At 38.0% G+C, this 72089-nt stretch overlaps 1 protein-coding gene and 1 pseudogene across 1 annotated transcript; both read right to left on the reverse strand.

Moving 5' to 3' along the window:
- Positions 1-30877: 30877 nt before the first annotated feature.
- Positions 30878-38369, reverse strand: LOC127074637 (3-epi-6-deoxocathasterone 23-monooxygenase CYP90C1). Its single transcript, XM_051015971.1, has 8 exons — positions 37864-38369; positions 36791-37115; positions 36090-36239; positions 35734-35979; positions 31767-31932; positions 31565-31671; positions 31207-31334; positions 30878-31112 (listed from the first exon to the last, which is right to left on the reverse strand). Exons 1-8 carry the CDS (start codon positions 38091-38093, stop codon positions 31019-31021), a joined length of 1446 nt encoding a protein of 481 aa, XP_050871928.1. The 5' UTR covers positions 38094-38369; the 3' UTR covers positions 30878-31018.
- A 1461-nt stretch (positions 38370-39830) lies between these two features.
- On the reverse strand, positions 39831-44036 carry LOC127136756 (cell number regulator 1-like; annotated as a pseudogene).
- Positions 44037-72089: the final 28053 nt, after the last annotated feature.

Genomic DNA, 72089 nt, shown 5'->3' on the forward strand with positions numbered 1-72089 from the left:
CTAACGATCTAACAGGAGTCGGTCCCCAAACATCAGAGTACAAAAGTTCCAATGGTTTGCTGCTTGTGAGATGATAATTTGAGAAAGGCAGTTTGTGACTTTTGGCACAATGACATGAACTACACTCATGAGATGAGCTTTATTGGCAGATGATGACCGTCAATCAGATGCTTTATTATTTTGAAAGAAGGATGACCTAACTTATGATGCCATGTAGATGCAGAATGGATGCTTGTATGCAATGCATGAGGTGTACGTGAAGGAATGATAGCCGCGGGTAAATGATATAGATTTTGTTTAAGAGGACCTTGGAGTAGAGCCTGACCCGAATTCAAGTCCTTGACAACAAAATGGTTTGGAAAAAATTCAACAGAACAAGTATTAGATTGACATAGTTTTGAAACAGATAATAAATTAGACTGGATTTTAGGAACACACAAGACTTGTTTGAGATAAAGGGGTTTGACAGGGGTGTGAATGATAGAGTTACCAGTATGAGTAATTTTCAAACCTGTTCCATCGTCGACAACGACCTAATCTGCTCCAGGATATGAATTTGCTAACGTAAGTTGTTGCAGATCTTGTGAAATATGATGAGATGCTCCTGTATCCATTATCCAGCTGGGACTCTGGGTGGCAGTCTGATTCTGAGCCAGGTTTGCAATCGGTTTAATGCCACGCCTTTTCAGAAAGCCCTTAATTCGGTAGCAGTTCTTCGCAACATGGCCTGGCTTGTCACAAAACTGACATACAATTTTGCTTTCACCAGTTCATTGAGTAGGGGAGGAGCCGCGGTTGTTATTGTTCCTGTATTGATCCGCTTTATTTCTTGTGACAATATTAGCAGTGGAAACAATATCAGTTGCCTCTTGCGCTGCACGATGATGGATGGTTTCAAAGTCCATAACTTTCCATGTAATTCAACAAAGACAATTGGAGACTCTCTACTTCTAAGTGCAGCAGAAATTTCACGATACTCATCGGTCAAGCCATTAAGTGTGTGAATCACAAGATCAGTTTCATCAAGAGGGTGATCTATGATTGATAATTCATCTGAGATGGCTTTAATTCCTTGAAGGTATTTAGCCATGGATTGATTTCCTTTTTTGAAATTGGAAATTTTTTGTTTGAGTGTCATTACACGCACACGAGAGCGGCCAGCATACATGGTTTTCAGAATCTCCCATGCTCCTAAGTGTGTGACCACTGTTGCAGCCACAGAGGAAATGATGCTATGTAGAATGAGTTGATCTTGTCGAACCCAATGTGTAAAGACTGAATTAACAGTCGTAGTATTGTTCTCCAACACTTTTGATGGACATGGTTTACTTCCATCAACATAGCCCATGAGATCATAGCCTGTTAAGAGAGCCATGAACTGAATTCTCCAAGCGGGACAATTGTCTCTGTAACACCCCTTTTTCTACCCCAAAATACTTAACATATAATCAGAGTAAATAAGCACGCATTTAACAAAAGGGCGTCACATCGACGTTCAAAAACTAAAAGCTTTCAATATACAATACACCTGGTCATTTAAAATAACACATTTCAATTATCATGAATATTCGGGAATATGCGTTCGCAGCGGAAAATAATGAATACTCATGTATTTCATAAAATGATCCAGGTCTCATACCATGATCATCTCTCAATAATCACCTCAAGATAAAATAAAACAAATAATAACATAATGCATATCCAAATAAGATATGAGTTCAATACTACTAATCTACCCAGTGTTACATGACCAGAGCATTGACTCATTACCTAGTCTTCAACTAAAATACGGAAACTCTCCGGCTAATCTCGAGCGAGCTACCGTCCACTTACTTCAGCAATACTACTCTGGAGTATCTGCACGATACCCATGTAAAGGTAACATTCAAGCAGAAAGGGTGAGAATTCAAATCATTATGAAGAAGTATAATCAAGCACAATGATTAAATCAACAATTAAAGGAATTCATCACACTTCGTATAACCATGTAAATAATATTCATCAACATTTATTTCACATGTTTCAAACATCCATCAACACGCAAGAAGTATAATATTAAAATCCAATACTATATTCCCACATATACACATAACTACAATTATCACATAATCACATATTTTGTCAAGTTATGTACTCAAACATCACCAAACTCAATCACCATATTTCATACACACATCACAAACACAACAATGCATACACGCGATGATCACAAAACTCTAATGTGACTCAATGCAAGACATGTGACTCTATGCATGTGGTACCTCAATGTGAACCCAAAGTTTCACCGCTTTCCGATTCAATATCTAGAATCCAAGCCACGCTTCCGATCCGGACAAGATCAAAGCCACCACGCCTATTTCCAATTAAGGATCAACGTCTGCTACGCCTATTTCCAATTAAGGATCAACATCTATCTACCACGCCTATTTCCAATTAAGGATCAACGTGTGCTACGTCTATTTCCAATTAAGGATCACCGTCTATTGTGAACCCACAGTTTCACCGCTTCCACTATGAAGCCGACCATGCCATGAATGAATGTACAAATACCAATACATATGCAATTAAGATCATCTCTACCATCTTAGCATTCCACATATCATCATAATTCAACTCTATGAATTATCCACCAATGGTACATATACACATTCATAACAAATACACCATTCACATAATATGCAATTAAGATCATCCCTACCATCTTAATCATTCTACATATAACCATAATTCAACGCTATGAATTATCCACCAATAGCACATATACGCATTCATAACAATATATCATTCACAAATATAGGCTAATTATCAAATGCGCCCACATAGATTTCATTCCAAAACGAATACAACATTTAAATATCAATTTTTCACTTTTCAAACAGTGTTAACCGGTTAACGCATATGGTTAATCGGTTAACTCGACACATAATGCACTTCCTGGCAATTTTCAACAATGTTAACCGGTTAACGCCTTTGGTTAACCGGTTAACGCAAGACAGAATACAATTTCTAACAGATTTTTAACAGTGTTAACCGGTTAACGCATTTGGTTAACCGGTTAACGCAAAAACAGAAGGCTATTCCTGCGTTAACGCAAAACAGAATGCAGAATTTCCTGCGTTTTTCATCGTTGGAGGACTTTCGGACCTCCGATTTTGATTCCGTAAAAAGCTACACGTTCACAAAATTATAACTCATACAATACTATAATCATATAACGTTAATTTTCAGTTTTAACACAATTAAATCACCACAATCAAGAATACTCACCAAGACCTAACAATTCCACAACCATGCAATTCAGGGATTTTTAACCTAACATACATCTACCGATTGACCCAATCGTACTAACCCTTAATAATAAGGATTCCCCCTTTACCTCTTCAATTTTATGGAAACCATAACTCCTCTCTTGTTCTTCCCCTCTTCTCCTCACTTTTCCTCTTCTCTTTCTCTATTGTTGTCAAATGCTCAATTGAATCCTAATTCTCACTCTCCTCACCTCTTATATACTAGTATCATATTTGGGCTTAAAGAGTGATACTTCTAATTTATTTAATAGGCCCAATAAGACCTAATATTTAAATATCTCTAATTAGTTTAATTAAATTAAACTAACACAATAAACCCACCAAGCTAATTAATATAATCAATTATTCAATTATATCTCATATCAACCAAATAATTAATTAACACACCAAATTAATTAATATAATCAATTATTATACTACTTAACAACCAATTAATTAATTAACACTCCAAATAAATAAAATAAAATATAATAATAATAATAGTATAATAAATAAATACTAAAATTGGGTTGTTACAACTCTCCCCCGCTTAAAAGATTTTCGTCCTCGAAAATACCTCAAACGAACAACTCCGGATACGATTCCTTCATCTTATCCTCGAGTTCCCAAGTAATATTGCCATTGGTGACTCCGCCCCACATTACTTTCACCAAAGCAATCTCCTTACCTCGAAGCTTCTTCACTTCTCGATCTTCAATTCGCATAGGTGATGTATCAACCGTCAAATTGTCCCGCACTTGAACATCATCTAATGGAACAACATGCGATGGATCCGCAATGTACCTCCTCAATTGAGACACATGGAACACATCATGAAGATTAGAAAGTGACGGTGGTAATGCAATCCGATATGCCACTTCACATACCCTCTCGGAAATCTGATAAGGACCAATGAAACGCGGCGTCAACTTACGCGACTTCAAAGCTCTACCAACACCCATTACTGGCGTAACTCGAAGAAACACATGCTCATCTTTCTCAAACTCTAGAGCTTTCCTCCTCTTATCATGATAACTCTTTTGACGACTCTGAGAAGCCTTCATCTTCTCTTGAATCATCTTAATCTTATTCGTAGTCTCTTGAATCAACTCGGGTCCAACCACAACACTCTCTCCCGATTCGTACCAACACAAAGGAGTTCTACACCTTCTACCATAAAGAGCCTCAAAAGGTGCCATTCCAATACTCGAATGGAAACTGTTGTTATACGTAAACTCGATCAAAGGCAAGAAACTATCCCAATTTCCTCCTTGTTCCAAAACACAAGACCTCAAAAGATCTTCAAGTGACTGAATAGTCCTCTCCGTTTGACCATCAGTTTGCGGATGATATGCCGAACTCAAACGCAACTTCGTACCCAAAGCACTTTGCAAACCTTCCCAAAATCTAGAAGTGAATCTCGGATCTCTATCTGAAAGAATGCTCGACGGAATACCATGCAAACACACAATCCTTTCGATGTACAACTTAGCAAGTCTCTCCATCGAATAATTCATCCTTATCGGAATAAAATGAGCACACTTCGTCAACCTGTCCACAACGACCCAAATCGCCTCACAATTACTCGAAGTTCTCGGCAAACCCGAAACAAAATCCATAGAGATACTATCCCACTTCCACTCGGGAATAGATAACGGTTGCATCAAACCAGACGGCTTTTGATGTTCAATCTTTGACTTTTGACAAGTCAAACATGAATACACAAATTCCGCTACATCCTTCTTCATACCTTGCCACCAAAACATCTTTCTCAAGTCTTGATACATTTTAGTAGCACCAGGGTGAATACTTAGACCACTTCTATGCCCTTCTTCAAGAATCCTCTTTCTCAAATCCGCAACATCCGGAACACAAACTCGATCACGACACCTCATGATACCATTCCCATCAATCCGAAAGTCACCACCTTTGCCTTGATTAATCAATGTCATAATATCGACTAATTTCAAATCTGACTTCTGACCGTCTCTAATCTCGTCAAGAATGCCACACACAAGCTTCAACATACCCAGCTTAACACACGAAGACGTCGCTTCACAAACCAAACTCAAATCTCTAAATTGCTCCAACAATTCAAACTCTCGAATCATCAACATAGACATGTGCAATGACTTCCTACTCAATGCATCGGCTACAACATTCGCCTTTCCAGGATGATAATTCAAACCAAAATCATAATCTTTCAAGAATTCCAACCATCTCCTTTGCCTCATATTCAATTCTTTCTGATCGAACAAGTACTTCAAACTCTTGTGATCACTAAACACATCAAATCTCGATCCAAACAAATAATGTCTCCAAAGTTTCAACACAAACATGACGGCGGCCAACTCTAAATCATGCGTCGGATAATTCTTCTCATGAACTTTAAGTTGCCTTGAAGCATAAGCTACCACTTGCCCTTTTTGCATCAGAACACCTCCCAAACCCAACAAAGAAGCATCACAATACACAACGAAAGTTTCTAACGGATCTGGTAAAATCAAAATAGGAGCCGTTGTCAATCTTCTCTTAAGCTCTTGAAAATTCGCTTCACACTGCGAAGTCCAAATGAAAGCTTGACCTTTCCTAGTCAACTGCGTCAATGGTAACGACAACTTAGAAAATCCTTCAATGAACTTCCTATAATAACCAGCCAAACCAAGGAAACTTTGAATCTCAGCAACAGACTTAGGAGCTTCCCACTGAGATACAACTTCAATCTTCATAGGATCCACAGAAATACCACCACTCGAAATCACATGTCCAAGAAAACTTACTTCACTCAACCAAAACTCACATTTAGAGAGTTTAGCAAACAACTTCCTCTCTTTCAACACCGATAACACAACCTTCAAATGCTCGGCATGATCCTCTTCACTCTTAGAATAAATCAGTATATCATCGATGAACACAACAACAAACTTATCCAGATAATCGTGAAAAATTCTATTCATATACTCCATAAATACACCAGGTGCATTAGTCACACCAAAAGGCATCACGGAGTACTCGTAGTGACCATACCTTGTCCGAAAAGCAGTCTTTTGAATATCCTCAACCTTTACACGAATCTGATGATACCCAGACCTCAAATCTATTTTGCTAAACACACAAGCTCCAACCAGCTGATCCATCAGATCATCAATCCTCGGAGGTGGATACTTGTTCTTAATCGTCACTTTGTTCAGTTGTCTATAATCAACACATAATCTCATAGAACCTTCTTTCTTCTTGACCAACAGAACAGGTGCACCCCACGGTGACACACTAGGACGAATAAACCTCTTCTCAAGCAAGTCTTCAAGTTGACTCTTCAACTCTTGCAACTCGGAAGCAGACATCCGATAGGGAGCCATCGATACAGGACTAGTTCCAGGAACTAAGTCAATCGAAAACTCAACATCATGTTCCGGCGGTAAATCACTTATATCTTCAGGAAATACCTCCGCAAACTCACAAACTATTGGCAATTCTTCAATCGTCCTCTTCTCACGAATATCCAAAGTTGCCAACAACATAAACAACTCGGCGCCATCTTGCACCGATTCATCAACTTGCTTAGCAGACACAAACCAATGTTCCTTAGCACCAACCTTAGGAAAAATAACCGTCTTCTCAAAACAGTTGATATACACCCGATTAAATTCTAACCAACACCATCCTCGAATCCGACCTCTTTTCGGGTTCAGGAAAAGCACAACATTCTCAAAACAAGTTAACTAGCCAACACTACACTCCTGCATGCAACAACATAATGTCCAAGCTCGATACAATTGGAACATCCAAGAGAAGCAGACGTTTCTCCCCCATTTATCTCATTCCCAACCTGCCAATGGAAAATAAAACAAGCATCGACAGTGTTCTCACACACATGTCGCATACTAGGGAACAAACACAATTAAACAACCTGGCCGGACGGACCGACCTGCTCTGATACCACTAATGTAACACCCCTTTTTCTACCCCAAAATACTTAACATATAATCAGAGTAAATAAGCACGCATTTAATAAAAGGGCGTCACATCGACGTTCAAAAACTAAAAGCTTTCAATATACAATACACTTGTTCATTTAAAATAACACATTTCAATTATCATGAATATTCGGGAATGTGCGTTCGCAGCGGAAAATAATGAGTACTCATGTATTTCATAAAATGATCCATGTCCCATACCATGATCATCTCTCAATAATCACCTCAAGATAAAATAAAACAAATAATAACATAATGCATATCCAAATAAGAAATGAGTTCAATACTACTAATCTACCCATTGTTACATGACCAGAGCATTGACTCATTACCTAGTCTTCAACTAAAATACGGAAACTCTCCGGCTAATCTCGAGCGAGCTACCGTCCACTTACTTCAGCAATACTACTCTGGAGTATCTGCACGATACCCATGTAAAGGTAACATTCAAGCAGAAAGGGTGAGAATTCAAATCATTATGAAGAAGTATAATCAAGCACAATGATTAAATCAATAATTAAAGGAATTCATCACACTTCGTATAACCATGTAAATAATATTCATCAACATTTATTTCACATGTTTCAAACATCCATCAACACGCAAGAAGTATAATATTAAAATCCAATACTATATTCCCACATATACACATAACTACAATTATCACATAATCACATATTTTGTCAAGTTATGTACTCAAACATCACCAAACTCAATCACCATATTTCATACACACATCACAAACACAACAATGCATACACGCGATGATCACAAAACTCTAATGTGACTCAATGCAAGACATGTGACTCTATGCATGTGGTACCTCAATGTGAACCCAAAGTTTCACCGCTTTCCGATTCAATATCTAGAATCCAAGCCACGCTTCCGATCCGGACAAGATCAAAGCCACCACGCCTATTTCCAATTAAGGATCAACGTCTGCTACGCCTATTTCCAATTAAGGATCAACATCTATCTACCACGCCTATTTCCAATTAAGGATCAACGTGTGCTACGTCTATTTCCAATTAAGGATCACCGTCTATTGTGAACCCACAGTTTCACCGCTTCCACTATGAAGCCGACCATGCCATGAATGAATGTACAAATACCAATACATATGCAATTAAGATCATCTTTACCATCTTAGCATTCCACATATCATCATAATTCAACTCTATGAATTATCCACCAATGGTACATATACACATTCATAACAAATACACCATTCACATAATATGCAATTAAGATCATCCCTACCATCTTAATCATTCTACATATAACCATAATTCAACGCTATGAATTATCCACCAATAGCACATATACGCATTCATAACAATATATCATTCACAAATATAGGCTAATTATCAAATGCGCCCACATAGATTTCATTCCAAAACGAATACAGCATTTAAATATCAATTTTTCACTTTTCAAACAGTGGTAACCGGTTAACGCATATGGTTAATCGGTTAACTCGACACATAATGCACTTCCTGGCAATTTTCAACAATGTTAACCGGTTAACGCCTTTGGTTAACCGGTTAACGCAAGACAGAATACAATTTCTAACAGATTTTTAACAGTGTTAACCGGTTAACGTCTTTGGTTAATCGGTTAACGCAAAAACAGAAGGCTATTCCTGCGTTAACGCAAAACAGAATGCAGAATTTCCTGCGTTTTTCATCGTTGGAGGACTTTCGTACCTCCGATTTTGATTCCGTAAAAAGCTACACGTTCACAAAATTATAACTCATACAATACTCTAATCATATAACGTTAATTTTCAGTTTTAACACAATTAAATCACCACAATCAAGAATACTCACCAAGACCTAACAATTCCACAACCATGCAATTCAGGGATTTTTAACCTAACATACATCTACCCATTGACCCAATCGTACTAACCCATAATAATAAGGATTCCCCCCTTACCTCTTCAATTTTATGGAAACCCTAGCTCCTCTCTTGTTCTTCCCCTCTTCTCCTCACTTTTCCTCTTCTCTTTCTCTATTGTTGTCAAATGATCAAGTGAATCCTAATTCTCACACTCCTCACCTCTTATATACTAGTATCATATTTGGGCTTAAAGAGTGATACTTCTAATTTAATTAATAGGCCCAATAAGACCTAATATTTAAATATCTCTAATTAGTTCAATTAAATTAAACTAACACAATAAACCCACCAAGCTAATTAATATAATCAATTATTCAATTATATCTCATATCAACCAAATAATTAATTAACACACCAAATTAATTAATATAATCAATTATTATACTACTTAACAACCAATTAATTAGTTAACACTCCAAATAAATAAAATAAAATATAATAATAATAATAGTATAATAAATAAATACTAAAATTGGGTTGTTACAACTCTCCCCCACTTAAAAGATTTTCGTCCTCGAAAATACCTCAAACGAACAACTCCGGATACGATTCCTTCATCTTATCCTCGAGTTCCCAGGTAATATTTCCATTGGCGACTCCGCCCCACATTACTTTCACCAAAGCAATCTCCTTACCTCGAAGCTTCTTCACTTCTCGATCTTCAATTCGCATAGGTGATGTATCAACCGTCAAATTATCCCGCACTTGAACATCATCTAATGGAACAACATGCGATGGATCCGCAATGTACCTCCTCAATTGAGACACATGGAACACATCATGAAGATTAGAAAGTGACGGTGGTAATGCAATCCGATATGCCACTTCACCTACCCTCTCGGAAATCTGATAAGGACCAATGAAACGCGGCGTCAACTTACGCGACTTCAAAGCTCTACCAACACCCATTACTGGCGTAACTCGAAGAAACACATGCTCATCTTTCTCAAACTCTAGAGCTTTCCTCCTCTTATCATGATAACTCTTTTGAAGACTCTGAGAAGCCTTCATCTTCTCTTGAATCATCTTAATCTTATCCGTAGTCTCTTGAATCAACTCGGGTCCAACCACAACACTCTCTCCCGATTCGTACCAACACAAAGGAGTTCTACACCTTCTACCATAAAGAGCCTCAAAAGGTGCCATTCCAATACTCGAATGGAAACTGTTGTTATACGTAAACTCGATCAAAGGCAAGAAACTATCCCAATTTCCTCCTTGTTCCAAAACACAAGACCTCAAAAGATCTTCAAGTGACTGAATAGTCCTCTCCGTTTGACCATCAGTTTGCGGATGATATGCCGAACTCAAACGCAACTTCGTACCCAAAGCACTTTGCAAACCTTCCCAAAATCTAGAAGTGAATCTCGGATCTCTATTCGAAAGAATGCTCGACGGAATACCATGCAAACACACAATCCTTTCGATGTACAACTTAGCAAGTCTCTCCATCGAATAATTCATCCTTATCGGAATAAAATGAGCACACTTCGTCAACCTGTCCACAACGACCCAAATCGCCTCACAATTACTCGAAGTTCTCGGCAAACCCGAAACAAAATCCATAGTGATACTATCCCACTTCCACTCGGGAATAGATAACGGTTGCATCAAACCAGACGACTTTTGATGTTCAATCTTTGACTTTTGACAAGTCAAACATGAATACACGAATTCCGCTACATCCTTCTTCATACCTTGCCACCAAAACATCTTTCTCAAGTCTTGATACATTTTAGTAGCACCAGGGTGAATACTCAGACCACTTCTATGCCCTTCTTCAAGAATCCTCTTTCTCAAATCCGCAACATCCGGAACACAAACTCGATCACGACACCTCATGATACCATTCCCATCAATCCGAAAGTCACCACCTTTGCCTTGATTAATCAATGTCATAATATCGACTAATTTCAAATCTGACTTCTGACCTTCTCTAATCTCGTCAAGAATGCCACACGCAAGCTTCAACATACCCAGCTTAACACACGAAGACGTCGCTTCACAAACCAAACTCAAATCTCTAAATTGCTCCAACAATTCAAACTCTCGAATCATCAACATAGACATGTGCAATGACTTCCTACTCAATGCATCGGCTACAACATTCGCCTTTCCAGGATGATAATTCAAACCAAAATCATAATCTTTCAAGAATTCCAACCATCTCCTTTGCCTCATATTCAATTCTTTCTGATCGAACAAGTACTTCAAACTCTTTGGATCACTAAACACATCAAATCTCGATCCAAACAAATAATGTCTCCAAAGTTTCAACACAAACACGACGACGGCCAACTCTAAATCATGCGTCGGATAATTCTTCTTATGAACTTTAAGTTGCCTTGAAGCATAAGCTACCACTTGCCCTTTTTGCATCAGAACACCTCCCAAACCCAACAAAGAAGCATCACAATACACAACGAAAGTTTCTAACGGATCTGGTAAAATCAAAATAGGAGCCGTTGTCAATCTTCTCTTAAGCTCTTGAAAATTCGCTTCACACTGCGAAGTCCAAATGAAAGCTTGACCTTTCCTAGTCAACTGCGTCAATGGTAACGACAACTTAGAATATCCTTCAATGATTTTCCTATAATAACCAGCCAAACCAAGGAAACTTTGAATCTGAGCAACAGACTTAGGAGCTTCCCACTGAGATACAGCTTCAATCTTCATAGGATCCACAAAAATACCACCACTCGAAATCACATGTCCAAGAAAACTTACTTCACTCAACCAAAACTCACATTTAGAGAGTTTAGCAAACAATTTCCTCTCTTTCAACACCGATAACACAACCTTCAAATGCTCAGCATGATCCTCTTCACTTTTAGAATAAATCAGTATATCATCGATGAACACAACAACAAACTTATCCAGATAATCGTGAAAAATTCTATTCATATACTCCATAAATACACCAGGTGCATTAGTCACACCAAAAGGCATCACGGAGTACTCGTAGTGACCATACCTTGTCCGAAAAGCAGTCTTTTGAATATCCTCAACCTTTATATGAATCTGATGATACCCAAACCTCAAATCTATTTTGCTAAACACACAAGCTCCAACCAGCTGATCCATCAGATCATCAATCCTCGGAAGTGGATACTTTTTCTTAATCGTCACTTTGTTCAGTTGTCTATAATCAACACATAATCTCATAGAACCTTCTTTCTTCTTGACCAACAGAACAGGTGCACCCCACGGCGACACACTAGGACGAATAAACCTCTTCTCAAGCAAGTCTTCAAGTTGACTCTTCAACTCTTGCAACTCGGAAGCAGACATCCGATAGGGAGCCGTCGATACAGGACTAGTTCCAGGAACTAAATCAATCGAAAACTCAACCTCACGTTCCGGCGGTAAATCACTTATATCTTCAGGAAATACCTCCGCAAACTCATAAACTATTGGCAATTCTTCAATCGTCCTCTTCTCACGAATATCCAAAGTTGCCAACAACATAAACAACTCGGCGCCATCTTGCACCGATTCATCAACTTGCTTAGCAGACACAAACCAATCTTCCTTAGCACCAACCTCAGGAAAAATAACTGTCTTCTCGAAACAGTTGATATACACCCGATTAAATTCTAACCAACACCATCCTCGAATCCGACCTCTCTTCGGGTTCAGGAAAAGCACAACATTCTCAAAACAGGTTAACTAGCCAACACTGCACTCTTGCATGCAACAACATAATGTCCAAGCTCGATACAATTGGAGCATCCAAGAGAAGCAGACGCTTCTCCCCCACTTATCTCATTCCCAACCTGCCAATGGAAAATAAAACAAGCATCGACAGTGTTCTCACACACATGTCGCATACTAGGGAACAAACACAATTAAACAACCTGATACCACTAATGTAACACCCCTTTTTCTACCCCAAAATACTTAACATATAATCAGAGTAAATAAGTACGCATTTAATAAAAGGGCGTCACATCGACGTTCAAAAACTAAAAGCTTTCAATATACAATACACCTGGTCATTTAAAATAACATATTTCAATTATCATGAATATTCGGGAATATGCGTTCGCAGCGGAAAATAATGAATACTCATGTATTTCATAAAATGATCCATGTCCCATACCATGATCATCTCTCAATAATCACCTCAAGATAAAATAAAACAAATAATAACATAATGCATATCCAAATAAGATATGAGTTCAATACTACTAATCTACCCAGTGTTACATGACCAGAGCATTGACTCATTACCTAGTCTTCAACTAAAATACAGAAACTCTCCGGCTAATCTCGAGCAAGCTACCGTCCACTTGCTTCAGCAATACTACTCTGGAGTATCTGCACGATACCCATGTAAAGGTAACATTCAAGCAGAAAGGGTGAGAATTCAAATCATTATGAAGAAGTATAATCAAGCACAATGATTAAATCAACAATTAAAGGAATTCATCACACTTCGTATAACCATGTAAATAATATTCATCAACATTTATTTCACATGTTTCAAACATCCATCAACACGCAAGAAGTATAATATTAAAATCCAATACTATATTCCCACATATACACATAACTACAATTATCACATAATCACATATTTTGTCAAGTTATGTACTCAAACATCACCAAACTCAATCACCATATTTCATACGCACATCACAATCACAACAATGCATACACGCGATGATCACAAAACTCTAATGCGACTCAATGCAAGACATGTGACTCTATGCATGCGGTACCTTAATGTGAACCCAAAGTTTCACCGCTTTCCGATTCAATATCTAGAATCCAAGCCACGCTTCCGATCCGGACAAGATCAAAGCCACCACGCCTATTTCCAATTAAGGATCAACGTCTGTTACGCTTATTTCCAATTAAGGATCAACGTCTATCTACCACGCCTATTTTCAATTAAGGATCAACGTGTGCTACGTCTATTTCCAATTAAGGATCACCGTCTATTGTGAACCCACAGTTTCACCGCTTCCACTATGAAGCCGACCATGCCATGAATGAATGTACAAATACCAATACATATGCAATTAAGATCATCTTTACCATCTTAACATTCCACATATCATCATAATTCAACTCTATGAATTATCCACCAATGGTACATATACACATTCATAACAAATACACCATTCATATAATATGCAATTAAGATCATCTCTACCATCTTAATCATTCTACATATAACCATAATTCAACACTATGAATTATCCACCAATAGCACATATACGCATTCATAACAATATATCATTCACAAATATAGGCTAATTATCAAATGCGCCCACATAGATTTCATTCCAAAACGAATACAGCATTTAAATATCAATTTTTCACTTTTCAAACAGTGTTAACCGGTTAACGCATATGGTTAATCGGTTAACTCGACACAGAATGCACTTCCTGGCAATTTTCAACAGTGTTAACCGGTTAACGCCTTTGATTAACCGGTTAACGCAAGACAGAATACAATTTCTAACAGATTTTCAACAGTGTTAACCGGTTAACGCATTTGGTTAACCGGTTAACGCAAAAACAGAAGGCTATTCCTGCGTTAACACAAAACAGAATGCAGAATTTCCTGCGTTTTTCATCGTTGGAGGACTTTCGGACCTCCGATTTCGATTCCGTAAAAAGCTATACGTTCAGAAAATTATAACTCATACAATACTCTAATCATATAACGTTAATTTTCAGTTTTAACACAATTAAATCCCCACAATCAAGAATACTTACCAAGACCTAACAATTCCACAACCATGCAATTCAGGGATTTTTAACCTAACATACATCTACCCATTGACCCAATCATACTAACCCATAATAATAAGGATTCCCCCCTTACCTCTTCAATTTTCTGGAAACCCTAGCTCCTCTCTTGTTCTTCCCCTCTTCTCCTCACTTTTCCTCTTCTCTTTCTCTATTGTTGTCAAATGATCAAGTGAGTCCTAATTCTCACTCTCCTCACCTCTTATATACTAGTATCATATTTGGGCTTAAAGAGTGATACTTCTAATTTAATTAATAGGCCCAATAAGACCTAATATTTAAATATCTCTAATTAGTTCAATTAAATTAAATTAACACAATAAATCCACCAAGCTAATTAATATAATCAATTATTCAATTATATCTCATATCAACCAAATAATTAATATAATCAATTATTATACTACTTAACAACCAATTAATTAATTAACACTCCAAATAAATAAAATAAAATATAATAATAATAGTATAATAAATAAATACTAAAATTGGGTTGTTACAGTCTCCATCAAGCTTGATGCAGAGTTGAGATCCGGCATTTAAAACAATTAACTTGTCAGCCGGTGATGACATAGTGGGTGTACCTTGGGGAGTTTCAACATCAGAATCTGGTGATGCCATGAATGAAGGATCGAGAGAAAAAAACTTTTAAGTTAATTTGCTCTGATACCATAAAAGGGATGATTGTTTTATATATTATAATTGCCAAAGTGATGGCTATTTATAATACAGAGGTGGAACTGAAACTCCAAATATTAAGGGAGTTCTTCCTTGAGACTAGTGATGGATAATCCACAGTCAGTTCCTATTAGATAGGTAGCTAACTACTACTATTAGGCAATAATACAAATAAACATAGTATTAGTTATAGCTATCTATTACCAGTTTCATGTGTTTATAGAATTCAAAGAAAAGACAAATTTAGTTGACTATGGAAGTAAGGTGCACATTCAAATTACAAGCATAAACATGTTTATCATTTTGTCACAAATTATATGTCAAGCCATTGAAAATACATACAGTAGACGATAAGGATGAATACATTTTTGGATCTTAATTCTTCATGTCATTCACATCAAGTAAGTTTTAAGGATACAAAAAGAAGGTCAAGTTGATACAAAATTTAACCTTTGATTTCAAAATGACACAAGGTCCTTAAATTACAAAATCCAAATGGATACAAGTTGATTTAAAATTACATGAGTTTCTTAAACTACAAGAAAGATTCCCACTTAATTCAAGTCTCCTTTAAGCACACAAGTTCAACTATGCAAGCATCCATAAGGACATTTGAGTTTCACTTAATTCCAAATTTTCTCTACATGCTTCTCTCATCATTCCGTCATTCTGAATCCATTCATGTTTGAAAACCTCCCATGTAAAAAAAAGCAGTTATGAAGAGAAGCTTAATTTTCATACATTCATTCACAATATATTGGTAAATATTGGATATGCATTTCATACATGACATATTTCTTAAATTCATTCATGACACTCACAATATATTATACTACATTCAACAGTTATGAAAAAAATTCAATTCAAATCATGTTTTTGCGACATTTTATATGAATTGTTGTTTATTTGTGTTTGTTTGTTTGATTCAGGTTAGAGATGTAGTTTAGGGGGAGTTTTTGGTTTTAATTTGGGGTTTCTGTTGAATTTTAGGTTAGGGTTTTTGACGGATCTGAGAAGACTCGATCTGATCATTTGGTTGGGGTTTAGTTGTTTTTAATTTGAGATTCAGGTTTAGAAGAAGGATTCATGGGGAGTTTGTGTTTATGATTTATGGTTCTAAGGCGTTCTAGGGTTTGACCAGGTTTAGATGAACGAGGGAGATGAAGATTCATCTTGTTCATATGAACAAGATGAATTTTGGTCGGAAATTGGGTTTCGTTTAAAGTGGGGGACGATGGCCGCAAACGGTGTTTAGGTTGGTTAGAAGATGGGAGAAAGAGAGAGTTTCATAACATATTGGGAGAAGAAAGAGAAAGTAGAGAGTAAAATGAACTATCTCCCTCAAGCTTCCCATTACATACTCCCTCTCATTACACCATTGGATGATCGGACATTAGGTGCCATCTGCGCCCTCCATCTGGTTGACCACTCCAGGTCAACCTATGATCTCATACAGGCCCTCACCTTTAGCTTTGTGTGCGATCAATTTACCTCTTTAGATTTTCCTTGACCTTCAAGGTCATCCGATCGGACGATCATCATGGAGTCAATGAATTGGACTCCTGATTGGGCTTAATTTAGTGATTGAGACCCATTTAATTTTTTCATTTCTTTGTTTTTTATATAGCTTCATTAGTTTTGTTAATTGTATTTGGTTACTTTAGATAATTAATATCAATTGATTAATTTTATTAATTAATCTTAATTAACCTTACTAATTAATTTTAACTTTGTTTTATTTTGTTTGAATATGATTATTTATTTTATTTCTATTTAGACTTAGATTTTAATCATATGGTTGATATTATCAAATCCAAATTGAATACAACGCGAGTGCTCGATCCAACACCAAGTATCTCTTCCGCTTAACTCAAATCATTTTTTAAATCAACTTCAAACACTTATCCAACGTCGAGTTGTCAATTTTCAAAATCATTTTCATAATAAACTGGAATGAAAAGGAAGGTGATTGGGTTTAGACCTCTTCCTTTTCCACATACTCGAATATCGCTTGTTTGGGTATTTGTCTTCCTAATATGGTAAGTAAATGAATCTTGATTCGTCTTACACTTTTTCTTAATAATTATTTTTGGATGAAAAGATAGTGGTTGGGCTTAGGCCTCTTCCTTTCCGGGTATTTGGATACTGCTATAGAGCTCCCTGTCCAGATACTTGTCTCCATATAAAATCAATCTCAACTCATCAAACTTCTTTTTCACATGTGTGCGACTTTGAAAACCTTTTCAGAAATGAGTGTGTTTCTATCCATTTTGACGTGAAACAAACAAAGGCTCCAGCCTCCAAGAGCGAGCAAAAAGCAAAGGTTTAAACGCTCTAAATTTCTAAAACATTACTCCTTAAAAGCAATCAACCAACATGTGGTTTTCTATATAACTACATGGTCTTGAGTTTCTCATTGTAGCAGAGGATACGTAGGAGCGGGTTCATCTCGTCAGATCTCATAAACTAAAAAACAAAAACCCTTTCTTTCTTTCTTTCTCTTTTCTCACTCAAAAGTATAAGATCACAAGTAAACATCATGATAACACTCACTTGCATAACTAAGTAAATAGGTCTCGTTAAGTACAACGGATGTGAGGGGTCCTAATACCTTCCCCTTGCATATCCAACTCCTGGATCTGCTCTTGGTTACGACAACTATTTCTCTTAGCTTTAACAGGTTTTATCGATATTTTCTCGTTCCTTTGGAACAAGTAAAGTTCGGTGGTGACTATGTTTGTTATTTCGAACGTGTGATACGCTAGAATATTTTTCACGCTGCGACTCTGTTAAGGATACGTCCTAAGCGAGTCCACCCTAGTTTTGTTTGTGTTTGTGTTTGTTTTTGTGTGTTTGATTTTGTTTGCTTCCTTCTTCTCTTATCTATCTTTATATGCTTTATTATTGTATTACTCAACTATTGTATAGTTGTGTGGTGTTATTGGGACTTTCTAGTTATTGGCACATCGTGAGGAAAACTCTATACCCGAGCTATGAGAAGAACCATAAGTTAGGACAATGTTTAAGTAGTATTGACCTGCGAGACATCATACTCGTTGGGGTGATGCGACAACCCTAACTCATATGAGATCCCTTGAGAGTATTACTATCTTGCTATTAGTCGTTCTGGCGATGATATTTTCAACCTCGATCCATGATTTTGGAAACCTTTTTAAAACCCTGATCCAATGGCTACTAAGACTAATGGTTGTGTAGTATTGACCTGCAAGACTTAGGACTCGTTGGGTCGATGAAAATACCTCACTCAGAGTAGATCCTCTTGGGGATATTACTGTCTTATGATTAGTCGTTACGAAGGTAACATGTTCAAGTAGGATCCATGATCCTAAGGTCATGTCTAAAACCTTGGAAACTGTCTTAGTTTAGTATTAACCTGCAAGAGTTAGGACTTGTTGGGTTTATGTGTAGGTCTCACCTAGAGTAGATCCTCTTGAATGTATTACCGTCTTGTGATTAGTCGCTATGGTGATAATACTTTCAAATAGGGTCCATGACTTTGGGAACCTGATTAAAGCTTTAGAGCCTACTCATGACGAGATTACTTATTCTTTGAAACCTTTCCTCCGTGAGCCACTAATCAGAATGTTCCAACAGTCACAAAACCAATTCATTCATACATAAAAATGAGCATTTCATCATCATAACATACTTAGCATGTGCTATTTTCAGGGAATCTAAAAGCTTTGTTGTTGTAAGCATTCAGAAGACATGGGTGTATTAGATATCTTCACTTTGGCATAATAATGTGACCCTCCATTAAGATATTTCAAATTTCAAGACTTCCAGTTTGCACCAACTCTGGAGGAATTCACGTACATAATGGGTATCAACATCAAGGATGAAGTTCCTTTTACCGATATATGAGAGTTCTCTAAGGATCAACTGATAGCATCCGCTCTACATCTAGACAAGACAGAGGTGACAACTACCTAAGGCCTAAAGGGGACACTCTGGTATGTTCTATAAAGTTCTTGGTAGAAAAATCTTTAGCCTTCAAGAGTAAGGATAATTGGGTTGCTTTCAACAGCGTGTTGGCCTTGTTGATATATGGGATTGTCCTATTTCAAAACATTGACGATTTCATTGACATAACCACCATACGCCTCTTCCTGCTCAAGAATCATGTTCCCGCCTTACTTGCTGATGTCTACCACTCCATCCATTTGAGGAATTAAAATAAGGGGGAATGGTCCATGTTGTGTGCTCCATTTCTGTACAAGTGGTTCTTGTCTCACCTGCCAAAAGAGAGGTCTTTCGTTCAAAACAAGGAAAATCTCATATGGTCTTGCCAGATTATGTCTCTCACTGATGATGACATCTCATGGTATTCACGTGACTATGATGATATCTAGATAATCATTATTTGTGGTAGCTTCCTTAATATGCCACTCATAGGAACCAGAGGTTGCATTAATTAAAATCATGTGCTTTCTATGCGACAACTCAGGTATCGTATGGATGACAAGACCAAAGATAACTTGTTGGAGGGTTTTATCTTGGGTGAAAGGGTTAAGGACTTTAATCGTGTGAAGAATATAAGTCATGCATGGAGCAAAGTTCATAGAAAGGGGAGGAAAGGATTAGGGAAGAAAACTATATTTCCAGATATCCGTACATAAATTGGGTCCGAGCAAGAGCCTCTAAGGACAAGCTACCCTACCCTCATAAGCCTTCTATGCGTACTAGTCTTCCAGAGTCTACTCACATTACCATGGAGGAAGCCATAGGGCTTAAAGTAATCATTTAGAGATTGGAAGAAGAAAATAAAGAGCTATAGTTCAATCTTCATCATGTCACTGATGAAACGATAACTTGATGTGGGAGTTCGGGCGAAAGAAGACATAGCTCAGGCTAAATGAAGAGAAGGCTGAAAATGAAGAAGGTAAAAGGAAAAGATTTGAGGAGTGCCTATATTAAGCCAACCATTGCTTGGATTCCCTTAAAGACCAGTTAAAGCAAGCTAAGAAGAACTGTCAAGAAAAGGAACATTGGTGGAATATTGCTACAAAAGAAAAAAGGGAAATGAGAGAAGCACTTGAGGCTTAAATACGATATTTCCACATTTCTCTCTAAAACTTATAAGAAAAAATAGAGCAAGAACCCCGCTAAAAAGAGATGGCTCTGGAAACTTCCTGTGTTACTCCCAAGATTTGGAAGGAGAAGTGTGAATACCTCGAGAATAGCAAGGAACTAGCACATCATTGAAGAGAAAAATATTAGTCCTTGAAGAGTCAAATTTCGGAATGGCTAGGTTAAAGGCATCACCTAAATAATAATTTAGAAACATATGAGGAGACCATCAACTTTCTATACGCAGAAAGAAATGAATACCATGCAAAGTTCACTAGCTTGGTAAAATCATGCAATTGGCTTATCAGAGACATGCCTTGGAAGCTAAGGGATGCTCTAGAAGACATGGACAAAGACAACACTCACCCTTCAGTTGTTCACTTTGTTTTGTTCTGCAAGGGGATGATGCATAGGTTCAAGGAAGAGCTGAAAGATCCTAAGGGGAGAAAACCGACAGTTTGATTTATTTTGTATTTTTATTTCTTTCTAAAGAACTTGGTACTTGATTGGGTGTTGCACTCGCCCTGACGATTGTATTTTTTTATTTGATATATGAATAAATGATAATTGGGATTTTATTGAACCATCTTTGGTCCCTTCTTATTTTATGTTCTCACGATCTTGTTAAATGCTTGCTAATACCAACAAGTCTAATAGTTCCTTGAAAGTAAAAACATAAACATAAGAGCGTTTTTGCATCTACATGCATAAAATATGTGTCATGCATTTCATTAAAAAAAATCATTTTATCTCCCCTCGTTTTTAGAAAGAAAATTGACTCCTCGGCATCCTTACACAACCAGAGATAATACTCGATGAGTGATGAAGCAGATTGAACATAACCAAGTTGTTATGAGAGAAGAGATCGACACGATCAAGCACAAGATAGACCAGCTCCTAGAGATGATGCTAACCCAAGCAAGGAAAGAAGAGGAATGTCACAATGTTGCAAATGTTGGAAATGTTGGAAATGTTATTCCAGCTCAGAGGTATACTTCTCTACTACGAGTTAATATTCCCAACCCTTTGATTTATGGCCTTCCTTATGGATCTACTCCTCCAACTAAGGGAACTCTTGGCTAGCCTTAACTCGTGCATGTCTCTGTGGTCACTGACGGGTGCATTGCTCAAGGACATCTTGCTGCTCACGCTAGTAACATCCCAACTCCTCATGTTGACGAGGAACTCCAACATTAATACGAAATGCAGTATTATCCTAAGGCTATCCCTGCGGTCAATCCTGGTGCTGCGCAGGATTCTGAAGCTATTCGGATGGGTCGTGATCTTGCGGAGAAGTTAAAGACCATGCAAGGACATAATTCTACTAACATTAGTGCTAGGATATGTATCCAGTACCTGATGTATTAATTTCTTCTAAGTTCAAAGTGTCTGACTTTGAAAAGTATAAGGGCCTTATCTATCCAAACAATCATTTGAAGATGTTTTACTGAAAGTTGGCTGCTCATTTCAAAGATAACAAACTAATGATCCACTACTTCCAGGACAGTTTGACTGGGGGGCCCTTAGACTGGTATGTGCAGCTTGAGAGGAGAAACATTCTCACTTGGGACGAACTGTATGAAGCTTTCTCTAAGAAGTACAAGTATAACACCGACTTAGCTCCCAACCACACTCAACTTCAGAGCATGTCTTAGAGGGAGAATGGATCTTTCAAAGAGTATGTACATTGTTGGAGAGAGTTGGATGCAAGGGTATATCCTTCATTGGTTAACAGCGAGCTGATTGATATCTTCATGGGTATTCTCTATACATAGTACAATGAAAGGTTGATTAGTAGTGTGTCCTTAGGCTTCTCTTATATGGTGATTTTTGGTGAGCGAGTCGAAGAAGGTTTGAAGAATGGAGAGATTCAAGAAGGTTCCAATAGCTATACTAGAGCGAAGAAAACTTTCAATAATGGTTACAAAAATAAGGAAGGTGATACCATTGCCATTTCCTCTAAGAAAGGAAAGGGAAAATTCATCAGGTGGCACCGACCCAAATGCCTTACTTATAGTACCCATATGTAGCTGTTTTGCAATACCCTTCCATCTAGTACCCGCAAGTTGTTTCGACTCAGGTTCCTGTCCAAGCACCTCAGAATCAGGCTCCATAGAATCAGGATCAACAGAGGAACTAGAATTAGTATCAATAGAGAAATTAGCAGCAACAACAAAATCATCCACAACCCCAGTAATATCGCTGATATACAGATGTAGAGATTGATCATATCCCAATGTCATACACCCAATTGTTGCCTTATTTCATCCAAAATGGGACAGTAGTGCCAAGCGCTTTGCCGCCGATGCCAGAGCCACATAAACCCTGGTATGACAAGAATAGGTGCGCCTTTCATGCTAATTCAGAAGGTCATACCACTAAAAACTGTAAACCTTTCAAGTCTAGAGTTCAAGATTTGATTAACCATAAAATACTGTATTTTGTTGTGTTCCTAATGTGGCTAATAATCCTTTACCCGAACATGGAGGCCCAATTGTTAATGCCTTGGAGGATGCTGATGAAGGCTTAGTGAAGGATCTGTTCAAGGTGAAAACTTCTATGAAGGTGGTTCATGTAAATCTATCAGAAGCATGATTGGTTGAAGGCATGCATGATAATACAAACTTTGTTTATATGCACCAGATCAATGTAAGGAGTTTAAGGCGTATATACAGAAACTAATTGACCAACATATGATCCAGTTTAGTCGTGTGTGTCATACCCCAAAATTTACCTTCCCTTTTCCTTTTGCATAGCTCATTTGCATACATCAAATCATATCATGCATGACCATTGCATCTGGTCATTGGATCACAAACATGGCCACATTGTAGTTTGTATCTTAACATTAGGGTTTCATATCGATTTTGTTTGTCAACTAACCCTAACTTCAATAAGAGATGGAAATTTTTTGTTACTTTTATCATGTAGATGATCATGCTCCAAATCAAGGCAAGGCAAAGGTCTTTGGTTCAAGAGAAATGCAAGTTTGCTTCATTATGCTTCAAAGGTGGTCCATGTGTTTATTTTCATGCCACATTGATGAATCTTCAAGCTATTCTCAAGATTACTTAAACCCTAATCAAGTTTTCATAGAATGATGCTTTTTCTATCATCGTTGTGGCTTGAAATGCAAGAAAACACCAAGTTTACACAAAGGGGCATAAATGTGGTAGACCTAATTTTCAAGTATGCCATGCCTTTGGTCCAAACTCCATAACTTCTTCAATTTTTACCCAATTTCCAAGTTTCTTTGAGCCAAATGTGTCTTTTTATCCCCTCTACAAATTTGCTTCAAAGGTCAAGCACCAATTCAATCATTAAGCATCTCATTTGTGCAAAGGACCAAGTTGCCAAAATGGGTCAAAACCTTGTCATGACCACTACTTTCCACCCTTGCCATTTCCATCTCAAGCATCATTTTGATCCCATTACTTTTGTATATTGTTAAGTTTATGGCAACGATCATTTGGCCCAAGTTTGGCTCAAAATGCACTAGGAAATCAAAGTTTATGGTTTCATCAACTTAGGGCCTCAAAATGACAAAACATGCCAAAAGTTGTTTGACCAAATGCCCAGCCTAAACTTTAGGTCACGACCCCAACTTCCCACCTTTGTAACTTTCTCCTCAAAACTAAATTCAAGTTGATTCTTTTTGCATTGTTTTCTACTCCATGAAGAGATCATTTGGCTCAAATAAAATTGGAAAACGCACGAGTGGATTGAAATTGGCCTAAGCATGAACATCGTAACATGAACTCTGTATTGCCACGAATCCAGAATTTGCAATTACAGGCCATTCCTTGTTTTAGGATCACTTGCACACGTGCAAACATTTTATGATGTCAAAACGCATGCAAACAAGCTATAAACGACCTCATTTCATCAACAAATCACACATTCCTCATGAGTTTTCACACGGTTTCGAAATTGCAAAAGTTCAACCCTAACTCACACGATTTCAGATCCAAACCACATGTGTGAGCTTCCCATTTCACTTCCTATAAATAGGGGAGTGATTTTCATTCATTTGAAAGCTTCAACAACCAAGAAATCCTTGACTCACTGAAACTCGAAAGCACCAAAAAACCAGTCACTCATTTCTTCGATTCAAGTCCTTTTGCCTTCGATTTTTTGCCTAGAATTCTTCATCAGCATCATCTGAAGCTTTCTAAAGCATTGCCATGGTCTGAAACGCCTTGCAACCTTGATTCCAGTTCCACCATTGTTGACCTCGAGCTTCGATTTGGACAAGGTAGTTATGAGTAAAATTACACTTCAAACAAGTTACCATTCTCTTCGTGTTGTTCCACTGATCAAAAGCCTTCTTCTACCTTGGATTTATCTTTTTATTTTGTCATTTAATTTAACTTTGAAGAACTGGGGTTCTTCCCATGTTTGAGCAAATTCTCTATGCTCAGAGCAAATCGATTGCTCTGATGCAGAGAGACATGAACGATGAATGAAGTAGAAGCTTGAGTAGGATGTCTCATTGGGTTGAACATGGTGAGTTACAACTGAAGAAATCACCATGGTCCGAATTTGAACTTCAATCATTCTTAATTACAAGCCAAATTAGCACGCGTTTTGGACCTAAACATGTTTAACCAAGTCTCCTAAAGTTAATTGATCCTAGAAATGCATCATTTGGCTAAGTTTTGATGGATTGCAAGTCACACTTTTCTCACTTCATGATCAAACTCGTTTTGCACGAATTAAGATAGATTCCACACGTATTTGGATCCAAACACATTCCATATAAATAGAGGAAGCTACTGCATTCATTTAAGAAGCTTTTGAGAGCCAAGAAACCTCTACTTCAATCTGAAATTTTCCATAAAAATTCAACTATCGTGTTTTGAATTCCAGCTTGTTTCAATCCAATTTCTTGATTCTATTAGTATCTTCGGACTTCTCTGAAGCTTTTGCAACAATTACCAAGCTCTGAGACCTTCTGAAGTGACCAAACCAGACCGAGCTTCATCAACTTCTGATCACCATTTGGACAAGGTAGTTCTGAGCACCATTTGAACTCAAACAAGTTACCACAATGTAGTCCTTCACTCTATGATGTTTTTCACTAACTTATCTAGAGTTGATTGATCGTGTTCATCATTTAATTTTATTTTTTGTGGCTTGCTTGCTTCAGAAACTTCTCTGAAATTCCCAATGCTCAATTTAGATAAATGAAGTGGAGCTTGAGGTTGAATTCGTGATGAGGAGGTGATCACATTGGTGGTGGTCTCGTGTTCTGAATTTACCAAATGATGAAACTCCGGTGAGGGATCATCATAGAAGATGAACAGAATATTCCAGGTCCTCTGAGTTTGGCCAGACACGTTAGACAAATGAAATATTCTGATTGGTCCAATTTGAATTAGATCACATATTTCATTTTTCTTAAATTCCATCGTGCGCCCCAGCCTGAGGATTGTTGGATCTGTCATGTCAATTAAAGAGGTCAGATCCCACGTTCCGTACATTTTCTGATTTTATTTCTTTTTCTATTTTTATTTTAATTTCATTTTCTTTTAAAACTCTCTATCTACTACGTCCCACAATGAATAATTTGGTAGATCATTTCACATAAATTAAAAAAATATATATGAAAGAGATAGAAAAATAATATTAATAAAGTATTCTATTGAAAATAATATTAAAAATGATAAAAATAATATTAATTAGAACGTATTGAAAAATGTGCGTTGAAAATTAAAATGAATAATTCATTTATAAATTCTTTTTATTTTAAATGAATCATTCATTATAATATCAGGAGTAATTAATTATTAATAAATAAATAAATAAAAATAATATTTGCTTAATGCAGTAGCATAGCACATATCACGTTCATCCCTCCCACTCTCTACAACTCTGAACAAAAACCCTAATGTGACAATGAATTTCATGGAAGAACACGATGTTGGCATCTTTTGCTACATTTCAAACGTTTCTGACTTCTGTGAAGTTTTAAAGCAAAGGTTAGCACATAGGTAAGAAATTATTCTTGGTAAAATATCATTACCACTAACTCAATTGAGTTTGTGATATAGGTGTTTCTCATTTATTGTACATGAAATAGACACTGATGGAAAGGTTCTTGAGTTGTACTCCACTGCTGCAGAATCCAATGTATGATGATTTGTGTTTATTCATGAATTGGTTTGCGGTTCATTCGGTTTCAAAGTGTTCAGGAAAATAAAACAGATACATCTAAAAACACATATGAAATTGAAGCTATAAGTTATGCCTCTCAAATTGAACATTTTAAGTCTTTTGCCAGGATTCTGATTTTATTTTCCATTAAAATAGATGATTTTCCATCATTTATAATTATTAATAAGAAAATTTGTTTCTATTGTTGAACTTTTTATATCTTCAATTTGAAATGTTATTATTTTTAATGTTGTTTAGTCAAATATTACTTATGGATGATTTTGAAGTCAAATATTACTTATGGATGATATTGATGTCTTTAATCCTGATGTTTCAAAATATTTTGAATATATTTTATTTTATAAGTAATTATTTTAAATATATTGATGATGAATTTTATCGTATATATATATATATATATATATATATATATATATATATATATATATATATATATATATAAATGTTTTAAAAAACGGTGGTAATAAATTAAACTATGTATTAAGAAAAAATGTGATACATGATTTATAATTATATAAGGAAGAAAAAGGATGAACAAAAATTAGATAATCCACTATTTAATCCAAGCTAATCCACAAATTTATAATTTTATCCAAACCGATTCAATGATGTTGTGATTGGTTATTTTGCCTCATTTAAACCGGTGTATCCTATATAGATTGAATCATGATTTTGGTTAAATTCAATCCAAACTGACTCATATACACCTTTAGTTTTAATATTATTATTGTTTATTAATTCTTTGTTATATATATATATTTTTTAAAGTGGATTTGAAGCATCTTAAAAAAGATTTTTAAAAGTTGAGATGTATGATAAGGGCAATCCATGTACACTTCATATATTTTTTTTTATGTACTTTAAATTAGAGGTCACTACCCTATGTAGGGGTGAATTTCTCTCCTTCATTTTACTTCCATTCTTAATTCTAATTCTCTCTTGTAAAATTTTTCATTGACGATTGAAATGGTAAAACTACACTCCACCATTTTCTATACCGCTTCATATCTATTCACCGTACGGTTTGAAACATGTATCATCCACCTGAATGCAAGCAAGATCAAACATGTACAACTCAGTCGCTTAATTACCAGTGAGTTGGATAATCAAGCATGCATGTGGAAAATCCTCAGAGTAGTCATCAACACACTCTCATCCAGTGATAACTGGAAATGCTGGAGGATTCATGCCTGAAAATGATTTAGATGAAGTATCAGTAAGTGTGTAGTAAGAATGTAAATAAATTACCTGAAATAGACACTTGCTTCCTATCATCTATCTTGTCTTCCATAAACTAATTTCAACAAACATAGAGTTGAGGTAAATCAAACATGATACCTCCAATTGTACTCGTGAGTTCTATTTAAACCTGCAAAGCATTTAATGTAGACAACATCGACATAGGTAGCACATTTGTCCATAAAAATGTCAGTGTCAACCAAGATAATGAAGTATGTCCTAAATGCACATACTCTATGATAGGAAACCTGAGCCTCATCACTCGCACCATCCAGAGACACATTAAGGTGATTAATATAATTTTTCAATAAAAATGAAAATCTAGCATGACATCCCTTAGTGTCTTCTATCTCCCCTTGGGCTTTATTAGACTCAGCCCCTAATTGTGTCTCCATCGGGTTGATGGAGTCAGATCTACTAAATCTTGAGTGATCCAATAATCTTCAAGTGTTCAGAAGACGTATAAGGCATGATGCATCATCAAGGGTGATTATCATCTCACCGATTGGGAGATGAAATAGAGACGTCTTTGTATGTCATTTCTCAACAAATATAGAGAATAGACCATGGTCAATATAACCATATTCAGTCTTACTAAGTCTTTCAGCCCATATAACGGTAAGACTTCCGGAAATCATGGTTCATTAGGTTGTGACATCTTTGATATCTTCCTACCATGGTTTATACATTTCAACGTGTCAAAGTACTACAATAATAAATACATCAATGTTAGACAATTCATTTAGTATAAAACAAATATTTAAAAGAGTAATAAAATATATATGCTAACTCTCACTTTCACACATAAATTGTAGCATGGTGTGCATATACAGGATGTAATGAAGTGTCTTTGGGGCCTCTATGAAAACTAGCATATGCGGTAACATGAGGTTTGACCGCCGATTGTGGATCATGTGCATGTAGACCAGAATGAACGGGAACAACTAGTGTTTCATCATGAGTCAGAGATACATGACCCCGAGAAGATGATCCCTCAACAGTACACGATAATTCTCCATTTATCGGTCGTGAGAGTCTAACTTTCTTCCAGCACACTGAAGCATGCTGACCACTCGACCATATATGCATCTATGTTGTTCGTCATCCATTTTTCTATAATCAAACAAGAAAAGGAATATCAAAATCAAAGAAGGGGAAACAGTGTATTTGCAAACATAATTAAAAAACATAATGAAAAATAGAGAAATTTGAATTTTGTTATCCATACAATGGGTCTGGATTTCAAATTCGGACTAAAACGCACCAGAACATAATACGTTCATGCATGCACCATAACCCTTAAATGTCTCAAATTCATACCAAATATTAAGAACAAACAAAATGTGCATTTTTATTGAACGTATCATATTGTAGCATAATTATATCCTATTAAGGAATTGCATGCATCACAAATAAAAAAAAATAAGGATATGAGAAACTTACCAAATGTGAGAGATTTTTGTGCTTAGCTTAAATGGAGAGGAGTAAAAGTTGATGAAGATCATAGGTTTAAACGTATAGGAGTAGAAAATCAGAGAAAAATTTGAACAATGTGAGAGATTAGAGTTATGTTTCTGCAACACTAATTTTGATTTGTTTCAAATGGAAGGGAAATAAGAGGGAAAGTTAGGGTGCAAGTACTTAAATGAAAGCGTCTGGATTTGAAATCCGTAAGTTCAATCCAGAGTTTGAAATTCAGACATTTCGTTTACTTAGATTTGACTGTGGTTTTGAGGCTGACTTTGTTGGAGTCTATCGGATTCCATAATCCATACATTTTCTTACTTATATTTGGCGTGTTTTTGGTGTGTTTAGAGTCCAGAATCACAATTTTGGGAGTATTTCATAAATTTCATCAGGATGTGTAAGACATGGGATGTAGTGAACAATCTCTTAGTTATTTTGGCTAGTTTGCATGAATTGTGCAACATATTAAGACACTCTTATACTCTTATTTAATTATATTTGAACTATTTTTTTAGTTTGAATGACGCATACATTTTACCCTTATTTTAAAGAGTTTTTAAAGTTAAAATTGTACTCCCTCATACTTGTTGTCTTCTCGCAAGTTCTAAAAATCATATTTTACCTGGAATAATAAATGTTAAGCATCTTATAAGTGAGGTAATTTGTATATCTAGTATTTTAAATTTTTTAGTTTAATTGTGATGTCTAAACACATACATGGTTGCTATTAGTCTAATGCCAAACACCATTGAAAATACAAACAACTTTTATATATTACTTCACTATTGTATTTATAGTTATGTCTTAATTCTCCATCAATTTTCCTTATTTTTCCACAAACTAAATATATAAATAGATTTTTCAAGATTTTAAAAATTAAGAGATGTCAAGTGCATGATGACTCAAATTTATATAAAAATAATAATATTAAAGTCAAATAAATCCTTAAATCTAAAACACTTCTAGCATAAAAACTTAACTTTTCATTCTTAGAATCACATTTTTAATCATTTTGGCCACATTGAAATAAAACAATATGGCTAGTAGCAGTAGTAGTGGAGCAAAAGCCCATGTCATGTGCATGGGACAAGACCACAACTAAATATCCACATGGGGATCCAAACCCACCACAAACGTTACATTCAGAATCAAACATAAAAATTTAATTGAAAGAGACACAAGATTTGAGAGTTAGCTCCAATCATCTCCAATGCTAATCACTTTTAGAATATAATCAATCTCAAGAGGACCCCATGGCACCTTTCTCTAACAAAAATATTGATGTGACATTAGAACTAATGCAAAAATACATAGCACCTTTTCATGTAGGGCTAGCCACCCCATTGATTCTCTTAAATTAATCTATTATTATACTAAGTTTTCAAAAATAAATATACATTATAACACTGTACAATAATTACTATTCTATTTACTAATTTAATCAAGTGTTAGTGGTGTCACACTAATTGGGAGTTTCTTTTTCATCTTAACCGTTGGAAAGTAAATAATTTCATCCCTCTCAGCAACCCATCTGCAAGTTAAGTACATTTATTCATTTACAAAACCAATTTATAAATTAAACTTTTTTTAATTTATTCTAAACAAATGATTAAGTGATTAATTACCTGTAAGTTGTAACTAGATGGTGAAGGAAAATAGAGAGCTCTAGTCTAGAGAGTTCTATCCCTGGACATAATCTTTGTCCTCCACCAAATGGTGTAAAACAGTTGTTTCTAGTCCCAGCTTCAATTTTCTGCACTCAAAAACATTTTATAATAAAGTCGTGATTTTAAATTGCGGCCGAATCTTAACTATTTTAAGTTGTTTAATATGACATCAAATTTTACTTAATTTTTTTAAGAAAAGTATAGGATACGCTATATGATATATCTAACTATTACATTTGAATCTGCAACCACAATTATAATTTAAAACGAGTATAACTTCCGAAATAAGAGAGATTTTTGGTGTTTAATTACTAACCTCCCATCTCCATGGATCAAATTCAAAAGGATTTTCATAGTTCATGGCATCTAAATGAACTGATGTAAGAGATGCCACAACACACCAATCCTTAGGAATTAGGTATCCTACATATTTTTCAAAGTAATGAAACATCATGAAATATAAAAAAAAAAATTATTGCAAATACTTTAATTCAGTTAAAAAATATATAAAAACTAACCTTTAATATCTACATTTTTGATAGATTTTCTCCAAATGGCATTGACAATATTTGCCATTCTAAGAGTTTCATTGATTACATTTTGAGTAAATTGTAGTGACAAGTAATCAGTCCATGTATAATCGTCAGAACAACTCTTGTTCCTCTTTAATTCCATGTTCTCTTCCTGGTATTAACAACCAAATATGAATTAAGTTACTTAAACTATATTTCATTAACAATATTAATTTGGAGAATCATATGTAGCAATTGAATTTTCAAACATCTATGTTTTTTATATTGAGAATCATATGCTTACATATTTTGCTACTGTGACTGATATTTTTTCTAACTAGTTACTTGTTCATGAAGTAACAAGTAAGTTAATTATAAGCTGTCTAGTTTATGCATTGCCAAGACAGCTTATATATACCAAGTGCATGCATAATCCAAAGTAAGGTAATTGATCATTATACCACACAATTGGTATTTAGACTATTTGAATTTGTTTGTGTTCATCAAGAACTCATTAAGATTCCTTTTCTTTTCTTCCATTCTTATCCTATAATTTTTTTTTTCAGTGGATACAAATTAAAATTTTGCACCACCATAAATGCTAAAGTTTGAAAGTTTCTATGATCACTAGACAAAAGTACGAAGAACTTGTTGTGATCAAAGGAGTATTAAAGTTTGATTGAAGATGGTGTCACAGAGGCTCCCACAAGTGCTACATGAACATGTGAAACTTGTTGTTGAAGCAAGCTTATAGATTTGAAGGTGAAGAACTATTTGTTTCAATCCATTGATTAATCCATTCTATAAACAATCTTGGTGTGAAATATGTCAAAGGATATTTAGGACTCCATGTGCAAGAAGTACCAAGGCTCTATTAAGGTGAAACATGCCTAGCTACATGATCTTCGTAGAGAATTTGAGATACTTGGTATGATTGAAGGTTAATCTGTCGCTGACTACTTTAAGAGAACTTTTGCAATTTTCAACAAGATGATCCATGGAGAGATGATGGTTGAAATCTTGGTTGTTGAGAAAATCTTGAGGTATATGACTGCAAGAGTTGACTATATTGAATGCTCCATGGAAAAATCCAATGATGTCACTATCCTTCCATTGATGAGTTGTTGTGGATGAACAAAGAATGAAGGCACACAAGGACAATGATGAGTAGCAAGACCCCAAGATGTCTAATTCTAAGGGGTTATGGTCGTGATAGAGGTCGTGTATGATCAAGAGGGTGTGATAGAGGAAGCAAGTAAATGAATTAGAAGAATGTTTCGGGTATCATAAGCTATGACACTATCAAAATGAGTGTCCCAATTCGGAGGAGAATGCTAAGTGAGAAGAGCTTTGGTTCCTTGATTATTGATGCAATACTCACATGATAGGAACTAAGGAATGGTTGTTTGATTTTGACGATTCTTTTAGAGAATCAATACAATTTAGAGACGATTCTAAAATTCCAATCATGGGAAGAGGAAACATGAAGTTGTGCATAGGAGGGAAGACTCAAATTTATTCTAAAGTTTATTGTCCGATAGGTCTGAGAAATAATCTTTTGAGCCTAAGTCAACTATTACAAAATAAGTTGAGCATTGTGTTCCACGATGATATTTGCAAAGTGTTTCATGAAGAGAGGAGTTTGATCATAAATGAAATATCTACTTCTTACTAAAGTCATTTGTGAAAGTAATGAAATACCTATTTCCTCCTTAAGATGTGGCTCCCATGAAGCATGTTTAGAGACGATTCGCATATCACACAGTTTGAGCATATATCATTTAACTCCTTCAAGGTGAAGGCCTTCACCATTGTGTTCCACATAGATGTCCTCAAACAAGATACTTGTGATTCTTGCACTTGTGGTGATGTCTACTTACTTACAAATTACGAAATACAATAGTTATATGTGGCATTGCAGATACGGACAACTAAATTTCAAAGAGCTCAACACTCTTATGAAGAAAGACATAGTGGGGGATTGCCTACCTTAGAGGAATTGAATGATATATGCTCAGACTATATTATTGGCCAATCATAAGAATGTCATCCCTAAACATGCTTCATGGATAGCCATATCTTAAGGAGGAAGCAGGTAATTAACTATTTGATTAGATAAAAAGATAAAATTGTAAATTTTTTGGTAGTTTAAATGAAAGATTAATTAATAAATCTTGCATCCTTGACTAGGTTCTAGGCACTACCACTACTCTAACCATTACTATGATCATCACCGAACACCCCTACAAATACCTTCAATTGCATATAACCATCGCCAACCACCATTGATCATGTCTGACCACTAATTTGACCACCTACAATCATGGTTGTTAAGATTTCGATCTAGATCTTAAAATCTTAAGATTTTATAATCTCATTCACCCCTAACGATCCGGATCTAATGTAAAATCTTGTGTTTTGTCAAATTGTAAAAAAAAAACATAAAATCATTGATTTTGTGGGATCTTTTCAAGTTTATATTATGATTGGTCATTTTTCCGCCACTAACAATAAAAGGTGAGAAGGATGACAAGATACAGAGGCGCGACAATTTTGGTTCCACGGGGACATACGCGTGCCTTTTGAAATTATGAAGTTTTAGATTTAGGGTTTTAAGAATAAAGATCTCACTTATAGGGTTTGTTTTAACTAATTGACTTATGATAATCCTAGTAACCGATCAAATATGTCTTTAATGTCTAACAAATGTTCCATTTGATAGTAATAAAGTATAAAAACTCAATCACACATGTCTAAAAAATATGAAAAATAGTCTTTCTTTTACTAATACACTTGCCTACTAACATATATCATGTAAAAATACTTTAAATATATATTATTATTTTTTCATTTTAGTAGGATCTTACGATTTTTGTTACGATCTTATGTTTTACGATCTTGTTACATCTCTCAATCTTACAAAAATAATTGGGTAGGATCTTCCGATCTTAACTACGATTTTATATTTTTCGATCTTGATATTCTCTTTCTATCTTATGTAAGGTCTCAATTTTGACAACCTTGATTACAATAACCACCGACCACTCCACTGACCACGATCTCTAGTCACCACCATATCCACCTATGATTCCTAATTGTATCAGCATTATGATCATTGTCAAACACCACATTCAACACCGTCAACCACAACCACCACTATGACTATAACTCTAACCATTGCTAACCACTGATCACCAGCTTTGACTACCATTTTAATCTCTACTCCAACCATCCTCGCCAACCACCACCACCACCATTGACTCCCACTTCAACCATCACCACCAACCACCGTCAATTACCACTACTTTGATGATTGACAGTCGATAACTACCACTTTAAATAACTATTATTAAAAACTAAATTACATATTTATAATATTTTAAATAGTATGAATTGTTTGGATCAATATATATATATATATATATATATATATATAATGAATATTACTCTTTTATGTTTGAAACTTATTTTATTGTTTGAAAATTGTATACCTCAAAATTTAAATAATTTTAAAATTTTAAAACAAAACATAAATTAATTTTAATTTCTTAGAAACTCAAAACATAAAATAGAAAAATATTTGGGCTTAAATTTTCTAAATTGTTACACCAACTACCAAATAAGAGTAGTATCTTTTTCCAAAGAAAAAACTTATTAGAAAGTAAGTTTTTCTTAATTAAAAACAAAAACAAAAAGAAAGAGAAAAAAGGTTTAAAATAAAACGTGAGTAAATGGAGAAAAAAAAAGTAGTTGAGTGGTATGAATTAAATAAGTGGTCCTAATAGTAAGATAGGCAGTGAATTGAATTGATATAGTACGGTAAGGAAACATGCACCCCCTCATATGCGCACATCACATCACTCGTGCATATCTTATGTTACTTTATGGATTCCATTCATTCTCTTCTCTTCTCTTCTCTTCTCTAAAGAATGAATTATTAATCAAAAAATATATGAAAGACTGAGAAACTTACCACTAATTTGGATAGAGCATGAGGAGAGTCACTAAGAAACTTAACAGCCATGGTCATGGCAGTAGGAAGAGTCTCTTCCCCAGGAATCATCATCTCAATTATATTCTCACTCATCTTCTTCAACTCACCTTTATTAACCTCTAAAAGTACATCCACTACATCATTTGCCACACAATCCTTATGTTTATTATCACCATTCCTTTCCTCTATTATCCTTTGCACTATCGTCATCATTCTCTCCTTAGCCTGCATCCACAATCTATATCAGATACATTGATTATTCAATATATTTAAAAATAACTTTTTTTATGATAAGAATCCGTTGTATTAACTCTGTGTTGGAAGAATTATATAACCTTCAAGGATTTATATAGTCTTGTTCCGGGAAACTTAACGGGCAAGCAAATTAATCCTTTGATGAACTCTTCAAATTCTCTTTTCAATATAGATAAATCTTCACCGGAATCAATGCTCAACAGAACTTTCACCAAAATAGTAAATGTAATCTGATAAATATATATGGCAAAGTAGGAAACATAAAAAAAAATGTTAGTTTCTTAGTATATTGGATATATCATGTCAAATTTTTAAAAGATATAATACTTTATCTCATGGTTTCTTATAAATTCTCGACTCTATACGGTCAAAGTCGTCTTAAATTTTTAAAAATTATGTGTAATAGAGATTTTATGTAATCTGATTTAACCGTGACAAATATTCTACGATACTCTCTTTAATCATAATTTAACTGTGACAAATTTTAAAAATATACTGTATCCCGTCTTGCATGCTTTAAAAGCAGTGCAATTTCAAAGCTGCTGACTCTAGGGTAAACTTGAATGAAAAGTTAATGAAATAAAGATATGTATGGTACAGAAAGGAGGAAAATCAGCAAGAAAAAAGATTTTCCAACCCCCTAAAAAAAGGTATTGGTGAAAAAGAGATACTAAAAAGGAAGTAGAAAGTGAAAAAGGACAAAGAAAGTTAAACACAATAGAAAGAAAAAAAGTAGCTATAAAAATAAAGATTTAATTAATATAGTAAGAAATAAAAGGACCTTTTTAACTTGATCTTGGATGTATATTGGTTGGTGATGAGTCCAAGTAGCTAAACATTGTTTAACACATTGCTGAATATCTTTTGTGATTCGAGCTTTGAATTGTGGAGAACGAAGGAAGCCTCCAAGGAGTGAATGAAGTTTCTTATGCATGTTTCCATTCATTTGAAGTATAGAGTTTTCTCCCATTAGTTCTCTTATTGATTTTGGATAAGCAGGGATGAAAATGTTGCCTTGATTTTGTAGAATCACTCTGTTAATGTCCGGGTCCGTTGACACAATCACACCACTTCCTAATATGTTTGTCTTAAACACATTTCCGTACCTGCAACCATACTCGCATTATCATATATCTGGTGTAAAAAAATTTGATACTCCATAATTGTTCTAAGCCGTTCTCCATGCCTTGTTTAGAGAATCCAACAACAAACATTGCACGAAAAGATGCGAGGAATAACCCCAATCGAGAACACGTGATTCCAGCATCCGACACATTTTTCACGAGTAGGGTTTTATATACTCAAATCCGCGTTATATAGAGCCCTACTCATGCCATTTGTTTAAGCAACTTGTTAATTAATTAAGTACTAGTAGTATTTCTTTAACATTGTGGTGATAATTACTATGTAATTTAACTAAGTTTTTTTTTCCTTCTAATATAGTATATGTGTGTGTGGACCAAGTTGAAAGACAAAATTATGAGGCACACATGGTGACCAATAAAATTAATATGCGAATATTGTAAAGGACCACACTATACTACTTTTTAAAGTTGTGCTTTCACAAAGAATAGACTAGAAGAAGAATAGGGGAAGATAGACAATAACTTTTATTTTTATTTTTCATCTAAATAGTAAATGAGTATGGGTGATGGATATTCCTAAAAGAGAATCACAAACATATCTTTCTAAATAAATTGACCATTGATAGTTCTTGTCACTTGGGAAATCATTTGTGCTCATCAAATGATGTAATGTTTCAACTTCCAACCGTCTTTTTAGATAAGAATCAAAAATGAAGAAAACAAATGTTGGTTGAACATGCATGATCATATAATAATAACAAATACTTACAAAGACTTGCGTTTTTCCATGAAGCTAAGAGGATTAGAGGTGTATCCACAAGCAATGAAATCAAGAGTCTCTCCAAGTAAAGGCCAACCTTTGTTTCCTTTTGGAACTTTTCCTTTCTTCTTCTTATTCTTCATCATCACTCTATTATCCTCTTTCTTCTTCTTACATAAAAACCACCAAGATACTAAGAAAATACTCATAAAAGAACATAGTCCTATGATCCATCCCATATTAGTAAATAGATTGTTTATGGTGGTGACTTGATAAGTTCATGCACCTTGTGTTTTTTCTTTTCTTTTTGAGAGAGAGAGAGAGGTGATGAATGAATGAATGTTTGATAAGGAAGAAACTTCTTTTTGTCGTTCCCTAGGGAGAGAATATAAATGAGAGTGGGGATACACATATTGAGGGAGATTGTGAAGATCTAAGGATTAAAGCAATCATTTAATGTGATGGTCTTATTGGGTTCACCTAATCAACCCCAATCTTTTATTTTGTCTTCACTCATTTTATATGAACTTCTTCCCATATGTCTAACCCCACCCCCCATGCCATATACTATCTTCATCCATGTGCAATTTTTTTTATTAGTTTTGTTCTAGTTTTAAGATCTTATAAATTTGGTTTTAAATGGCTATCTTAGTTTGGTGGTTTTAAATTTGTAGTCTTAGTTTGGTGGTTTTAAATTTCCAGTCTCTCTTATTTTAAAATTTATATTTTTGTCTCTCTATTTTATATTTTTTAGAGTTTTGTTAATTTGTTAATTTATACACGTGTCCTCATTTAATATGATATTGTCACTATAACATTAAGTAAGGAATTGCGGTTTTTTATACACGTGGTGTCCTCATTTAATATGATATTGTCACTATGGCGATAAGTAAGTAATTGCTTTTTCTTTTGTAATGATTTATTTGTTTTTTAATATAATGTAGAACATTTAAATAATAAATTTATATTGTAATTACTCCTTAAGTTTTTTTCTTCAGATTCCACACTCATCTTTTTCCTTTTGAATATGTTTCGAAACTCGAGAACTTCATATTTTTCACGCTCGTCTTTTTCGTTGTAATATTCAGTCATTTTCTCAAAGCAAACTCAAGAAGATTAATTTAAGTATCCTTGCTAAAAAGATGCCACAAGACTCGGTTACTACCATTAAAAATAGATCTTATCTTTTAGGTATGAATGCAAGTACGGTCTTGATGCTCCATTGAGACGACATTGACTGATGCGAACTCATATTGTTGTTTCTATCCGCACTAGAAAAACAATTATTAGTGCCGGTCAACCTACGAAGCTACTGGGTTAGCGTCGGCTACAAAGAAGCGAATGTTAATTAATCTCGGCTAGACCAAGGTTAAGTGGACGCTAACTTTATTGGCGCTACGTTTTTCCAAAAACTTATAAAGTCAACAATTATGCTTAGCATTGCACAAACCGATTCTAATGTCAATAAACAAAAGTCAACATTTTCTCCAAGCCCGATGCTCCGCCGTTATAGTCAATTTATAAAAGTAAAATAAGAACTTTAGTGTCAGCTAGGCCGACACTAAAGTCAACATAGAAAACAATAATATTTAGTGTTGCTTTAATGGACTATAAATTCAAAAAAAAAGTCAACAAAGTTCTTGTAGCGTCGATTTTATTGACGCTAAAGTCAATCTATATGTTTAGTATCGGATCGCTGACTCTACAGTCTAAGACAGAAAAAGTCAACAAATACTCTTATCGTCGACATTGCCGACTCCATAGTCATCCAAGAAAAATCAATGGAATTTATTATCGGTGGCTCATCCAACTCTATAGTCAATCGAGGAAAGTCAATAAAACATTTTTGCATCGGCCTAGCCGACTCTAAAGTAAAAGTCAATCAAGAAAAATCAATAACTTTGGGTTGATATTGCCTATGGATATAATCAGAAAGGTAGCAACACCAATACTGATACAAGACAGCAACACCAATAAACTGAAAGAACATAAACAATACTCCAAAGTCAACACTTAAATACTAGCAGATATTACCTAAACAAAAACAACACCAAATTCAACAACCAAGTGCACATAAACAACACCAAAATCAATCTGCAAAAATACAGCAAATTCAGCAAAAGTCTGTCTAAACAAACCAGACTTTCTGAGCATTGATCAAACGCTGAAAAACCGATTGGAATTGTGCACCAAACCGACCGAAAAGCTGAAGAGAGAAAAAGTTCTATGCTCATCCCAAACCAATACATGATTCAACCAAATCACCTAGGGCCTGAAACAATCCATAATGTCAATTTAGACTCCATTTTTCTACTTAATAAAAAAAACATGGTTAGTATAGCCAAATCCATAATTGAAGAAAGAAATAATTATGCACCTATAGTCATGTCAAATCCACGGTTTTTGAGCTCTCTATATTCCTGACAAAGAGCACAAGTTTCAAAACAAAAATGAACTGAACTAAGCAATCCATGCAAGGTGCCTTTGGCAAATCATATTGTGCCCTCAGTTTGGACCTATAATAACATGAATACAAACATGCAAGTCCTGTCATAGCTAGTAGAGCCCCATAAACTATTCCATTACAAGTGCAACCTGCATATAGAAAAATGCCAAATTAACCGTGATAAATAATTATTCTAACTAATTTGTTTAAATTTTATATAAAGGTTATACTTACTTGAATTGCTTTTATCTACTATCTCTGATATCAATCCAAAAGTACCACAAGGGAAACAACAAGTGACCAAACCTTGTTAATAGAAACAAAAAATATAATTAGCCATAGTTTTTTAGTAGTGTTTTAAAGAAAGGTGAATGAATGATTCTTACAGATTTCAGGATCATCAAGACAACGTCATAGATCAGTTGACCAATGATGTGTTCTTGGGATGGCCTTTGAACTGTTGCTGATATATGGAGGAGGAGGATAAGGTTCTGGTATACCAATTTGAACATAATAGTACCTCAAAGTCTCAAAACACCAAAACAAAATAATGATTGTTCTGTTGGAAATTTAGAAAATAAAACATAAATGTCAGTGCGTATATACGTATGCATGTGTCATTAAAAAAACTCATGTTTGTTTGTGATATATACTAATGCAATAAATAACTTTCTATAAGAATTTTTTGTAGCCAACACTACTTCTCAGTAAAAATTATTTAAATATTTTAACAATAAGCAAAGTGACATATCATAAGGATAAAAGAAGAAATGCTTAAAAAAATTACTTTGCGGAGTGCTGCAAAACAATTTTCACCGAATTAAATATTTTTGCGAGTGTAATTTTTATGATGTCAAAATTAGTACACTTTAGCATTTATGTACATTAGACGACATTATTTAAGTCTAGTTGTGCATTATAGCATTAGGAAGCATGACAACATGTTGGAAAAAGTTTAGAAAATATTAATGCATCAAGAAAATGTTTTATACATAAAAAATTCATTTTTATGTGAAAAATAGCCTACAGATCGACGCCTATGCGTTACAGTCGACACATAGAGAGATTTTTTCTCTACAGGTTGACACATACGTTTTATAGGTCAGTTCATGTGCTTCATTTTTAAAAGCATGTACCCTCAGTTAGATGTGCCGCCTCTACAGGTTGACACATACGTTTTATAGGTCAGTTCATGTGCTTCATTTTTAAAAGCATGTACCCTCAGTTAGATGTGCCGCCTCTACAGGTCGACACATGACTTGCATTGGTCGACACATACATTAAAAATCTTGAAAAATTGCACTGTTTTCTATTCCTTTTGCATTCCTTTTGTGAAGTCAAGCCCCTCAAAATATATGTTTTGATGAAGTCAACTAATATGCATGTGTATCAAGAAAGGATGAGCAAAAGATCAAGAAGGTTATGAATTAAGATTGTTACTTCATCAAGATTAGCTTTGTTTGATTGATCTTCAAATTTTATTGGTACAAGTTCCAATTCAAGCCTTGATATATTTTAAGGGCTCAAAATTATCTACATTTTCATACATATGCATAACAATCATTTTATCACATTGCCATTGATTTAAAACAAGTTTAAACAATTATTTTTCACTTTTTGCTTCAGTATAACCGGTTACATGAACTTTGATAGAATTGGATTTTAACATTTTTTGGCAAATTTTTAGTGAGGTGACCGGTTACATCACTTCGGTAACCGGTTACATGAACATATTTTTTGAAAAATTTTAACGTTACAGTGAGGTAGCCGGTTACATCGCCGAACCAGTGTATTTTTCAGTGCAAAACTTTTTTAAACGTGTAACACCCATATATAATATATGTCTAGAATACATATTATATATAGTGTAAAACTGGTACTGAAATACGTAAGCGCCTAGCAGCACAGTGTACATATACATACATGCCCAAAAGAAACATAACATGGCACAAAATGTACACAAAAGTGCCCGAAATAAAACTACTAGGAGCTAGATCATTAAACAATGATCCCAAAAATATTTACACAGCAGAAAAGTCATATAGTCGTCAGGTAAGCAAGACATCATTGTATCTTGTCCTTACCCTTCACCTGCTCAGAACCACCTGAAAAATAATCAACAACATGGGGTGAGATAATAATCTCAGTGGGTTCCCTATCTTATGGATCCACTCGGCTCTACAGGGTTTCCTAATCAATATTCAACTCATATTCAACTCAAGTCAACGAGGGAACGAAGACTTAAGTGATGGGGAAACTAACTCGCAATGTATGGCAACATGCACCTGAGTTCTCATAACTCAACCACGATCATTATTCAGATCACGACACATGAATTCCCGAATGGGCTTACGTCTAAGTCAGGCCCGGTTCATGCATGCTCGTATGGTTCGACTTTCGCGATGGATATCGGGTCCTCTATGAGGCTTAATCCCCAGTTCAAGCGATCGTCACCCGTATGGACCTCTAACCCACTTAGGGTATCTTTCACAGTACGGGCCTCTAACCCATTCAGGTGTCCACCTTTCCCCCACGTCCGTCGTGGTTGGGGCTCAAACCCAATTGAGGCTCGAATCATCGGTCTCACATCCCAATGCTTACTCATCTAAGCATACCAAACAGAGATGTGCACCATCAAAGAAAACACACATTCTGAATACATGATCGGTTCCACAAATCATCGGTTCCACGAACCATAACAAAAACCATCAATCACAGGTGACTTCATTCACCATAATACACAAACAATAACATGGCATGTTCCATACAATGCGTCTCATTCTCAATCATGACAACAATTCGTCCACGACCTCCACATAAGCGTCGTACGAATGAATACTGTCATTTAATGTTATCTAAGTTATAAACCTCACACATGACCTAATACCAATCCTAGGTTAACTTACTAGATTCATTATGTAATTTTCACCATTAGCATGTATTCAACATAAGCATAGCATCACAAATTATTAATGGTTGGAAGAATGCATTTAAAAACACTTAAGAAATGGATTTTGGAGTTTTTAACATAAGTCAATCGATTGGTTAGGGAGGCCCAATCGATTGGTTCCTCTCACATTTCTGTGTTTCAAAGTTTGCTGAGGATCAATCGATTGATCCTGAGTGTCAATCGACTGGCTCACTAAAATTTTCCATTGTTCATAAACAGAAAGTTTGTGCAATTGATTGGTTGCAGGGACCAATCGATTGGTCCTCTCACAATTCCATATTAATTAAGTCAATTTGAACTCACTATTTACTCTATTTATCTCAATTAACAACTTTTAGAGCACATAGGAACTCAATTGATCTCAATTAATAGGAATTTAGGTATTTAATGAAACACAGGGTATTACATCCTCCCCCCTTAAATAAAAATTCGTCCTCGAATTTAAAATATTACCTGGAAGATATGAGGGTAAGCTTCTCGGATTTCTGACTCCAGTTCCCAGGTAGCATCGCCCGGATGTGATTCATCCCACTGAACCTTAACAAGAGGAATCTCCTTATTCCTTAATACATTAACTTCTCGTCCTGCAATGCGAATTGGTAGAGGTTCGAAAGTCAGGTTTGCTTCTACTTCTATTGAATCTGGAAGGATAGGCTGAAGAAAATCTGGAATGAATTTTCGAAGTTGAGATGCGTGAAAGACGTCATGCATTTCTGATAGAGAAGGTGGTAAAGCTAATCTGTAGGCTACTTCTCCAATCCTTTCTATAATCTGGTATGGTCCCATATATCTCGGACTTAGCTTTCATGACTTAAACGGTCCTTTCAGTCTCAACCTCCGAGTCACCTTCAAAAATACATGATCACCTTCATCAAATTCTAATGGTCTTTTCCTGTGATCCGCATAACTCTTTTGGAAATCTTGTGCTTTCTTCATCTTATCACGGACCATCCTTATCTTTTCGGTAGTCTCTTGAATAATCTCTGGTCCTAAGATCCTTTCTTCACCCACTTCCGTCCAACATAGAGGTGTTCTACATTTCCGTCCATACAAGGCTTCATAAGGAGCCATCCCAATACTTGCATGATAACTATTGTTATATGCGAAATTCAATCAATGGTAAAAGCTCCTTCCAATTCCCTCCACTTTCAAGTACATAAGCTCTTAACATATCTTCCAGTGTTTGAATCGTTCGTTCAGTTTGACCATCCGTTTAAGGATGATTAGAAGTACCTAAGCACAATCTAGATCCCATAGCTTGCTGGAATGCTTTCCAAAATCTTGAAGTAAACTTTGGGTCTCTATCGGACACAATGCTAGTTGGAACACCGTGCAGTCTAACAATTTCGGAAATGAACAACCGTGCAAGATGACTTGCCTTGTAAGTAGTCTTCATGGCCAAGAAGTGTGCGGACTTAGTCAACCGATCCACAATCACCCAAATTGAATCATAACCACCTTGGGTCCGAGGTAACCCTACTGCAAAATCCATTAAAATACTATCCCATTTCCAAACTGGAATCTCTAAAGGTTGCAATAAACCACCTGGCTTCTGATGTTCGATCTTTACCTGCTGGTATATAATGCATTCCGACACATACTCTGCAATATCTTTTTTCATTCCAGGCCACCAATAGTCCTTCTTCAACTCTTGATACATCTTCGATGAACCTGGATGTATAGTAAATGCACCTTTGTGAGCTTCCTCCAAAACTTTTCTTTTTAGCTCGGCATCATTCGGAACACAAATCCTTTGATTAAACAGAATGACTCCATCCGGTGACAGAGCAAAACTGGGTTGAGTCGATATCTCTTACAACTTCTCATCTATCATTTGTCCTCGTCGGATCTCTTCCCTTAGGTTAGAAGTAACATTCAAATTTCCCATTATCACACCATCCTGCGTCCAACTAAACTGAAGATTAAGATCTTGGAACTTTTCCAACAATGCGTATTCTAACATCATCAACTCAGTTATATGCATCTCTTTCCGACTTAAGGCATCTGCAACCTTATTCCCTTTCCCCGGGTGGTACTTAAGCTCAAAATCAAAGTCCTTCAAATACTCCATCCATCTCCTCTGTCTCATGTTTAACTCTTTCTGGTCAAATAAGTATTTCAAACTCTTGTGATCACTAAACATCTCAAAACGCACCCCATACAAGTAATGTCGCCACACTTTCAATGCAAAGACAACAACAGCTAGTTCAAGATCATGAGTCGGATAGTTCTCTTCATGAGGCTTCAACTGTCGAGAGGCATAGGCTACAACCTGACCACTCTTCATTAACACCCCTCCTAATCCTCTCTTAGAGGCATCACAAAATACTTCATAGGAATTACTAGGATCAGGGATGACTAAAACAGGAGCAGTCGTTAGCTTTTCCTTCAAACTCACGAAACTCTTCTCACACTTCGAATCCCATTTGAAAGAAATTTCCTTTCGGGTAAGCCTAGTCATTGGTAATGTTATATGCGAAAACCCATTTATAAACCTTAACTAATAACCTGTCAAACCTAAGAAACTTCTGACTTCGGAAGCATTCTTCGGTCTTTCCCAATTAATAACTGCTTCAACTTTAGATGGATCCACTGATACTCCTCCTTGTGATATTACATGACCAAGAAACTTCACTTCGTTCATCCAAAATTCACACTTACTTAACTTGGAAAAAAGTTGCTTCTCCTGCAGTACTGATAGGACAATCCTTAGGTGCTCTCCATGCTCTTGGGGAGTACGAGAATAAATAAGAATTCCATCAATAAAGATCACCATGAACTGGTCCAAGTAAGGTTGGAATATCCGATTCATATAGTCCATGAAAACAGCAGGGGCATTCGTCACACCAAACGAAATTACAAGGAACTCATAATGGCCATATCGGGTTCTAAATGCGGTCTTTGGTACATCCGAACTATTAACTCTTATTTGATGATAGCCCGATCGCAAATCAATCTTCGAGAACACACAGGCTCCTTTCAACTGATCTAACAAATCGTCTATCCTTGGCAGAGGATACTTGTTCTTAATGGTAACTTTATTCAACTGGCGATAATCAATACACAACCGCATACTACCATCCTTCTTCTTTACTAATAATATTGGAGCTCCCCGCGGTGAGACACTAGGTCGGATGAAATGCTTGGTTAACAACTCTTCCAATTGATTCTTCAACCCTCTCAACTCGAGTGGCGCCATACGATACGCAAAAACGGAGATTGGAGTTGTCCCAAGTATTAGATCAATAGACAATTCCACTTCCCTTTCAGGAGAAAGAGAGGTGACATCCTCAGGGAAAACTTCCGGAAATTCACAAACAACAGGAATTTGTGTAACACTCAGATTATCGCTAGATTCCTTGGTAAACACCAAGAGAACTGACTTTTCATTCTCAATAAGAAATTAACCATACCAACCATACCTTCCAAGATAGTAGTTAGCACATCCCTTGGAGTAGCTTCACTAGATGGAATGATAATCAACTTCTCTTCACATCCAATAAACACTGAATTGGTGGAAAGCCAATCCATCCCTAAAATCACGTCAACCTTCTTAAGTGGTAAACAAATAAGATCAATCTGGAAAATTATACCATTCACCGAGAGTGAACAATTTTCATAAATCAACGGTGTCTCAACTACATCATCCATGGCAGTAGTAACCACCATAGGAGGAGACAAGGGAATTGCTTGCAAGCCAAGACGCTTCATGCACTGAATTGATACAAAAGAATGTGTCGCCCCACAATCAAACAATACAAAACAAGGATGATTATTGACGAGACACTTACCAGTAATTAAGGAATTGTTGCTCTTAGCCTTCTTTGTGCCCAACATATAAACCAGATCGATACTCTATCCCTGCATCTGAACCTTATTTTATGGACACTCTCTCACCATGTGACCTTCTCCTTGACACTTAAAACACCTAATTCCACTTCTAGCACATCTTCCAGAATGAGACTTCTTACATACTTGACACTACGGAGGATTGTTAGGTCTTGCATGTTGCACCTGTCTTCTTTTGAAGGGTCGAGGTCTAGGCCTAAACTGATGACTTGGTCCTCCCTGGTTCATCTGGCCAACTCCATACTAATCAATCTCTTCTTGAACCTTTTTCGAATTATTCTCAATCACACTACATTGTCTTTGCACCCCCACACAAGAAGGGGACGCTCTTTCTATGTTGGGTGTCCCCCCATAAGCCTTCGTAGGATTTAATCCACCATGAAACTCAGGAGGATTCATGCGAAAGAAACGCCAGAAATCCCCACCCGCAACTTCTTGTGGAGTCACTTGAGGTTGTTGACCACCATGCAACTGTCGCATCCTCTGCTGCATGAATTGGTTATGTGGTTGCTGCATCGGTTGCACAAACTGAGGTCATTGAAAACCTTCACTACCACTTGGCGGTTCAGAGTTTGAATTCTGGGTTCTGGGTCTACCACGACCTCTGCGTCTGTCAGTCATGATCCTGAATATCATACAAATAGGATTAAGTTGATCAGGCTCATTATTATGAATATAACACCAAGGATAATGGTGACAACCCACATATGAGGCAGGAAGAAATACTTATAATATTTCATGGCTAGGTCGAGGATACGACCTGCTCTAATACCAACTGTAACACCCATATATAATATATGTCTAGAATACATATTATACATAGTGTAAAACTAGTACTGAAATACATAAGCGCCTAGCAGCACAGTGTACATATACATACATGCCCAAAAGAAATATAACATGGCATAAAATGTACACAAAAGTTCCCAAAATAAAACTATAGGAGCTAGATCATTAAACGATGATCCCAAAAATATCTACACAATAGAGAAGTCATCCAGTCGTCAGGTAAGCAAGACATCTCTCTATCTTGTCCTTACCCTTCTCCTGCTTAGAACCACCTGAAAAATAATCAACAACATGGGGTGAGATAATAATCTCATTGGGTTCCATATCTTATGGGTGCACTCGGCTCTATAGGGTTTCCTAATCAATATTCAACTCATATTCAACTCAAGTCAACAAGGGTACAAAGACTTAAGTGATGGGGAAACTAACTCGCAATGTATGGCAACATGCACCTGAGTTCTCATAACTCAACCACGATCATTATTCAGATCACGACACATCAATTCTCAAACGAACTTACGTCTAATCCAGGCCCGGTTCATGCATGCTCGTATGATTCGACTTTCGCAGTGGATATCGGGTCCTCTATGAGGCTTAATCCCCAGTTCAAGCGATCATCACCCGTATGAGCCTCTAACCCACTTAGGGTATCTTTCACTGTACATGCCTCTAACCCATTTAGGTGTCCAACTTTCCCCTATGTCCTCCGTGGTTGGGGCTCAAACCCAATTGAGGCTCGAATCATCGGTATCACATCCCAATGCTTACTCATCTAAGCATACCAAATAGAGATGTGCACCATCAAAGAAAACACACATCTGTAGCACCTCAAATTTGCACCCCTCATTCATGCATTCCTTTCATTTTTTTAGGTCATATATCATTTCATATTGCATTGCCTCATATCCACAAGAATTGGCATCAAGAGAATTCCTCAGTGCAAAAGAGCAAGTTTTTCCTTGAGATGAAGGCCACATGATTATTCTAGAGAGCTTATATGAGCCAAGGGTCATTTTGAAGCAACTTTGCCAAGTGGTAGAGGTCCAAAGTCATCAGTGCATTTTCAGGTCATCTGAGGCCCATACAAGTCAATTGTGCAGTCAACTGAGGGCTTTGAGGTGGATAAATGGTTTGAGACACTTCATTCATGTCCAAAAGAGGCTTATTCATCATGTCAAACACATACCTTGAAGATTTTGAAGTCAAATCAAAAGTTTCCAAAAATGGAAAGTGACCTGTAATTTCAAGTTTCCAAAAATGGCAAGTTTTTGGGCCACATTCAACTTGACTTTCCAACATCAAAGAAGCTTCAAATGAAATTTTGGTCAATATGAAAGTTGAATATCTTTCTCTCCCATTTCCAAAAAGTCCAAGATCATGAGCATCTGATGAAGGGTTGAGAAGTTATGAGCAAAGGATCACCAAGTGTACATGGAACTTCAAAGTGCCATAACTTTTGATTCAAAACTCCAATTTAAGCCACTCTTTTTGCAAATTGCATATCATGACCAATATTTTCCAAATCTATCATTGCATTGCATGAAATAACATTACATGATCATTTGTCCATGCATGAGTATTTTGGAGGGAAAATGCTTAATTCAAATTTGGTGCATCATACATGCTTAATTCCAATCCAATTGTGTTCATGAACTGATTTTAAATGATTTTACACACTCACATGGTACTGTTCACGTCCATTTTGCCATGCATAGGGTGCAATTACCAATTTTGCATTACACCCCATATTTCATTAACTTTCCATTAACCATTGAAAATTTGGATTAGCAAAGTTATTAGCACATGGTATATAAGCTTAATTGTAACAGAATTGCTCAGATTACACATTCTAGATCTAGAATTTTCTTTTCCCTCCAAATTTTCTCTCAATTGAAACTTCAAAATTCTTCACATAACATAGCAATTTTCTTGCATATTCTGGATTATTGAGCATTGTTGATGAAGAATCAAGGTTTGATTTGAAGATTTTGGCCAAGATTTGTGCACATCAAGCATATGAACATGAACATGGAAACTTCCATTTGAGCTAGATCCAGGTCGTGTCAAGTGCTAATTGGTGCATAGAGCTTCATAACAAGAGTAGAGGAGAAGATCTGGATACTTTTGAGGCTTCAAATCCACTAAATCAACTCACTGTTCTTCAAGGAGGTTAGAAATCGAATCTCACCATTTGCTATTTTGTTGCCATGTTTAGATAGGCCTTGCTGCACTGAGAATTCTGATGTGAATTTTATTGAAAATGGATGAGTATTGCATGAGATATGATGATTTCAAGTTTGATGCATGAATTTTCTTTCGTTCGATCCAGAGAATCTATGGAGTATTAGGCTTAGGTATTGGTAGATTCATGTTCCTCTCAATGAGACCTTTCCATTGATATATACCATGCCAAATTCTGGAAAAAATTATTGCTGCGCCGCCGTGGCTTCGTCGGGGAAGACGGTGGAAACCACCGTCCATCCACCGTCTGCAAAAGCGTTAGGGTTTGTCCAGTGGCATCCACGTTTGTGCCAGCGTAGCGAAATCATTGGATTACGCTTCTTTGACCTTGCTCGTGTGGCCTTGGACTGCTGATTGGGCGCCACTTCATTAAGTGGAACGCCGCGTTTTGAATTAGAACGCGCCATGGACCTTCCCAAACCCCTGTTCGATTCCCTGCTTTACATTTTTTAAGATGCCATGTTATTTTCCTGAAGCGCGCCTTGTAACCTTGAGAGCCTGGGTTCAACACCCAGCCATGGCATGTTTCCATATGTCTTTTCATTTCATTTTCCATATTTCTTTCATTAATTCATTTTATTTTCATCAAATTCCAAAATTCATAACAAATTGAAAACTACTCCAAATTGATCCAAAATTTTGTCACATGTTCATTTGAATGTCTATTATTTTGTGATGGTGATTTCATGATTTTTTCCTTGCTGGAATTTTATATGTGATTGCTTATTTGGACATGGTGCAAAATGTGACATGTGGTGCTAATTGATTTGTGAAATGCTCATACTTGATCCAATTGCCTTGAAATTTGACATGCTTGTTCTATACATGTTGCATGATTTTTGAGCTTTTGTTTGGCATTTTTAGCACATTCCATCATTGTTTTATACACATGAATGTATGGTGTGACAATTTGTGTCACACATTTGGATGTTGCTTGTATTCATTTTCATACACATGTCATTTGATGTCTTCTAATTCTAATTTTTTGCATCATGCTTGTCCATAACATATTGTGTGCATATAAAAAATTTCATGATCATTGGATGTGTTTCTGATTTAATGTGCATTTTCTATTCTTAATGTCCAATTGTGATCACCATTGTGTGCCTTTGCTTTATCTTGTGCATATGAGGGCTTTGCCTTATGATTTGAGTTTGATCCTTTTTATGACATGTTCTTATTTGATTGAATGTGAGTCATGTGGAATATTGGCTGCTGTTTGGACTTTTTGCTTTGCCTTTGACCCTAGTCTTTGTACTAGTGGTTTGTACTCACCTTTTGAGCTTTGCATTTCAGGTTCAAGCACTTAGCTCTAATGGTTGACTTGATCTCATGACTTGAGATGCAATTTATTTTGTACATTAACCTTTGTTGTGTTGTAGGTTCCTTGGTGATGAACTCATTTGAGTTGTTTACACATAGGACTTGTATTGTGTACATATTGAAGCACCACTGTTGATTGTCTGTTTGGTTGTCTGAATACCATATTGACTTGTTTGATTTTCTTACAGGTACATTAGTCGCTTTTATCTCATTGCTTGAGCTTTGCTTTGCTTGTGGTTGGCATACCACCTAGGCAATCATCCTCTAACTCCATGTAGTCTGGAAGCCCTGTCGTTTCTTTTGGCAGGCGTTTGGCTGAAGTCCTCCTTAAGAGGCAATGACTGTGTTTGCTTATATTTGTGCCAAAGACCTCCTTGTTGAGGCATGTTACTTGTTAAGTCCTCCTAAGTGAAGAGGCAATTGACAGATAGAAGGGACTAGTAGCCAGTCCCCTGTTAATCGTTTGAGTCGTTCATTATGCTCGCACTACGTGCTGATGCTCTTGAACCTAACTCAAGATCTTGTATATAGAGTCAGTCCAGTGGAGTAGGGTCCCTCATTCTGGATCCCCACGTCTTCATTGATTCAAGCTCACCCAAGCCCGGGTTAAGAGCTATGAGGTCTTATCTTCATTACCTTTCATCTGCTCACCCTGACGGTCAATGTTAGTGGTTAAGAGCTTCAGCATACCCCTACAGTTGGCTTGTTTGTCGAGGTTGATATGACCCCTTGACTAAAGCCCGACTTGTCTGTCGAGGTTGACATGACCCCTTGACTAAAGCCTCACCCTTGATGTTTGAGCCCCTTGTTGGTGTGTTTACTTCAGGTATATGTTTTTGTGTGGTGTGATTGTATCCCCATAGGATTGCTAGACTTCGTATAGTCTCTCGTTTGCATGTCAATTAAGGTAGCACGGTTCCTTCGTCTAGGACTTCCTTTCTTGCGTGAGCATTCCTAAAACACAAACAAACTTTATCTTCTCTTAAGGACACGTTGACTCCTTCTACTACAGGTGAGTAAGTCTCCAAAGGTCGAGCAACCGGTAGATTGCGTAGTAACGTTGTTCACCTAAAAAACACAAAACAAACAGAAATAGTTTAGCCGAACTACGGCAACTCTGATTCTCATGTCCAGATGAGATACGTAGGCACGAGATGCGATGTCTTGTCGAGTTTGACTGACGACTAACACTAATCCTTGCTGGTTTTTGCCCTCGTTGCGATTCTTTTCTCTCGCCCTCGTTGCGATTGAGACATTCTTTTCCTCTTGCCCTAGTTGCAATCGAGACCCTTCTTCTTTTCGTGTCTGTTTGTTTGGAGCCGGATGTAAGTCCATTTATTGGCATTCTGTTTCCTGTTTGCTTTTGTTTGTTCGAAGTCGGATGTAAGCCCATTTATTGGCATTCTGTTTCCTGTTTGCGTTTGTTTGTTCGGAGTTGGATGTAAGTCCATTTATTGGCAGTCTGTTTCCTGTTTGCTTTTGTTTGTTCGGAGTCGGATGTAAGCCCATTTATTGGCATTTTGTTTCCTGTTTGCGTTTGTTTGTTCGGAGTTGGATGTAAGTCCATTTATTGGCAGTCTGTTTCCTGTTTGCGTTTGTTGTTAGGAGTTGGAAGTAAGTCCACCTATTGGCATTCCATTTCCTGTTGTGTGTTTCTTTTGACGTCTCAGCGTCTCTTTTTGGTGTTTTGTTTCGGCGTGCGTTAGCCGAGCTACGAGTGCTCTGATTCTTACTCTGGTTAGAGAAGATACGTATGCATAGGATGTGATATCCTAGCAAGAACGTTCCCCATTTCCCCGAACTACGTTGACTCTGATGTTTGTTTCTGTCAAACTACGTAGGCCCAGGATGCGACATCCTGCCGAGTCCCCTTTTCTCTGTTTTCCTTCGCTTGTGCTTATTCTAGTGTGTGTGCATTCTTTGAGCAGTTTATTCAGCAACCTTATTCTATTCTTTTGAGCGTGGATCCCGTCGAGTACGACGAACGTGAGGGGTGTTAATACCTTCCCCTTGCGTAACCGACTCCCGTACCTTGCAATCTCTGGTCGTAAGACCATTCCTTTCCCTTTTTCAGGTTTACTTCGAGCGTTTCCTTTCCCTCCTTTGGGATAAATAACGCACGGTGGCGGCTCTGTGTCTTTTCCCGCCGGTTGTTTTTCGCGATGCGACAGCTGGCGACTCTGCTGGGGACTATAAGAAGTTGACCTCTTGCTGGTCCATCTTCCCTAAGCGAGTCAATCCTAGCGCTCTCTAGGATGGTTTTGGTTGTTTCTACTGCTTTATTTATGGCATTTATGATTATTATACTGTGATTGTATATATTTGCATATATGTTTGCATGCATCATATTATCATTGTGCTGGATTCTGGACAGGTTGGTTCCTTTGATTTGGGGTGGGTGTTCTGAGTGGGGCTAAAACCCAGGCCCGAGTATACACCTAGGATTAGCGTGGTCTCACATCTCCTCACATGTTAGATCAACATGTTGTTGCGACGTGACACACCACAGCCGGACGAGGTTCTTCTGAGAGAGCTCTTCCGGGTGGAGTAGTCCACTTTGGTTGGGTTACCTCTTTTGAGCTGTTGACTTCGGTGACCGTTCTTTCCCGGATCTTTGGTTTAGATGATCTTATGAGAGCTGCAACGGCACACCCGAAAGGGCAAACCCGTTGAGTATCTTGTCCAATTATCGAGACCATTATCCGCCTTAGGATGACCTTATTAGAATTCACCTGTGAGGGGAGGGTTTGATTCCTACAGTACAGGTTCCGTCAGTGATTCTGTGATGGTGACTATGGTTCAGTCGGATTTATGGACATTTATTTCTGGACGCCGAAGGTCTGTCCGTGGTATTTATCAGCGGGTTCCGTTTATTTCGGATCCCCGGGTTGAATCCAAGGGTACTTGTTCAGAGGATCTTGTTGTCATCCATTCAGTGGATTTCCTGTGATGAGGGTGATATAACCTCCAGTTCCGTTTATTTCGGAACCTCGTGAGTTGGATTTATGGTGACTTGGTCCTTCAGATGGTTGTGATCAGTTCAGAGACCTGAACTTCCGCACAGTTGATCTTCAGATGACTTGGAGGATGCACAATGACTTGCATACATTCCCATTTCGCATTCATCTGCATCTAACTCATGTCTATCCATACTCAGGGAACATTCTCAATTGAGATTCTGGTTAAGAGACATCCTGATGTCAGAATGTTATGGTCGAATTATTATCTGCCTCGATGAAGCCAGAATCGAAAGACAGAATGTTCCTCACACGGATAGACATTGCATTCATGTGTGAGTCATATTAACCTGTCCTTTGTTTTGCAGGTGTCGGTATCTAACCTGTTTGATTGACTTAGGAATCACTGCTCGCGCACACCAAGTCATTCCTCTGCACATAGCTCGTCCGCTCAGATATCCTGCCAGACTAAACAAATCCAAACTGATGGATCCACCCAACGCTGACATTCTCGAGCTGAAAGAGAAGATGAGTGAGTTGATCAACGTCATGCAAGGGTTCGCCCTGGGGAAGCAAGCGATCGCCGAAAAGGTGGATAAGGCCGAGGCTTTAGCCAGGGCAAAAGGAAAACAGGCGGTGGAAGAGTATAAGTTTGGGGTTGGCTATCAGTTGGGCCAAAGCTCGTCTGGACAGAATAGAGGACGTCGTCAGCCGTTCACGGTCACCAGTGCTGGAATGCTGGATCCAGATCGCGTCTGTGTGGTGGGTGAAGAAATCGACAGTGACTGCGAGGTCGAATCGTGGATAAAACCGTGCGTACCAGGGATGGAGATCCAGAACTGGAAGGCCTAAAAGATCATCACTGTCACTCTACGTGAAGAGTAATATTTCTGTTTTTCAATACTGGTTGCATGAAGCCATACGTTTTGCCCGAAACGTAATGGTCCATTTTAAGGGCCACCTCATGTGTTTCATTTTCCAAATTTTTGCATCATTAATAAATGGATGTGTTTCACATTAAAAGCGGTGTTCCCTGTTTTTCATGTATTTTTGTAGTTTAAAAAAATAAAAAATGGCAATGCTTGTTTTCATTTTCCTTCCTTTTGATTTTTCTCGTTCCGACCTCAAAGGCAACGCATGAATCAACATTCATGCAGATGCGATCATTCTCCGGATCTCATTGATAACAATTTTGTTACACCCTATATGACTTCGACAATCTGATCTATCATGCCGAAGAAGAAGGCGAAGAAGATTGTGAACTGCCGGAGGAATTAGCCAGATTGTTGAAACAAGAGGAGAAGGTGATTCAGCCGTACGAGGAGCAAGTTGAGCTTGTTAACCTGGATACCGAGGAGGTCTGAAAGGAAGTAAAGGTTGGGGCCTCCTTGGAGGCGAGTGTCAAGAGCGGAGGTGATGCCATTCGGTCTAAAGAACGCCGGTGTCGTGTATCAGAGAGCTGTGGCGACTTTGTTTCATGATATGATTCATCATGAAATCGAATGCTATGTTGATGACATGATAACAAAGTCCCAAACAGAAGAGGGGCATTCGGTAGACTTGGCCAAGCTGTTTGACCGGTTGAGACAATTCAAACTAAGGTTGAATCCGAATAAGTGCACTTTTGGAGTGCGGTCCGGTGAGTTGTTGGGGCTTATTATGAGCGAGAGAGGAATCGAGGTTGATCCTGCTAAAAGAAAAAGAAATACAAGAAAGGCCTGAACCGAGAACAGAAAAAGAGGTTTGTGGTTTCTTAGGTAGATTGAACTACATTTCATGGTTCATATCTCATCTAACAGCCACGTGTGAATCCATATTCAAGTTGTTAAGAAAAGATCAAACGGTCAGGCGGAATAATGATTGCCAAGCGGCATTTGAAAAAATAAAAAGAATATTTGCAGGAGCCTCCGATTCTGATGCCTCCTATGGAGGGACGACTGTTAATTCCGTACTTGATAGTCCTCGAGGGGTCTATGGGGTGCGTACTGGGGCAGCATGACGAGTCTGGTCGAAAAGAGCATGCAAATTACTACCTTAGCAAAAAGTTTACCGACTATGAAACAAAATATTCACTGCTCGAGAAAACTTGTTGTGCTTTGGCATAGGCTGCTCGCCGACTAAGACAGTATATGCTGGTTCATACCACTTTATGGATTTCCAAGATGGATCCGATCAAGTATGTATTTAAGAAGCCAGCATTGAGAAGCCAACATTGACCGGACGGGTTGCGAGATGGCAAATGATTTTGTCTGAATACGATATTCAGTATACCTCTCAGAAAGCAATAAAGGGGAGTGTATTGTCTGATTACCTCGCCCGGCAACCCATTGAGAATTATCAACCGATGAAGTTTGAGTTCCCTGATGAGGACATCATGGTTCTCAAATCGAAAGATTGTGAGGAACCGATCCCGGAGGAGGGGCCTGACCCTGAATCCGAACGGATTCTGATGTTTGATGGGGCCGTTGACGTGGATGGTAACGGAGTTGATGTTGTTTTGGTTATGTCAAAGGGATCCCACATTCCTTGTGCTGCCCGGCTAACATTTGAATGCACCAACAATGTGGCAAGTACGAAGCTTGTATCCTGGGTATCGAACCTCAGTGCGTACATCTACTGGGGCAACGCCTTTCTCGCTGGTGTATAAGATGGAAGCTGTGCTGCCAGTTGAGGTCCAGATCCCGTCATTGAGAGTCCCGATGGATGTAATTGGAAGAGGCTGAGTGGATAAGGACTCGGTATGAAGAGTTGAGCCTGATTGAGGGAAAGAGGTTGGCAACCATTCGTCATGGGCAGTTGTACCAGCAGAGAATGAAGCGTGCTTTTGACCGAAAGGTGCGACCTCGTGTGTATCATGTGGGAGATATGGTGTTGAAAGGGATCCTTCCTCCTCAGAACGATCATAGGGGCAAGTGGACACCCGGTTATGAAGGACCATTCGTGGGTCAAAAAGGTTTTCGCTGGCGGAACCTTGTTATTGATCGACCATGGATGGCGAAGATTTTCCATCCCCTGTGAATGCAGACGCAGTTAAAAAATACTTCGTATAAGATACCCGCTGGACGAAAAGAGTAAAATAGTCCAGGCAAAAAGGGGCATCCCAGCGAACCGAAAAAAAATGAAAAAAGGTTCGGGCAAAAATTAGGGATAAAAAGAAAAAACTGTACACCCGGCAAGTCGAAAACCCCCACAAGGGCGGCTTGGGCAAAAAAGGGTATCCCGGTGGACTGAAAACCCGAAAGGGAGGTCCAGGCAACAGAGGGAATGAAACGAACAACTGCGTCTAGCATGATCGTTGGTACTTTGGTTAAGACACCTGGATAATCCCCGACAGGGATCGGTCGGAAGCGTCTTGTTCAGAAGGCAGAAAGTGCGGAGAGTCTTTAGGACGTGTGGGGTGTAACCGAGTTGGAACTCGATGAGATCACGGGTTCACATTGCCATTAGGATAGATTTTCCTTTTGTGCATAATTACCTCATTTTAGGGATTGCTTCCTGTGTATTGCTCAGTCACGAGCCACCTTTTTCAACCAACAAAATGCATATTCAGTCAAATAATTTTCTTTTTGTTTTTATTACCGCTTTGATTGCAAAAACATCAGTTTATTTTGATAAGAATCGTTACATTTCGAGAAATAGGGGTCCCTTCCAATGCATGTTCATAAGATTGAAAACCTGAAATCTTATTCAGAAGGTTGAGTGACCTAGGTGTTGAAATTTTGGCACACCTGGGGCACGTTTTACCTAACGATCTCTTTTGCAGGTGTTGTTGGTTATTTTCACTCACTTACAGGTTGTGATATGAAGCCTTTCGGCAAAAGAATCCTTTGAAGTCCAATCAGGGACGAGGGATAGGAGAACGGTGAAAAGACGGCGAAAGAATGGCGACGATCCTAGAGGGTAATCAAGAAGACTCTTCAAAGTCTGAGGATTAGAGAGTTGGCCCGGATCTGAGAAGATCGATTGTCTCGAAGTAGAGAAAAGCCGAGGATACAAGGTGATGAATCAGAAGAGACCAGATGAGTCTGGGAGCTCACAAAAGTGGAAAGCTGACACCGTGATTAGATGGTGAATGCCAGTTCGACGAATCGACGGGCGTTCCGTGTCAAAATTTCGTACCTCCCCAGCGGTTTGAGATTGTTATCTCCCCCAGCGGATCCGAGATAGGTGTTTCCTCAGCAGACAGGTCTGAGATAGTTATCTCCCCAGTAAGTTCGGAACTTGTCTCCCCAGCGGGTTCGAGATCGGTGTTTCCTCAGCAGCCAGGCCTGAAGTTTGTTGTTTTCCCTAGTAGGGTCGAGAGTGTTGTTTCCCCAGCAAGTCTGAAGGTTGTTGTTTCCCCAACGGAGGTTTGCGTTGGTAGTTTTTCCCCAGTGAAGTCCCCAAGCGGATCGAGTTCGGTGGAGGTCATCCCCGGTGAGGATTATCCTTTCCCCAGCAGCAGTGTATTCCCCATCAGGGTGGAGATTGGAGTGATATTGAGTTCCTCAACAGAGTTGCTCGTGCCGTCCCCGGAGGAGGATTTTTTTTATGCATTCATCATTTAGAAAAGCATAGCATATTGCATCATTAATTGCGTAGCATTTCCATGATTATGGAGCATTACGCTGTAAAATTCATGCATCAGCATTGCAAGCATAAGCTAGTCCCAAGTCGTGGTTACCGTTCGAGAATTGGTTTAGCCGGTTGGTGAAGATGTTACTCTGAGGAGTTTGGCATCACGACATTGGGTCGTCTGGGCCGATTTCAGAATTTATTTCTCTAGCATGGTCGAGAGGTTGGTGTTTCCCCAACAAGTGACTCCCTAGTTGAGTTGGTCTCTCTGTCGTTCCGAGAATGTCAGATCAGTAAGCATCCCCAATAGTGCTACTCCCCACAGAGGTGGGAGGATCGAACCAGAGTCGTGTGCTCAGCAAAGTGATCATTGGCTTTCCCAGTAGGAGTTTTCCTCCCCTTGCATCTTGCATATTGGATCTTATCCCCAACAGAGGTGGATCAGTTTTCAACACCCGTATGGCACATTTGCAGCGGTTGCTCTGTGCCAGCATTCAGAATCGGTAATTCCCAGAGAGGTTTATTTCCTCACCCGTCCGTGAAAGGAAAGTTTGACTCCCCAATGTAGTCCCCGGCAAGCGTCTACCTTGTTTTGACATATGTAGATGTCATCCTTGTGATACCGGTAAGTGTCGTGTTGACACCCGTGTGTGTCCTTTTCTTTGGTGTCAGTAAACATCATCTTTCGATGTCGGTAAACATCGGTTGTCTTTCCTTGGTGTCGGTAAACATCATCTTTCGATGTTGGTAAACATCAGTCATCTTGTTTGGTGTCGGTAAACATCATCTTTCGATGTCGGTAAACATCATTGTTCGATGTCGGTAAACATCATTGTTCGATGTCGGTAAACATCGAGTTCTTTCCCAGTCATCGGTAAATGTCTGGTCTTTTTTCACTTCTGAACATCATCTTTCGATGTCGGTAAACATCGAGTTCTTTCCCAGTCATCGGTAAATGTCTGGTCTTGTTTCACTTCTGAACATCATCTTTCGATGTCGGTAAACATCGAGTTCTTTCCCAGTCATCGGTAAATGTCTGGTCTTGTTTCACTTCTGAACATCATCTTTCGATGTCGGTAAACATCGAGTTTCTTCCCAGTCATCGGTAAATGTCTGGTCTTGTTTCACTTCTGAACATCATCTTTTGATGTCGGTAAACATCGAGTTTTTCCCAGTCATTGGTAAATGTCTGGTCGTGGTTTCTTTCTTCCCATTCATCGGTAAATGTCTGGTCATGTATCCTTTCTTCCCAGTCATCGGTAAATGTCTGGTCATGTATCCTTTCTTCCTAGTCATCGGTAAATGTCTGGTCATGTATCCTTTCTTTGATAAATATCAGTTCCTCAGTAGAGTCGTCAGTAAGCGTCTGGTCTTGTTCCAGTTGTAAACATCTTCTTCCTCCCCAGTGGAAGCCGCCATCGGTAAATGGCCTCGCTTTCCTTGATCTGCTTTTCTAGCCGTCATCGGTAAATGGCCTCGCTTTCTTTGATATCGGTAAATATCAAATTCCCAGTTGAAGCCGCCATCGGTAAATGGCCCCGCTTCCTTTGGATATTGTCCCCAGCCGCCATCGGTAAATGGCCTCGCTGTCTTTGATATCGATAAATATCAAAACCTTGTTTGGAAGCCGCCATCGGTAAATGGCCTCGCTTTCCTTGATCTGCTTTTCTAGCCGCCATCAGTAAATGGCCTCGTTTTCTTTGATATCGGTAAATATCAAATTCTTGTTTTGAAGCCGTCATCGGTAAATGGCCTCGCTTTCTTTGATATCGGTAAATATCAAATCCTGTTTTGAAGCCGCCATCAGTAAATGGCCTCGCTTTCTTTGATATCGGTAAATATCAAATCCTGTTTTGAAGCCGCCATCGGTAAATGGCCTCGCTTTCTTTGATATCGGTAAATATCAAATTCTTGTTTTGGAGCCGCCATCGGTAAATGGCCTCGCTTTCTTTGATATCGGTAAATATCAAATTCTTGTTTTGAAGCCGCCATCGGTAAATGGCCTCGCTTTCTTTGATATCGGTAAATATCAAATTCTTGTTTTGAAGCCGCCATCGGTAAATACCCTCGCTTTCTTTGATATCGGTAAATATCAAATTCTTGTTTTGAAGCCGCCATCGGTAAATGGCCTTGCTTTCTTTGATATCGGTAAATATCAAATTCTTGTTTTGAAGTCGCCATCGGTAAATGGCCTAGCTTTCTTTGATATCGGTAAATATCAAATTCTTGTTTTGAAGCCGCCATCGGTAAATGGCCTCGCTTTCTTTGATATCAGTAAATATCTGTCATACCCCAAAATTTGCCCGTTGATCTTTCAAGACATTCTTCAAGGCACTCCAACTCATTGTTCAAGACACTGATCTTAAAGGAACAAAGACCCAGCTCACAGGTGGCCAAATCCAGAAAATGACTCAAACTGGCATGCTCGCTAGGCGAGCAAATCCTTCGCCTAGCGAACGCTTCGCTGCACCACTCGCCTAGTGAAGCTTGCAAATACCAGAAATTTTGGGCTTCATTCTGAGCCCATCAGGTCACAAAAACTATTATAAATACCAAGACCTCATTCAGGAAAGGGGGACGAAAAAAACAGAGGAGAAAAGGAGAAACACAAACACACACAGAGAGCAAACCCTGGAGGCTAACCAAAAGAATTCAGAGCAACCCTAAAGGAAACCCTGAAGGAAACTCATCTGCACAAAGGTTACCTCCGCCCACTCGATCCGGTACAAACCCTCAGAGTGATCTGCCGATTCACTGGTGCAATTCAATTGCAAACAGGTTTGCACCATCACTACCGTTTTATACTTCCAATTTGTAATCTCTAAATACATGATGCATTATGATTGAATTTTGGATATGTAGTTAGATTTTGCATGTGGGTTTAAGTATGCATGAATATCCTGAATGTTTAACCGTGTAATTTCTGTAATGGATGCCATAGGGTTCGGAGTTCCGAAAATCATACTGTTATCAAACTCAAAACCCGCAGCCGTTCGCTAGCACCTCGCTCAGCGAACATGTAGCGAGTGTTCGCCAAGTCTTCGCTAGGCGAGGCAGTAGCGAACATGACAGTCGCTGATTTTGCTGTTCTGTTCTGTGCTTACCTGACATGTTTTATTATAACCGTGTATTATTGGCCTGACATTCTTACTACTATGATTCTTTTATTTGGTGCAACTCTCGATTGCACCCCGTTTTGGTATTCTAACCCGTTTGTTGACTTTTTGTGAGGGTTCACATACTCCAAAAGAAGGTAGCTTGCTAGGTATTCCACTTTATTTGTGGGATACCCTGGTGGAGATCTATTCTAATTATCTAACTGATTACAAATGCTGCCTTTGAATACATGTGATCTTGGTCCTCTCTTTGTTGCCTTACGGTATTACGGTCATGTCCCGCGAACGTGGGGATACACTTAGCAAAGACCCTTCGATTAAATCATCATGTCCCTATAAGATAAATCATAGTCCCTCGGATGTTGCCTTTGAATATATGATTTTGTCCCTCGATGGCCCGTCGTTGTAGCCTACGGTTAAATGATGATCGTCCCTTCGAATGCTAAGGTATCCTTACAAATGTTGCCTTCAATGACCAATCGATGACCCTACGATGCCCCTTTACATCCAAAGGATAAGACTACTTACTTCTCAATAGTAAGGACAGCTTTACCCTCATAAGGATAGGAAATGCCCATAAAGACCTTGGGTAGGTATAACTCTTAAATGCTGACTCACAACTTAAAACACTTTTCATACCTCACACTTTGCGAAATATCTATTAGAAAATCACCACTTGGTATACATTCGTACTAGAATCATTGCCAAGTTATATTTTTCTAAACAACTTTCAAAATTAAACGAGATAAATACTTTGTATACATTCGTACAAGAATCATTACAAAGTTAAACTCTCTTTTCAAAACATTTTCTAAACAGTTCTCAAACACTTTTTTCAGACAAGAAAAACATAAGTGATCAAGCAATTAAGAGCCCATGGATAACCATGGATACAAAGGGTGCTAACACCTTCCCTTTGTATAATGTACCTCCCGGACCCAAAATCTAATCAAGGTCTTTCCTGTTCTTTTCCGCCTTTCCTTATTGGATAAAAGAAAAGTCGGTGGCGACTCTTGCTATCCGCGACATTTGCTTTCCAAAGCAAAAACACACAAAGTCAGTTCACCGTATGACAGAACTGGCGACTCTGCTGGGGACAAACTTAAAAAGAGAGGTTGCCTTAAAAAAAAAGATCACTTATTTGAATTGTCTGATTTACTTTTAAGGGATTGCTTGGGTATTTTATGCTTGAGTGAAAGATCCTACACCCGGATCTAGTGTACCTTAGGTAAGTAGCAAGAGATCATCGCGACTATCCGGCGTATACTAGAATGGTTTAAATGATGGCTACGGTTAATGTGACACTTTGGATGTCCTGATGTTCCTCATGTTTACTTGAGGAGAAATTTGGTGTCTGCGTGGTGTCATCAAAGCATTAACCAGACCTTTAGAACCCTAATTGACTCATCTTGGCCATTAGAAAGTAGTGAGATAACTGACTTCGGTTCCGACTGGGGTTGGTTGAGACTCGATACTACACTCTTTGATATTGGACTTTAGGGAAGCTTTGGTCAACCACTTGGTGTTGCACTGAAGTGGACTTAAGGGAAGGTCAATGATTGGAGATCCTTTTAGAACCCGATTACTATTCTAGGACAGGTTGAACCAACCAAACTTCAGTGGAAAGGGTACTTACCTATGGAACTCATGCAAGCCTTAAAACTTAGGAATGATTGTTGTGTGACTTGCTTGTGCTTGTTATGTACTTAACATCATAACATCATAACATCATAACATCATAACATCATAACATCATGGCATTGTACTAACCGTTTCAAGGACTTAGGGATTTAACTTTGCTCTGTTTTGTAAGGCTATGGCTTCCAGGAAGACTATCCGGATCAATTTCGTAGCGACCTCTCCTCAACTCAAGGATTTAGTGTCAGAACTTCTCGATCATGCCCAGTTCATCAAGAAACATGGTTCTCTCCTCAATTTGGTTACCATTGGTTTCAAAGAAGATATGATGAGAGTTCTATTCCAGTTCTTCGATCCTAAACATCATTGCTTCACCTTCCCAGATTATCAGTTGGTACCCACATTAGAAGAATTCTCCAGGATGCTTGGGATACCTATCCTTGATCAAACACCTTTTAGTGGTTTAGAAAAGAGTCCGAAATCCGAAAAAGTTGCCGCAGCTTTACACATGACAAAGTCCGACATTGAAACCAATTGGGTAACAAGAAGTGGAATTAAGGGTTTACTTGCCAAATTTCTAATAAATAAGGCCCGAGAATTCTTAAAGGTTATGGATGTCCATGCTTTCGAAGATGTCCTAGCATTACTAATCTATGGTTTGGTGTTATTTCCTAATCCAGACCAATTCATAGACATGAATGCTATTAAGATATTTCTCACTCATAACCCTGTGCCTACCTTGCTTGGAGACATTTTGCATTCCCTTCACACTCGTACTATGAAGAGGAAAGGGACTCTCATGTGCTGCATACCTTTATTATCTAGGTGGTTTATTTCGCACCTTCCTCGATCAGTCTTGAAGAATGAGCAAAATTTGAAATGGTCTCAAAGGATAATGTCGCTCTCCCATTCAGACATCCGTTGGTGTCCTCATGTCAAAGAAAATGTTATCCTCATCGACCGTTGTGGAGAATTCTCTAATGTACCACTCCTGGGGATGAGGGGAGGTATTACTTATAATCCTTCTTTAGCCCTACGTCAGTTCGGTTGTGCTCGAAGAGATGGTCCACATGAGATAATTATCCAAGGCACTGTGTTTGACTATGACAACGATTCCCAAGGTCTCCGTCAAAGATTTGTACGAGCTTGGGGCATGGTGAAAAGAAGCACTTTAGGACAGAAAAACTCTATTCCTATGGAACCTTATCTCAGATGGGTACGCGCAAGAGCTCGTGATCTTGTCATGCCATATCTTGCGGTCGGACCGCTAATTGTTGAACCAGGAGTTGAAGGAGGTACTCCTCAGATCATTCCTTATCCAGATATGCCTACCAATGTTGAAGAATTGAAGAAATCCTGGATCCAGTTGAGGGAGGAAAGGGATACTTTTGAAACTCAGTTCGGTGCAGAAAGGAAGAAGGTGTTAGAGCTCACCAGCCAGCTTAATGAGGAACGAAGACTCAATGCATATCTTCGCCCAAAAAGAAGCCGTCCCTGGGAGACTTGAGCTTTCATTGTATTTTATTATTTTGTTGTAATAAACGTTGATTAAAAAAATTATTAATAAAAGTTCCTTTCTCGGTGGTTTACGCAAAGTTAAATTCCAAAAGTCCTTGAAAACATTTCATACATTGCATAGCATAACATAACATTGCATAACAGGTATTCTAAAAGATCAATATTCTCACGGTCTTCCTTCTAAATAGAAAGATGGCTCTCGAACAAACTGTCAAAGATCTCCAGGCTCAAAATGCTCAATTTCAGGAGATGATCATGAACTTATCCAAGGGGCAGGATGAGCTGAGGGCTCTCTTGCTCGAGAAGAAGAAAGACAAGAAAGTTGTGAGTTACATTAACCCGGGAAGAAGGCTTAAAGGACAAGTCGCAGGAGCCAAGATTAGAATTCCGAAGGATCAAGAAGAGGAGACAGAGACTGATTCGGAAGAGGAGAATGTTGATCCCTTCAACCCTGAGGACGACGATGAAGATTATGAAAATGAACAGTACTCTCCAAAAGATGATAAATATAAGTTGCTGGAAGAACGCATGCTAGCTATGGAGGGTCAGAAGGCACCCGGTATGGATTTCGAAGGCTTAGGTCTGGTCTCTGATGTGGTCATTCCCCGCAAATTCAAGGTCCCCGCTTTCACTAAGTATGATGGTGCGTCTTGTCCTCAGATGCATCTGAGAGCTTATGTGAGAAAGATTCAGCCGTATACCGCTGATAGGAAACTATGGATCCATTTCTTCCAAGAGAGTCTGTCTGGCACACAGTTAGAGTGGTATTATCAGCTCGAGAGCCCTAACATCCGCACCTGGACTGATTTAGCGACAACTTTCTACAAGCACTACCAGTATAATTCTGAACTAGCGCCTACTCGGCTACAGTTGCAGAATATGACTATGGGATCTAAAGAAGGCTTCAAAGAATATGCTCAAAAATGGAGAGATTTGGCTGGCCGAATCAAACCCCCTATGACTGATCGAGAATTAGTGGACATGTTCATGGGTACACTGACTGGCCCATTCTACAGCCATCTATTGGGAAGTTCCTCATCGGGTTTCACTGAACTTATATTGACGGGTGAACGTGTTGAAAGCGGCATTCGAAGTGGAAAGATACATGTGGCTACCTCTGCAAGCACCAAAAAGTCCTACCAGGGGAGGAACGAGTCAAATGTTGTGTACGGTCAAAGGGGTCATAACAAGAAAAATCGTGACCATACTATTGGAGCAGTTACGATTGCAGCACCGCCATCTCAAAACTTCCAACACAGACAAGACAGACCAAGAAGGCAGTTTACCAAGATCAATATGACTTTAGCACAAGCACTGCAGGGTATGCTAAAAGCAAATTTGATTACCCTCAGAGATCCTCCTGCAAATCCCAACACTACTTCTCCTCGTTATAATCCCAATGCTAGGTGTGCATATCACTCCGATAGCCCCGGGCATGATACAAACGATTGTTGGTTGTTGAAGAATAAGATTTAGGATATGATCGACGCTGGAGAAATTGAATTTGATCCTCCAGAGACTCCTAATATCATCACTGCTCCTATGCCTAATCATGACAAGACTGTTAATGCTGTGGATGACAATTCTCACATTTCTAATGTAGCTGACTTAGCATCTCCTCTCTTGACCATCCAGAAGAAGTTGTTGCAAGCTGGTTTATTTCCAGGTTGTGCTGAAAATTGCGATCTCTGTATACCCCGACCCAATGATTGCTTGAAGTTGAGGAGTGGTATTCAACGGCTAATGGATGATCGCACAATTCTCTTCGAAAAGATTCCTAAGGTAGAAAACCCTATTGAAGAAATATCTGTGATTTCTAGGTCCAAAGTTCCGGTGAAGATTACCGCTACTAGAGTGCCTGTGAAGATTACTGCTGAGCCCAAGGTAGCTCCCCTAATTATTACTGCACCTGGCCCAATACCGTATTCCTCAAGCAAAGCCATTCCATGGAATTATGGAGGTGATGTTTACATCCACGACATAAAGCAAGTTGATAATTCTGCTAATCCTAATGACATTGTTAGGACTAGTAAAATTACTCGAAGTGGAAGGATCTTCTCTCCGGAAATCTCACCTCCCGCCCCTGAAACTCGAGGAAAGGAACCAGTAACCAATCCTTCTCAGTCAAGGACACCGGTCGAAGTTACTACCGAAGATGTTGCCAAACGGGAAATGGAAGAAATGCTGAAAATCATCCGCAAGAGTGATTTTGATGTGGTAGAACAGTTGGGGCATACTCCGTCTAAAATTTCGATGTTATCCTTGTTGTTATCTTCTGAATCTCATGCCAATGCATTGGTAAAATTCCTGAAGACCGCTCATGTACCTCGGGAGACATCTGTCGATCAGTTCGAAAACTATGTTGCTAACCTGACTGTTGACAATGGCCTAGGCTTTTCCGATGTTGACCTGACACCAGCAGGAAAGAATCATAACAAAGCTCTGCACATCTCCATTGAGTGTAAGGGGATCACCTTGGCTCATGTGTTGATCGATAATGGCTCTTCTTTGAATGTGCTACCGAAAGCTGTGCTCGATAGGCTTGACTGTAAAAGCATTGAACTGAAGCCTAGTGACGTTGTGGTGCGTGCTTACGATGGTGCGAAGAGTGTTGTCCATGGTGAAGTGGTTCTCCCTATCAAGATAGGACCTCAGGTTTTCAACACTATCTTTCACGTAATGAACATTCGTCCTGCCTATTCCTGCTTGCTGGGACGCCCTTGGATTCATGGGGCAAGTGTTGTAGCTTCGTCTCTCCATCAAAAGCTGAGGTATCCAATAGAGGGTAAGATTGTCACTGTGTGTGGAGAAGAAGAGTATATTGTCAGTAGTGTGCATACCTTCAGATACGTTGAGATGGATGGTGAATTCTTTGAGACTCTTTCTCAGTCATTTGAAGTAGTTCCTCCGACCAGCCCTGTCCTTAAGCCAACTTCCCATGTGCCCAAGGTTATTCGTGCTCCTCCTGCTATGACTTCTCTGAAAGACGCTCAAGCCGTGGTCGAAGATGGTGGTTGTACTGGCTGGGGTCAACTGATCAACGTACCGTACAAGTCTGATAGATTTGGCCTGGGATTTAGCTCTGAAAAGATAGTCAAAGATCAGATTAATGTTGTAGGAGATGCTTATAGTGATTGCGACTTGGATAGCTGGATTTTTCCAACAATTGGTGACGGACTCAAAAATTGGAAGGCTGAAGACACTATCTCGATGTCCTTTAGTCAGGAGTAATTGTTATTGCCTATTTTAGTGTTGCAAATTTTTAATTTTTACAATTGAACTTCTTAAAGCATTATGTCTATGCCCGGGGCACAAATAGCTGATTTGTCAAGGGTTTTGTCATTTTCATAAGCATATTCACATTCAATAAATCAATGGACCTTCTTGCATTCAAATATTGCGCTCTTTATCTTTCCTGTCATCTTTAAAACAAGCTATGCTTTCTTACACACACTCACGTAACAAATTGCAGATCCATATCCACTCTGGATCCTGTTGATAATAATTCTGCTACTGTTCATTATGACTTTGAAAATCCGATCTACCAAGCCGAGGATGGAAGTGAGGAAGATTGTGAAGTACCTGGAGAGCTTGCCAGACTGTTACTGCAAGAGGAAAAGACTATACAGCCGCATGAGGAATCAATTGAGACTGTAAATCTGGGTACTGAAGTAGACAAGAAAGAAGTCAAAATAGGAGCGGGTTTGGAAAACAGTGTCAAAGAAAGATTGATTCAGATGTTACATGACTATGTAGAGATTTTTGCTTGGTCTTATGAAGACATGCCAGGACTGGATACTGATATACTAGTGCATCGTTTGCCAATGAAGGAAGATTGTCATCCTGTTAAGCAAAAGGTTCGTCGCATGCGTCCTGAAATGTCCGAGAAAATCAAAGCCGAGGTTATGAAACAATTTGATGCAGGTTTTCTGGTTGTTACTTCTTATCCTCAATGGGTTGCTAATGTGGTACCAGTGCCAAAGAAGGATGGTAAGGTGCGAATGTGTGTAGATTACAGAGATTTGAATAAAGCGAGTCCCAAGGATGACTTTCCACTTCCGCACATTGATGTTCTGGTAGATAACACCGCTCAACACAAGGTATTCTCATTCATGGATGGATTCTCGGGTTATAACCCGATTAAAATGGCGCCTGAAGACATGGACAAAACTACGTTTGTGACGCAATGGGGCACTTTTTGTTATAAAGTAATGTCATTCGGTTTAAAGAATGCAGGGGCAACATACCAGCGTGCAATGGTGGTTTTGTTCCATGATATGATCCATCATGAAATAGAGGTATATGTGGATGACATGATAGCCAGATCTCATACTGAAGAAGAACATCTCGATCATTTATACAAACTGTTTGAGAGGTTGAAAAAATACAAGTTGAGATTGAACCCGAACAAATGCACCTTTGGAGTAAGATCCGGTAGGCTCTTGGGCTTTATTGTCAGTAGTAAAGGAATTGAGGTTGACCCGGCTAAGGGAGAGCTATTCAAGAAATGCCAGTTCCCCGTACAGATAAAGAAGTCAGAGGTTTCTTGGGACGTTTGAATTACATTGCCCGATTTATCTCCCATTTGACTGCTACCTGCAAACCCATCTTCAAATTACTAAGGAAAAATCAAGAGATGATATGGAATGATGAATGTCAAAAAGCTTTTGACAAAATCAAGAAGTACCTCCAAGAACCTCCAATTCTGATGCCACCTGTTGAAGGAAGACCTTTAATCATGTATTTGACCGTGTTAGAAAATTCAATGGGGTGTGTGTTGGGGCAACATGACGAGTCTGGTCGAAAAGAGCATGCCATATACTACCTTAGCAAAAAGTTCACCGACTGTGAAACAAGATACTCATTGCTCGAGAAAACTTGTTGTGCTTTGGCTTGGGCTGCTCGCCGACTAAGACAGTACATGTTGAATCATACCACTTTATTGATTTCTAAGATGGATCCTATCAAATATATATTTGAGAAACCTGCCCTCTCCGGAAGAATAGCAAGATGGCAGATGATTTTAACAGAGTATGATATCCAATATACTACTCAGAAAGCCATCAAAGGAAGCGTGTTAGCTGATCATTTGGCTCATCAAGCAGTTGATGATTACCAATCTATGAATTTTGAGTTCCCATATGAGGATGTCATGCTTGTTACTGATTATGAAGAACCTGGGCCAGGTGAAGGACCCGAACTAGGATCCCGATGGACTATGGTTTTTGACGGATCTTCTAATGCGTTGGGCAATGGTGTTGGTATTGTAATTATTTCTCCCAGGGGTTGCCACACGCCTTTCACTGCTAGACTATGTTTTGACTGTACCAACAATATGGCTGAATATGAAGCATGTATTTTGGGACTCAAGGCTGCTATAGACCTGAAAATCAAGTTTTTGAGTGTGTACGGAGACTCAGCATTAGTAATCAGTCAGATCAAAGGAGAATGGGACACTAAACATCCGAATCTCATCCCTTATCAAGAGCGGGTGCTGACATTAATCCCATACTTTGAAGAGATTACATTCGAACATATTCCACGAGAAGAGAATCAGTTGGCAGACGCATTAGCTACCATGTCATCTATGTTCAGAGTCAGATGGGACAATGAAGCTCCCATGATCACCATTGCGCGATTAGATGAACCAACATATTGTTATGAACTAAATACTGATGAAGTAGAAGAGAAACCTTGGTTCCACGAAGTAAAAAGATATTTAGAAACTCAGGAATACCCTGAAGGGGCATCCATCAATGACAGAAAATTTCTGAGGAAGTTCTCCGCTAAATTCTTTTTGAGTAACAGAGTATTATACAAACGTAATCATGATTCGACTTTGCTTCGCTGTGTGAATAAAACGGAAGCAGAAAGGATTATGGAAGACATACATGACGGTATTTTTGGGACTCATTCTAGTGGACATACGATGGCCAAGAAGATTCTGAGATTAGGGTATTATTGGTCTACCATGGAAGCTGATTGCCACCATCACTCCAAAACTTGTCACAAGTGCCAGATCTATGCGGACAAAGTACATGTACCTCCTGCTCCATTGAACGTGTTGACAGCCCCTTGGCCCTTTGCAATGTGGGGCATTGATATGATTGGAGAGATTAAACCTACTGCTTCTAATGGACATCGTTTCATTCTTGTTGCTATTGATTATTTTACGAAGTGGGTAGAGGCAGCCTCATTTGCTTCTGTCACCAAGAATGTGGTGGCACGGTTCATCAAGAATAGTCTCATTTGTCGGTATGGCATCCCTGAAAGAATTATCATTGACAATGGTACTAATTTGAACAACAAGATGATTACTGAACTCTGCACGCAGCTCAAAATAAAACACCATAACTCTTCTCCGTACCGGCCAAAGATGAATGGCGTCGTAGAAGCTGCCAATAAGAATATTAAGAAGATCATACAAAAGATGACAGTAACATACAAAGACTGGCATGAGATGTTACCCTTTGCTCTTCATGGTTATCGCACTTCAGTACGCACTTCGACAGGGGCAACACCTTTCTCTTTAGTCTACGGAATGGAAGCTATTTTACCAGTGGAAGTTCAGATTCCCTCTCTAAGAATTATGAAAGAAGCAGGTTTAGACGAGGATGAATGGGTTCAGACTCGACTCGATCAGATAAATTTGATTGATGAAAAGAGACTCGCGGCTGTTTGTCATGGGCAGATATATCAGAAGCGCATGACCCAGGCATTTAATAAAAGAGTCAAGAGACAGGTGTATCAAATTGGCGACTTGGTGATCAAGCGTAGCATTCTACCACAAGGTGATCCCAGAGGCAAATGGACTCCCACATACGAAGGGTCATTTGTAGTTAAGAAGGTATTCT

This window comes from Lathyrus oleraceus, chromosome 4 (genome assembly GCF_024323335.1).
Source record: "Lathyrus oleraceus cultivar Zhongwan6 chromosome 4, CAAS_Psat_ZW6_1.0, whole genome shotgun sequence".
In the NCBI taxonomy this organism is placed as follows: domain Eukaryota; kingdom Viridiplantae; phylum Streptophyta; class Magnoliopsida; order Fabales; family Fabaceae; genus Lathyrus; species Lathyrus oleraceus.

Coding starts and splice junctions, on each gene's coding strand:
- LOC127074637 (XM_051015971.1), bottom strand. CDS start 38,093: ATGGGATGGATCATAGGACTATGTTCTTTTATGAGTATTTTCTTAGTA. Junction 31,933..35,733: donor ATGCTCTATCCAAATTAGTG/GTAAGTTTCTCA, acceptor TGTTAATACCAG/GAAGAGAACATGGAATTAAA. Junction 31,113..31,206: donor CATCTAGTTACAACTTACAG/GTAATTAATCAC, acceptor CTTAACTTGCAG/ATGGGTTGCTGAGAGGGATG.